Source organism: Strongylocentrotus purpuratus, unplaced genomic scaffold (assembly GCF_000002235.5).
Source record: "Strongylocentrotus purpuratus isolate Spur 01 unplaced genomic scaffold, Spur_5.0 spur5_scaffold_2, whole genome shotgun sequence".
Lineage (NCBI taxonomy): Eukaryota > Metazoa > Echinodermata > Echinoidea > Camarodonta > Strongylocentrotidae > Strongylocentrotus > Strongylocentrotus purpuratus.
In genome coordinates, this window is record NW_022145605.1 from 6182260 (window position 1) to 6254348 (window position 72089).

A 72089-nucleotide genomic window follows, 5' to 3' on the forward strand; every position below is an offset into this window, starting at 1 on the left:
ATATTGGCCCAACCTGACTATGTAAGCGGAAGTCTGGATGACAAAAAGATTTTTCACTCAGAACATACACGTGAGCTTTACATACAAACTACATTAAATATGATAACAAATACCAATAGAAAAACAAAATGGTGGAATACGTCATCTTCTTTAAGAAAATAGATAATATTTGATGAGAATTAAAAGGGATTCACAGTTATCAACCTTTTGATTCTAAACAAACATCACCTTCAGTAAAAATAAAACAAAATTGGAAAAATAAATGTTGATGTACAGTCAAATGACCATATATGAATTCATATACAGCTATATTACAACGTTTGTTTTCATCCAATGAATTTGATGTTTTTATCACTGAAAAAGAATGTCAAATTCAGATGTTTTTCTCTTCACAGAGATTCATGCTTAGTGAAAAGAAGTTTACAGAAGCATTCAATCTGATACCTGAACTACTTTAAACAACTTACCAAAAATATTAAATCAAAATTACCTATTTACATTTTCCTTTTTGCATGTTCAGAACAAAAGGAATACCAATAAAATGTACATGTTTTTTCAGAACATCCAGTTCCTTTTTTATCAATTATAATACAGTGTGTTCATGATAATAGGTATTCTGAGGTAAACAGAAATGTAGTTTACAATCAACATAGTTTGTTAATATCTAAAGCAGGAACTAGGCAGAAGAAAAACCCTTTGAATTGAATATATTATATCACACAATATTATGTTGAACAGTGTATAAATAAAAAGAAAATTACTTTGTATGCCTGCTACAGTCCCACAGAACAGATGATTTTGGAGCCTTTGAGTGGCAAATGCATCATTCCCTCCCATTAAAAAAAAAGAAGACAAATATGCAAAGTGGCAGAGTATGCAAGTGTATTCCTTGCAACAACATAATATTTGACATGACCAGTTTTTACCAATCTTATCAATTTTTTTATAGTTTTTTTACAAAGGAATTCATCTTTTTCTGACCAAAAACATCCCCTCACGGCTATAGACAACACACAAACATTAGTCTTGTATTCATAAAGCTAGGTTAACAAATAATATGATGGTGACTGAATAAAGCAGATGAGTTTATATGTCGTCCTCATCTTCCGGTAACGCAGTGTTTTGTGCCTCCTGCAAGCAAAGCAAAAGAAAGGAGAAAAATAAACATTACAATTATTCATGCATTTAATTTGTTTTAGCTTTTATTTTCCATGCTTTTCCCTCCACATGGATGTTATTGATTTTTAATTGGAACAAATTAACAAACATATATTCATTATTCAAGGTAATTACATTTACAGTAGAAGTAAAACTGACTACTCAAGATACAAATATTGGTGAAACTGTCGAGTTAACAGAAGACATACATATTTTCAAATTTCAATAGTGTATTTCTGATAGTCATGGAGGAAACAAAAGGAAAAACAATACAATTATGCTCTTCTACATTCAAGTTTTAACCCTTTTCTTCTGATCTATAATACTCTCATTCATGATGGTTGATGATGTACAGAAAAGAAAAAAATATTACAGTAACGAAAAACAAAAACATATATTGAGCAAAATTGTATTATCTTATTTCCATTTGCTAAATGAGGTAAAAATATACTTATTGGCAGCTGTTCATTAAGAAAATAGCTACCTGACTTTTAACGTTTTGATATGGATAAGAAATTTATTTGACATATTGTTGTTTCACAACTGTTTGGAATACATTTTCAAAGTTTGAACAAAATCATCAACAGGTATTGTACATGCCACTTAACAAAATCAGACCCTCATAAAAATGTAGTCAGAACAACATAGCGCCACAAAGGCCATGCGTCAACAGACGCTGTAAATACCACAGAATAGTCACGTCCCTCCCCAGGTCACAGAACTCTGAACTTGTCTTGGGTGGCGCTCAAAGCTAGGCTTTAAGTTGCAAGTGCAAATGTAGAATAACACAGAAACTAAAAATTTACCTGAAGTTCAGTCTCATACTGCTTCTGAAGATTGGGGTCCATGTGGACTTCAGGTGGCTTCAGGGCTGGCATCTCAACAAAGTTCATCTCGGCATCTCCACACAGTTTACGGGCAAGCCACAAGAAAGGCTTCTCAAAGTTGTAGTTGCTCTTAGCACTGATGTCATAGTACTGCACAAATAGAATAACACAAAGGTAAATCTTCTCTCCCTCTCTCCTTTACTTTCTTCAAATACAATAATGACCTACCCATTATTCATCAGGGCTCAATGCTTGCTGGCGCCTGGGACACATGGGCGGCCAAATAAAAATATGGACCCCTAAAATTTCAGCATATGGCTAAGGCATACAGATTCTTACAAAATTTAATCTGGAATCACTTTTCAAAGAAAGTTAGTTTGGAACCCTGTTTAAAGACAGACAATATAGATATGTTTTAATCAGAGTAAATTAACTCCTATGAAAAGAACTGTTGATTTACACAAACTTCGCAAGTGAAGCGCAATGCAACCACACTCTTTGGGACCTAGTAAATTACCTACTACAATTAGACCTTGTTCTATCTGGCCTAAAAGACAGTAGTGTAATACAAAGAACTGTGTTTACCGGTAGTACCTAGAAATAGGGACAGCTTGCTGTAACTTTAAGCAAAGTTTCACTGTACACTTACAACTTTTACTGTAGTACCAGTAACACAAGGGGAATGTTATACACCTAATCACACCTTTATTGTTTATGAATGCAACAAAGAATAAAATTAACAACAATCAATTCTTGAACTGTAATCCCAAGGATATCACCCTATCATGAAAAATCATCAAGGGTGAACAAGTATCCATTGAGATCTTTAATTTTGCAAACTGGTTCAACGCTCAGAGCAATCGATGTGCTAGAAGAGGGATATTGTTTGCAGACCTAAGGGCTTCTTCAGATATGCCGTGGTAAAACACCACAAAAAACAACACTACCACAGCTCTTTTATGTGTAAATGAATGTCAACTGCGCGCAACAAAAGTCCAGCGTGTATTCACCGAGCTCCGTGTTATAAGATACAGAAACGTGAAGCGTAATACACCCTAAGTCATCATACCAAGAAAAATGTGGCAGTTTTATTGTGTCATATCTGAACAAACTTTTATGGTTATATCTTCTTACTTGGAGGTTCTTTTTCCTGTGGAAGGTGATGGTCTTTGCTTTGACTTTCCTTTCCTTGATGTCCACCTTGTTGCCGCAGAGCACGATGGGGATGCTCTCGCATACTCGCACCAAGTCACGATGCCAGTTGGGCACGTTCTTGTATGTGACTCTTGAAGTGACGTCAAACATGATGATGGCACACTGCCCTGTAAGTCAAACACAAAGAGAAAATATAATCTTTGTCATCACAATCTCTATGACCATAGTCATTTAACCCATTACATATGCAAACCTTGTGATCCCTGCTCAAGCCTATGAGAATTCAGTTTACTGTAGTCTTTGGGTTAAAGGCTTTCAAGGAAGAAACCCTAAAGCAGCTACTGCTGCAATGCTGTTAGCTCAATATGAACCTGTGCACACTGTCACCTATACCAGGGTCCTGTTTCATATAAACTTGTTTATCAATAGCTGGTGTCAAAATTCAAAGACAAATTCTCGCAGTGACAATCACATACAGTTTGTTTGTTTGATTGATTTTATCTCTGCATTCAAATACCAAATACATGGTTATACAAACAAGTATAACAGATAATTGTATATATTTTCATTTAACTAAGGAGTTAAATTTCAGAACGCAGGAGACTGCCATCGTGAGCGGTTAGGCTGGAAATGGATGGTAGTATATAGTAGTACTATAAGATTACTACTAAATGACAACTATCAATTCTTGAACTGTAATCTCAGGGATATCACCCTATCATAACAAATCATGATGGATAAACAAGTATCCATTGAGATCTTTAATTTTGCAAACTGGTTCAACGCTCAAAGCAATCGATGTGCTAGAAGAGGGATATTGTTTGCATGGAACAGACGGTCACAGACCTAACAGCTTTTTCAGATATGGCGTGTTAAACCCAAGGAAAAAGTTATTTAACTTATAACTGATTGATAAGTACAGTAAATTTGTCAATAAAGGTACAATTTTCCATCCCCATAAGGTGCACTCAATGAACAGTACACTTTACTTCTCTATGCAAAATATAAATTTGTTTTTCAGTCAAAATGCATATATTATTTCTACGTATGCATAAAAGATCTCAAAATAAGATGCCCAAGCCCCAATGGCATGTTGATTGCACCCCCCCCCCCCTCCACTAAAAGTCAGCAAAGAAGTGTTAAATACAGGAGTTAATTCTTTTTTAATAATCAAACTCATCAAAAACCACTTACCTTGGATGTAATAACCATCTCGAAGTCCTCCAAACTTCTCCTGACCTGCTGTGTCCCATACATTGAATCTGATGGGACCCCTATTTGTGTAGAAGACAAGTGGATGGACCTCAACACCAAGTGTTGCTATGAAAGAAAGAAAGAAAAAAAGAAGAAATATAAGATTTTACGTTATCCTTTATTTCCCCCACATTAGTAGTCTCACATTTGAGAGCCTGAAACCACCACCAGACCGAAAAAACAGCTACATTATCCCCCAAATGGCCAAAACATCATTCATTCATGTAGTACTGCACAAAGAAAATGACACAAAGGTAAATATCATCTCCCCCCTCTCTCTCTCTCTCTCTCTCTCTCTCTCTCTCTCTCTCTTTCATTCTTCAAATGCGATAATGACCTACCCATAATATGGACAGCTTGCTGTAACTTTAAGCAAAGTTTGTTTTACGGTAGTAAGATGAGAGGAATGTTATACACCTAATCACACCTATTTTTTTTTATGAATGCATCAAAGAATAAGATTACTAATACTTGACAACAGTCAACAATCCATTCTTGAAATGTAATCTCGGGATATCACCTATCATGAAAAATCATCAAGGGTGAACAAGTATCCGTTGAGATCTTTAATTTTGCAAACTGGTTCAACGCTCAAAGCAATCGATGTGCTAGAAGAGGGATATTGTTTGCACGGGATAGACCTAAGGGCTTCTTCAGAAATGCTGTGGTAAACCACCGCAAAAAATCTTCTGCAGTATTTTTCCTACCTGCTCCAAAACCTAATCAGATAAGTCTCCCTACGGTGACACATATTGACACCAAGCTTGAAGTTCAAACCTCCCATTCTTGAGATAATACCTGTAATTTCAGAGATTGACCCCTATGACCTTTGACCTACCTCCTCCAGAATCTAATCAGATCATGTTTCCTATGATGGAACACTGTCATCAGTTTGAAATTCATAGCTAAAGTGTTCTTGAGGTATCGTGATAAGAAGAAAGCGGGACGGACGTATGATCCAAAAACATGATGGCCCGAATTCACAAAGGAGGTTTGTAGACAAACCTAGGTTTATGTGCGTCATATGATGCGTTTTGATGGGTTTCAAACCAAGGTTTGTTGACAAACCTCTTTGTGAATTCAGGCCAATGCCTCCGGCATGCCCTTGACCTGAACTTATAGTTATCGGACTGTCACGTTAAGCTTTCACATGAATTGTCACCTGTAGCTGATAACTTACCAAGATATCTCTTCTCAAACTCTCCTGTGAGATGCCTTTTCACGAACGTTGTTTTACCGGTACCTCCATCACCAACTAATACAAGCTGTATAGGAACGCAAAAGAGATCAAGTTAATTTGTGCGATGTTTAGGTAACCGACTGATTCTTGACCATTTGGTGAACTTTCTTTTGTGGTACAGTCTGTAGTCGGTCTCGTTGGTATGACCGAGGATTCATCAGTTACCATTGAGGACATACACCTATGATATCCAATAATGTCTTTTCAACAGTTTTCCACAATTCATCTTTAATGAATTTCTTTGTGTCTCAGTCTATTTCCAGGATGACATGGGTAGGGATAAGCCCTCATCATCCAACGATGCATTCACTGAGGTTAATATAGCATTGCATCGAACAGTACGCAGCATCAGGTAGGCTGGGACTGTAGATACCTGCAAATGCATACAATCGGAATCCACCGGCAACAGTCCTAATAAATATTAATACACATCTCTGAAGTGTCTTGAAAAAGTTTAACTTATAAGAAAAATAAGCATTACTTGATAGAACTTCTTACATAGCGATCTCAAAGGTGAGAGACAAAAGTTACTGTCAAACACATAAATAATGTTTTAAGTTTGCTTCCAAGACAAGGCAAATAAATTCTTCATTTTTGGTTTAAGTTGTGTGAATAGATATAATTTACCTTGAATGTAGCGATGGGATCGTTGGGCGTGACACCTGGAGTGATTGAGTCTGCATTCATTTTTCTGTATGACACAGGTTCTCTTTGTGATGAAAATCTGTGTAAATAAACAAAGTGCAAAAATGGAATGAGTTTAATGTATAAATTCAAATGTCCAATGTGAAACAAACAAATAAACAAGAATAAAACAGACAGGATGCAAGGCATTTGAAAAACTCACATAATGGGAGTCTAAGTAACCCGGTTCTTGGTTTTCATAGAAGTACATGTAGGAAAATGAGAAAAAAAGATTATGATATTGAGAAAAATTATTCGGATCAAAATAAAAACAAGTTTTAAAAACTTTTAAAATTAAAATTTTGAAGTTGTAAAAAATCAACAAAACAAAAATTGGCAATCTGTGACCTATCTTCCAAGGCCCTCTCTTATTTTCTCTGTACATGTATCTGCATACTGAACACGTTGAAAATTCATTCTTTTTAAACTTGGCATTCATTTTTTTTAACGCATTCATTGTTCTTCTTCTTCCATTGAGTACAGTCCTCTTTGTAGCGTATAGTCGTACTTGCTACATTGTTAAATTTGTTAAAGGCATCTTCTTTGTGTCTCAGTCTTTTTCCAGGATGACATGGGTAGGGGTTAGCCCTCACCATCCAATGATGCATTCACTGAGGTTACTATAGCATTGCATCGAACAGTACACAGCAACAAGTGGGCTGGGACTGTAGATACCTGCAAATGCATACAATCAGAATCTTTTTTCACTACTCTCCCTCCATAGACTTTACAAGCAAATAAGTGTGTGCACACTGATGAAGATTTCCTATAGCAGTCATCAAATGTACAAGGATTTCAACGAGATTATGATAAACCTCATACATGCATGTACTCCTATCCTTATTTCCCTTCCGTCATTCCTCCAGTACAGAATGAGAAGAGGCGACATGTCACTGAAGAGGCAATTTGCCAATTTAACATGGCGTTTAAAGAAGTAACAAAATTTCCATCCCTAGCATGAATCCTGTATACTCTGTTTTCTATTAACCAGAAACTGGCAAAGCTGTATCGATGTCTTCGGTCAATTGCTCTAGAAATTTCACAAACTTTCAATTTTCATTTTCTTAGTTATTGATGACATTGTTATAGGGGTTGTATTGTATAGAAACATATTTGGTATAATTATATTTGGGAATGATATTTAATTAAGAGTGCATGAATGACTGAACATTTTCTTTAGGGAAATACTTCTTCTGATTTTTTTAGTACAAATAGGAGGGAACCTCGCAAGATACATCACTCATCAGAGTTGCAAATTTGCATTTGATTGCTATACTTCAAAGCCCCACTGTCCTACTTGTAGCTACTTGCTCCCTCTATATAGAAAACTTCCCCAATCAGTGCCTGTTGGTCTCCCATGATCCTCTTTTTCTTATGTTAGTTGAGCTCTGAGTTAATGAGATATCCACCTGTCAGTGATCTCGCTGGATGGTCTAATTCCTCCTAGCCTAACGTATACAAATATACACTGTCTCGACTCGAGAGGTTCTGGTTAAAACTATGCGCAAGAGGCGATTCCAATAGTACTTTTGGAGTCACCGAGGCCCATAGTTTTAACCAGTACCTCGAATAGAACGCATGGTATATTTGTTTCATATCCTGCATCAAAAAAAACATTTTTGGGAGAAAAAAAAATTTATGACCAAAAATAAAGGCAATTTTTATCTAAAAAGAATTAAAATATTTTGTTTTCATTAAATTAAGATTAATTTTTTTTTTTCAACTCCCAAATAGTACTCTCATATATATAATACTTTCTAAAAATAGTTCAAATATTTCTGGTCATGTGACAAGCTCTCGATCAATCAAAAGCCAACACATTATTGATGCAGGATATAATACAGACTGCCTTTAAAGGGGGTGCAAACAGTAATGAGGATCCTCCTCATAAACAACGATATCCTCGTAAACGCGGACAAAATGCGTCCTCAAAAATAAGGATTGTCTGCATTTTTCGCGATGTTTTTATTTCATTCCGGTTACCGAACCGCCCGCTGGCGATGCAAAAATTGGATTCCTCGTCAGAAAATAACTCAGTTCACTGTCTATTTTTATTGGGTGCCGTCTTCCCGAGGATCTATCGCTCATAATGTGAAAGTCTCTGTACAAAGTCAATGTAAAATGTTTGCGAAGACGATCCTCGTTTATGAAGACAATCCTTATTCTCGGATCAGCGCCAGGCCCCTGCTGGTAAACTGATGAGACTACCTGTCTTTCCTGTAGCCTCACTCGGGGCCGATCGGGTATATAACGACTACCGACGCCACCACAGCTGCAATCACGTGTGCAGAGATTCCAAGTTCCAAGATCAGCTATGCGTGACATTTTCACGACTTGACGCGGGAGTGAGGGTAAAGCGTACGTTTTGAAAACGCGTATGCACATGACGCGGGGTGATAGTAGTAGGGTGTCTGATCGCGCACCCAATGTTGTGTGCTAAAACCCTTCCCATAGAGATTGTACGCTTCCCTATGTGGTCTACGTGCATTGCGCGACCATCCAAAATTGGTCAATGATTTTATGAAAAAATTTGAAATTCAAACCTTTATAACAAATGATCCTGAAGGTGAAACTCAATAAATGAGGTGTCATATGAAAGAGCAGGTTTTTCTCCATATTCCCCATCGGGGGCCACCCCCAGAATTCTAAAAATATCTTGGTCAAAACAGCGATTGAAATGTTGTTTGCATCCTAGCTCCAAAATTTGCCACTTTCCTGAGCTGCCGCCCCGCGGCTTAAGCAGGGCTAGACGTAAGGATAATATCCAGATGCTTTTTTTTTCGCTAGCCCCAAGGGATCATTTGTTATAACAGTTTGAAAATACCCTTCCCACATTTTTGGAATCAGCTAATTAGGGAGGCGTGAGCTCCGCTCAGTCCAAACCATGGTTACATCGCGTAACATGTGCGCTTATAGTGAATGAAAGTATGGGTGGCCGTTCCCGCCATAGAACCCGGAAGTGAATACACGTTGTAGTCAATGGCAATATCGCGGAGACAGTCTCCGCGATATTGCCATTGACTACAACGTGTATTCACTTCCGGGTTCTATGGCGGGAACGGCCACCCATACTAGTCAATGGCACATATCGCGGAGACAGCGTGGCTCAAGCTTGCAAGTCGCGCATTGGCTGAGCAACTTGCGTACGATATGCATACGCTTGCATATCGCGCGATACAGCTGTTTGGCTAAATTTAGCAAAACAACATACTCTGCGTGTACGTCTTTTTCGTCGATGCTGAGCAAAATGCTATGAATATTTCAGCGTTTTGAAGGGGCTGTATCTTTTGATAGAAACATCGGCGAGACTTGAAATTCGAAATGTATTATTCTGATTACATTTTTAATTCAAATATCAAACAAAAATGGTGAAAAACGATCCCAAATTGAAAATTGAAAAATCGTTCAGACACCCTAATAGTAGGCCTGCACATTATGCATGCTACGTACATGAACCCTGTGAGGAGCTAGCCGAGGCCTCGAGGCGGTCGGCCAGTACGTACGTAGTCTAGCAATTACTGTTCCCCCCCTTTTTTTTCGCAGTCTGGCCCTGATGCGTGACAGCATTTTCAGACCCCTGATGCATGACTGTCACGCATAATGCGTGACACTTGGTAGCTCTGCGTGTGTGTAACATAAGCGAAACCAAAACCGAAGGCGAAGCATGAGAATTTTGGTCTGTTTCGCGAACGCCGACCATGTATGATGATGTAGAGATTAAGTCGCTAACTACCGTTAATCAAGTTTATTCGTTTATGTGCAATTGTCCAAAAGGAGACGTAGATCTAGATGGCGGTCCCCTATATTTGCTACCACATCATGAGGATAATTGATATCAATAATTTTTTGATAAAAATGTGAACACAATGATGAATGACAGAGACTCTGCTCAAGGCTTTTACTTTAAGCCTCTTTATTCAGTTCCAAATTCCTTTATCTAGGATAATAATGATAATATTCTACTCCTTCATGTCATTTGATCATGAACATAAACACAAAGTTAAGACAAGGCAATCATGAATATCACGTCACTCAACTCTTTGTAGGCAATGCACATGCACACATGTGTAGGGCATGCATTCCACACGTACGTGAAGCCAAGCACGTTTCACGTCTTTTACACACACAAAGCCCGTACAAAAAACCAGTCATAACTGGATATCTGCGATGGATGGCATTACAGATTCGACATTAATATTCACTGTAACAATTTCTCTCAGCAAATACAGATATAATATTCAGGCATTATAAGTGAAATATGCATGTGTTCCTTTAGTGCTAAAATCACTCACTCGTTTGAACTATATTACCTGCTTTTTCCTTTTAATTCGTCGACAGTCCCAATAATTGTCGCGCGCAAATTCAGTTAGTCCACACGTGAGAACTGCCCATTCATTGCACTGTACCTACGATCATGACGTACGTGCAAATTTTAAGTACGTTCACATTATTCACGATGCATGCTACAGGAAAGCAATGTGAAACTAGAGCTAATTCAAGTCGCATATGTACAATATTTTTTAAACAGTGTCTACCAGGACATTGATTGAGCATGCATGCAGTCCGAGCAATTTAAAACTTTACCCGGTCATCTATTTGAGTAATTTTACTAATATAATAACATGATATGAAAATAGCTTAAACTGTTAAACTTAAATGTCAAATGAAGCTCTGAAGTTTTAGTGTTTAATAATAGATCTACTAAACTCAGGATAACTAGTCTATAACATCATCTTATATGAAATTTTAGTTTCTTAATGGCTGATTATTGTTGCAGTTCAATAATACACCAATATGAATACATTTACCAAGGGTTTGTTGAAAGTCGGCCATAAGTGAACAAAACAAAATATACAAAATTATTATCAAATGTGCCTGGAATTAAGCTATAGGATGTGAAGAATATTGCGCATGCTCGGACAAGAGGGTTTTGACGCATGCGTATTTATATCACATTTACAGGCACTTCCCTCAAACCGTCCAAAAGTGACTTTGGCATTGGCATGTATGTATATTGTGTATTTCATTCATCAATATTTTGTTCGAAAATAATAAATAAACTGCAAAGAAACGATGAAAGCACAACAATGTGTACTAGAAATAGACTAGCAGCAATAAATGATTGATGAACAGGTAGCATGCTGTTTCATATATTTTTAGGGGCATATAATTATATTCCCCGCCTTATATTCATATCATGATTATGCCTGCTAAAGTAAAAATAGTTTCTGGTGACGTGACAATGCAAACTCACCCTCAAATATATTACACATGCTACAAAAAATACCCCGCAATGTTAGCTAACATACATGTCAGTTTAAAAAAAAACTAATTCAAATGTTGTCACGTTCATCAATGGTATATATATATATATATATATCTACAAAAATGTATATTACATAGTGATCGGAATTTCAGTTTGCAAATAATAAAAATGCTCCTTTCCCGGTTTTTGCTCACCACCAAATGGTTGGGCTCACATCATTATAACAATAGCAACAACGATTAAACAAAACTGATTTTTTTTTTTTTTTAAGCCATAATTGATTGATGATTGATTGATTGATTTGTATTCGCCAAGCTTCCAACATACAACAATATACAAGAAATACAACATTAAGTCAGCTTGAACTGGATAACCCACGAAAGCTCGAGAGCTTATTTCCAATGGGGTCCCCTACAGACATGTACAACATTAATAAGTTAAAATAGTAATATTTACAGACAGATAAAGACTTTTTTTTAAAATTAAAGATAATAATACTAACAATAAGTACAAGAAGAAAAAGGAGAAGGGGAAGAAGAACAAGAGGAGGAGGAGGAGTGGAAAAAGAGGTAAATAATGATTAATATGCAGAATTTCTACAACTTACAAAAAACATAAGTATATACAAAATGAAAAAAGTATGAACCGGCAGAGGAATACAAATTTCAATCTCAATCAATTTCAATTTCAATTTCAATCTATTAGTGAATGACATGTTATATATAACATGTCATTCACTTCGCTTCTCTGAGTCTGACTCTCAAGTATTAGGTATTCCTTTAATTTCCTCTTAAAATGAGCATAGTTTTCTATTTCGTTTATACCATTGGAAAGGGAATTCCAATGTTTCATGGCATTGTAATAAAAACGAATTTCCAATACTACCTACTCTTTCTGGTAAGCTAAAGTTGAATTGGCTATTTCTTGTATTCATGTAAGTCAGTAACAAGATCGAAATTGGATCGAATATAATGATTCGACCTAGTAAAAGCAAAACATAAAATAGAAAATACAATATATAAAACATATAAAATACAAAGCAAATGTAATATGGCCAGGATCACAAAGAAGCAAATTGCTTATAAATAGGGCCCCTACAAACTGCAAAAAAACCAAATCAAATTAACTATAATTCAGGCAACATACACACACCCGCACACCCATACAAAATACTGCATATACGAACTATATCTACACGAAATAATGTATTGCAACAAATTTTGAAATAGGTATTTGTGAGAAGACTTTTTAAAATAGGATAAATTTGAACTAAATTCTATAGAAGTGGGTAATTAATTGGTTCCATTTCTCACGCCAGCATCACAGTAATGAATTAGGTAAAGAAGTAAGTCTTACTTTAGGTTTATGGAAATTGAAGAAACATATACTTCCCAGGGGAAAATGTCATCTCTTACACTAGAGTATCGTATTTGTATGTATTGATTAAACCATACAATAACATCAAATGAAAACAATAACAGAATATCAATTTAAAATAGTAAATAAAATAATGGTTAGGAACACCTAAAAGCAAAATGCTTGTAACATGGTATCCCGAAGTATATACAAATTAGAGTATTGAATGTTATCAAACCGTACTAAATGCGAGATTTGCATCTGTTTAAAAAGTGGTTTACTTTGACTTTGCATTTGTGACTTTGTTATATTTCTTAGAGACTTTTTCTTTAAAACATTTTTTTTTTCAGATGTGATTTTTAAGTATTTCCCAAAATGTTGCACAATCTTGCATTAGTTAAGATGTGGTAAAACAAGGCTATTGTAAAGAATATTTAAAACATTACTAGGCATGAATAGAAATGTTAATATAGAGAGGATATCAATATACATGTATTCCGCAAGAGTCTTAGAATTTCGAATATAATTATGCACATTCAGTCAAACGACTCATTGATTGCAACTATAAGGAATCTTATATTTTTCCAGTCGGATATAACAAGATGATTAATGACAACAGGTAATAAACTATAAATTTCCACTTTCCTGTTCCTTGAACTAAATATGACATATTTTGTTTTAGTAACATTCAAAAATAACTTATTTACTTTAAACCATAACAAAACTTTTGAAATTTCCCTGTTTACTTATGAGACAAGCGTGTGTATATACTATTACTCATAAGAGCACATGTATCACCAGCAGACAGTGAAAACTCAAATAATGATGATAATAATATTATTAATAACAACAGCACAGTCATGTCTCCCCTTATTGTTTACCCGGCCAAAAATTTAGACCCAAAAGACGACCCAATAATTTAGATTTTTTTTCCTTTTCAGCTCCAACGAAAAATGGGCACCTACAATGGGAAATCTCAAAGCGAAAATACTATTTGTAGACATTGGTACATACCCCTACTTGTGAATACATTATCAGTGATGATTTCAATGTCTGTTTCTCTCTTAAAGCCCCACTGCACTACTTATAGCTACCTGCGCCCTCTATATAGCAAACAATGCCTAATCGGTGCAGTTGGTCCCCATGATCCACTTTTTCTTATGTTAAGTGAGAGCTGTCAGTGACCTTGCAGGGAGGTCTAATCCCTGGCCAAACTAGTGCCGACGGGCTTTAATATGGTCCAAGATACTGCTTAAGCATCATACTTTGCAGTTGGGTGTAATGGTCTTAATATTTATTTGCGACCGAGGGAAGTGAAGTCGCAATGCAAAAAATTACATCTTATAAAGATGAAAAAACTAACCTGATGAGGTTTGAAGCACAATCTAATTATGACAGACTGAAAAGAATTGAAATAAGATACATAATTATATCAACTTTAAATGCAAGCGAGCTTTGGGGAAAATTGAAGCAAAAGTTGCTCTCAGTCGCTAAAAAAAATTATGTTGAAAGTACAAGGTGGCACATATTGATAGGAACAGGGAAACTTATTAGAAAAGAAAAAGGGCACGTGTCAAAGTAAAAAGGGTACCTCACCAGATATGTAAAAATGGCATTTATGAGAACGGTAAAGGGGCAATTGTCAGAAGGAAAATCGCACTAATTAGAAAGGATAAGGGGCACGTGTCAAAATAAAAGGGGCACTTTTCAAAGATAAAAAGGGCACTTATTACACAGTTACAATCGGGGCACCTCTAAAATTGTAATTAGGGCACTCATCGGAGATGAAAAGGGGTCACTTATAAGAAGGAAAAGAGGGCATATAAAGGTAAAGAGGCACTTGTCAAAATATAAGGGACACCTTTCAGATTTGAAAAGAGGTGAAGGGGTACTTATCAGAGATGCTAAGGGACATTTCATGTTCCTGAAAAGGAGAACTCACATGAAATGAATACTCTGTTAATGTAAAGGAGCTAATTTCCGCTCGTCGAGGAGTGTGATTAGGGACCACTCCTTTTGGAGTGAAATTTTGACGGAATTCACCCTCAAAAGATGTTAAGTCAGCTCTTAAAAGACGATAAATTCAGTCTTTTAGAAAAAAAATCGGTCTTTTTGGAGTGAACTTTACATCTTTTGAGGGTGAATTCCGTCCAAATTTCACTCCAAAAGGAGTGGTACCTAATCACACTCCTCGACGAGCGGAAATTAGCTCCTTTACATTAACAGAGTTATAGGGGCACTTGTGAGAATGGAAAGGGGCACCTATTACAAAGGAAAAGGGGAACATATGCGATTTTAATAGGGGTATCTATCAGAGGTGTCTGCCAGTATGACCAACAGTGTACTTTGTTATAGGTCCAGTGAGTGATGGGGTTAAGGACCCCCCAGTGAGTTTGTGTCACTGATGGAATTTAGGCAATGTTCCAGAAGTTGAAAACTATTAAACTAATGTTTGTTATAGCACATCATGCTAAAATAATAATAACATCAATATTAATAATAACAATAGTAATAATAATATTCCGCTTATATAGAATAAAAGGGATAGCAATTTGCACGAGATAGAAACATCATAATGTTGACTGAAACGCGGACTTTTAAGTCAAATTTACAATTGAATCTTAACCGGCATTGTTGCAGACTCTTAATCTTGACTTTGCGAAGTCTCATTCCCGATTAGCACTTAGTAGATGGGATTCTAGTATGACTAGTATACATTCAAGAGCAATTATGATAACTTAAAAGGGTAAAAACTTCTGATAATCATAGGAAGCCAGGGATATAAGCACAAGGGGAAGCTGGGGTAAGATTAGTGCCATGAAGAATGTTGGATGCCGCCCCCTCGAGGTGGGATGATGCAGTGCTGAGCACGAACAATTAGAGGATTTTCTGCGGCGGAGACCCCTCACGTACATGGATACGTTATCGCACTTGCTGCGTGTATTCACTGGCGGCCAGTATAGAGGCTGTCGAGGGATTTGAATCACCAAGGCCACATGCCTTCTATTTTTAATATCATAACATCACTAAGATGCATTCTCCAGGGATGAATAGTAATTTCTTCAACGAACTCAGGAAAGGTACTTTTGAATTTCGTTTGGAAGCTTTCTCTTCGTGATTTATTTCATATATTCTAAAAGGTTCATTATCTCGTGACTGAGTGAGAGCGGGAGACAGCAAGCATCTCCCGGTGAAATCGCGGCGCCGCGAGCAGAAACAACCGGTGTGTGACTAGTCTGACAAGGGTGGGGGCAAGGATAACACCTCTGCCCGGATAAGTCTCACCCCACCCCGGGGGCACTCACCACCAGGTAACTCGATACATGTGCTATCATTATCACCATCATCATCATCATCACCTATATTACAGCGAAAGTGTGCCGGTGTCAGAGTACGGTGGCAGCACGACCAAACACCGCTACGGCCTCGGCAACATCGAATCGCTATCACCGTCTTGGGATTCTTAATATCTTTTCTTGGATACTCTGTTTCAAGCCATAGAGGACGGAAAAATAACAATCGAAGGTTTACTTTATACAAGTCTCATGACAAGTTTGTCACCGTGGATGTACTCTACGTGGTTGTGGCAGCCATTTTTGTGAGTGAGACGTACGGTGATCGTTGACCACGATGGCATTGACGATGAAAACCATGACAATGTGGTGGTTACACACGACATTGATTTATATAATCATGAACATCACAGGTAAGACTTTTTGCCCTTCAATCCAATTCAAAGTTGTAACGTACGTATACAATTCTATAAAACAGCAAGTATTGTTGTGATACTACACTGTATAAACAAAGCTAACCAGACAGGAATTTCTTTTATAAGAAAAAATGATGCATTTCTAGAATAAGATTTGAAAGAGAAAATCGCTCAAATGCATATGTTATTACTGAATACGCAGAGCTTTAATAATCCCAAAGGATCTCATATTAATAATGATTATGTTACAGTTCCTACAGACGAAGAACTGAAATAAAGATCAAGTCTTGCCGAAAATAGTCCAGCATGGAATAGACCCCATAATAATGATTCAAAAGTTTTGAAAGTTCAGCTTCTTATAAACTATTTCTCTGTCTACATGACCTAATACCGAATACATCCTTCAAAATATTGATCAATGCTATCACAATTTAATCATTGATTTGCTTTGTTTACCGAACAATACACGAGTAAAGTAGTCAGCTCAGTTCTAATAAAATTTTCACCACAGACTGGAATTTAAACCACATACTGTATTTTCAACAAAGCTAGATATTGATCGCAAAACTTCAAACTTTGTTCTGAGGAACACAAAGAATAGGAGCAGTCAGACATGGATGACTGGTGTAATAATGGCAGATTCATTTCAAGATTAGATTCATTATTATTTGGGGGGAATCTAGTTTACAATCGAACATCATTAATAACTTAAAGGATTAACAACAAATAGATAAGTTGAGCAAAATGTATAATAATTGTATATAATCGTGATAAAAGACAGTTTTCTCTGGTAAAACAAGAGTTTGAGATATATTATCTGTGATTTCCTGCTGATAAGTTTCCACTTTTAAATTTAATTATGGTATTTCAGCTCATATATATATATAGAGAGAGAGAGAGAGAGAGGGAGATAGAGAGAGAGAGAGAGAGGGGAAGAGAGAGAGAGTGGGGGTGTTTATTAAATATACAAAGAAGAGGATGGTGGCGGCGATCGGATTGATGATAAATATTTCAGCACTGATGATGTTTGTGAATGTCAGTGTGATGAGGGTGATAATGGTAGTGGTTTACGTAACTGTTTTAGCAAGTACTAAAGGGTAACAAAAGAAAGAGAGTGAATAACAGTACATCCCAATAATGATATGATTGCACAACCTGGCATACTTTCTCTAAATTAATAACGTTGCCCTGTGTATTGTATAATGGTCACCAAGTCAACTCGTGGAATCGAGGTAAAAAGCTTTGCACCCCGTGACAGCTGATTCAATCAGATAGAGATCCATGGTGGGCAGCTTTAATTAAAGGGGAAATCCAACCCGATTAATACATTTATTTAAACGAATGTAGAATAATATATGAGAAACTACTTTGCAGTGAAAAGTGAAGATGACTTTACGATTTTATGAAGTTATGAATATTTTAAGTTTTCAGTTGACCAAAACGATCCCCTTTTCTGTCGTAAACTTCATGTACCTCAACAAATATCAAAATTCTTATGTCTTGACATAAATGGGAATTCTGTCATTGCAGCAATATGATATTATGGCATTTAAAAAAAAAAACATCAATGAATTGAAGATTGAAGTTTAGATATTTCTTAAATCATATTTTCGAAGCCGGATGCCTGAATTGTCATAATATTTTACCAATATGATACAAAAACAATGTTTTACAATATGCTAAACCAGAATTACCATAAAAGGGCCTTTTATAAAGAATCAAGAAATACAAATTTGAATACAATTTTAGAATATATCCTTGTGTCCTTTGGTCGTTACGAAAGAAATAACAAATTAAAGAATGAATATTATATGCGCAACTTCCTCCATTTTCGCCAACCCATGTATATATTTTTTAATTCTCTTTTTATTGAAATTAACTTGATGTCAGGGTGTACTTTCCCTTTAAAATACTGTTGTGTTGACCGCCGACTGTCGTTGCCATTTTGTGGTCACGTTGCAAAATGATATATCGAGAGACACACTTTGCACGTGGACACTAATCAATATTCATATGATACTACGAGTAATTACTGTACGTACACATACGAAGCTCTACAACACGAAAAGACATTAAAGGTTGATGGTTATTTCCATTAATTTCCAGTTTTCAAATTCAATTTGTTTAACTTTTGGAATTTACTGTTAAGGCATTTGAGCAAAATATGGGAGCAGAAATATGTTTTAGTCTAAAAAAAACCCCAAAAAACACAAACAATCCATCACATTCTCCAAGTGGTGGTCTTGCTATACCGATCAGTCGAAGAATATTTTGCTCAAATAGTAATATGATGTTCAAAAGAGATCTTGTTCTTTTCTTTTTCTTCGAATCTTGTTTTTTAATTTATTTTTTTTAATAATTTTTTTATGCAGGCGATTTCAAGTTAACCGCCCTTGAAGATATGTCTATGAGGGAAAGAAAAAAAAAATCATCATACTCATATACTTTCAATGGGTTTTGTGCTGGTGCAATATTATAATTAATTTGAAATGAGTTTATTTGTTCAGGTAGATGCTAAAATTAATTTAAAGATTAATTAAAAGAACTGCGTCTGTGGTCCTTTATACAGTCAGAGCGTTGACGTCAATGAAGTTTGAATCGGAAGGTTTTTTTCTGACCACAACAAGTGATAATAGAAAGCCACAAGAGGTCATTTTTAAGCCGTCTTCAATGATAGGCCTACTAACCACAATCACGTGATCAAGCATTTGACTTTCTTCCGTTAGCGTTGCAATCGTCCGGGAGGAGACACGTGAATTGATGGATCAACTTCTGTTCAGTTTTTGACCGAAGCAAATAAATTGAACATTATTCGAGATACGATATAATCATGACTGTAATATTATTCAAAAGAAACGAATAATTCTTCAGGTACCACATCATGTTAACCTTACTTAATGCGATACAAACCCCAGAGGTTTTACACCTAAACATACTTATTTCGAGATTGTATCTCATGCAAAGATGAAAATATTTTAATAGTGTAATAGTTCTTTCTGGAATCAATACAATCAATGATCACATCAAGATTTTATTTCCATTTTACTTTACAATGAAATGAATTTAATGAAATGATTAAAAGACAAACCAAGGTTGGCCTGGTTTGAAAGCCAGGCAAGGGCATCACCGTACTTCATATGGAGTTCCTGGATGCATCCTGGAAACATTAATTTTCTTCGTTGTAATTCACAGACTTCATTCTTGTTAATTGCACCATGTTTTATTTACAGCTTTGAAGGTTGTTTATGGTATTAAGTTAGGATTTATATACATGTAATTATACTTCTGACTCAAAATGTCAAGTGTTCACCGTGCGCTTACTCTGGGATCACTTTCAAACCTCGGCTCACTCCATAGCATTTATATCAATGTGTTACATAAGAGCAATTTCCGATGATGTCCAACATAAATGTACACGCTTGGGACCAATACAATTTGACACTGTATAGATTATACATGCTCAATTATAGGATTAGAGTTCGCCTTTTAGAATGCGTAATTGATACCCAACTAAATGGACAAACATAAACATTGAACGAGCATTTAGCAAACCATTAATGTTTCCAAACATCACTCTCCTCTTCATCATTGATTGCAGCCAATGTCGCTTCTTTTCATATTTTCCTCCTCATTGAGGTTCTTTAGAAGTTTGAAACTGTTTCAGCTCTCTCTCTCTCTCTCTCTCTCTCTCTCACTCTCTCTCTCTCTCTCTCTCTGTCTCTATCTCTCTCTCTCTCCGCCACTCCTTTCTCCCATTTCTCCATTTTAAAATATTATTATCATAACTTTTTTTTTAAATTAGACTAATTTTCTCATTTCCGCCTTCCACTCTATCCTGAAAACTAATACCCGACAATAATGTTTTTATCTTCTTGCCAAAGATGCTCCTATATCATTATCTCTCTTCTTCATCTTCTTCTTCGTCTACTGCTTCTTGCACTTCCACTTCACTTTCCAACTCCCTTTCCTTCCTTCTATGTAACCCCTTCTATTTCTCCCATATCTCTCCACCCTTCTTCTCCTCTTTTCACCTCTATCTGCCTGTTTCTGGTTTGTTTTCTCTCTCTCTGTCCTCCATTCATTCTCTCCCTTTATCCACCCTCTTTCTCTAGATGTCCTTCATCCATCCTCTTCCAACCTCTCTCTTTCTCCCTCTCTCTCTGTCCCCCCCCCCTCTCTCTCTCTCTCTCTCTATCCCTCTCTCTCTTTCTCTACTCTCTTTCTGTAGATGTCCTTCCCCCTCTGTTCTCTATACTCATCGATCAATAATTCGTCAAGGATGATTAATGTTATGTACAGCGCAATGGCTTTTAACTTGTACGCAGTCTTGGACATGTACAAGTACATGATTGTATTATAATGTTATGTCCATTGAGTCAACAACGTTATACCGGTTGCACATTACACGTTGCGTCCTTTGGACTGCGTTATTAACTTGCGCCAATTCAGCATATTAAGGTATTAAAGCCCGTTAATTTAACGACGCATTGCTTGAAATACATGTATTCATCTTGCATTCATTTTTTTTTTTTTAAAGATTTCACTCTCACAAGTCATGATACATCAAAGACAGCGCCAGGCGCTGACGTAGTCCTACGCCAAATAAATGACGCTTCATGTGCATGCAACTTGCGTTATTCGAAGAAAGCAATGATACGACTTTGCCCCCATGCATCAATCCTGACACTGTTGTATCGTTGACAGCACCATAGTGGGAAGTTCTCATGCAGACTCAGATGGTATTCAATACGAACATGAGCTTTAAACACATTGATATGATACGTAAATAATTATGATCTTTTCACCCGAAACGTGCTATGTAAAATAAAGTAAAATTCTCGAAAATAATTGATGGAATAAACAAGTCATGCACGTTTAAACATACGACCTTAATTTCATAACATTCCATGAGTGCATGAGTTTTTCTGCATTGTAGAGAAGTAGTAGTTTAACAAACCTGAAGGTCAAGGATGATGGCCGGAACTTGATTTGTGTGTATCACTCCAACACGCCTTGCCCCTGTACATTCAATTTATCTCATGTTAATAATATATTTTTGTATGACCAGAATGTTGAGAAAAAGCTCTCATGCGTTCATGTCCAGTCGTTCTATATATTTCGTCGTGTTTTGTTTGTACGTGTATAAGAGAGAGATATAGGTGGAAAATAATATTAACATTAATAAATAGAATGTAAACATCATATTCCAACGGCAAGGCGCATGTCATTTTGTAACATTTAGCCTCATCCGTGAAAACAGATTGATTCATGTTGTCTCCTATTAATGCCCCCATCTCTGCGCATCTTCGATTTTGTATTAGCATGGTATAATGACTTCTAAGTGCTATCTCTGTGTGCAGTCAGCATGACATCTTTGAAATACCAGATACCAATCACATACAGCATGTTCAGTTCATCCCCAAAAGAAGTTGTATCATGTTTGTTTCTGTTATGTTTGTGCAGATTTTCGTTTGTTTGTTTGTTTTGCTTTATTACATTTTGTTTTATTTGTTTTACCACAAAACTAATTTGAATGAAAGCTGTTGTCATCTTGTTGAACATTTACTTTTGTCCATGAACGAAATTTCGACTTATACTAATTTGCTGCAAAGCCATGTTCATTGTCAATTATGAGAAATGTTATGGTGTTATTCTGTTCTCAGAATAGGGGAGGAAGTAAACACATACATCAGAAGCATCAATATTAATGATATTGTTTCTATAATAATGTGTGTGTAGGGGGGGGGGGTCTATAGTATGGCAATCACTCCTAAAGTACATCGCACATCTCTATACGTTTCATCCATCATCCATCCCCGCATCCATCATACCGCCCGAATGGTGTAATCGAGTTTTGTAAATTAATGTCATAAATAAAGAGCCGGTTGAATGCATGTGATAGATGTTTGGTGTTGCGTCTCCTGAACACACACACCTTCTACGGGTTCGTAATGAAATTATTCCACAGGAGCACCTTTCTCCATTAGACCTTACAGCCGCATGCACGCACCCATCCAACACATACAAGGGCGGCGACAAAGGAGTGTAGGGAGATGTTAGTCGAGAGGGGGAGGGGCGGGTGGAAAAGTATAGTAGAATGGGGCGACCGGAATACCGCTTTGTTGATACTGCTCCCTAAAATCCATTGGCTAAATTCACTTGTTCTAGGCCTACCTGTTGTGAGAGTTTGTGTGCTATTTGAAAAGATGGTGAGGAAAAAGATGGTGAACTGATGAGAGAGAGAGAGAGAGAAAGAGAGAGAGAGATGTGTGTGTTCGTGTGTGTGTGTGGGGGGGGGGGGTCGATGGATGAAAACAGATTAAGGGAGTGATGGTGTAGGTGTATGAGAGAAATATGACGTTTGTGGATATAATATTATAGGGTATACAGCTTTTGTTCAATTGTTTCATATCCACATTAGATGTAGTCGTAAACATAACCTCCTAAACCATGTAATTTAATAATGTGCATTAGAGACGGAACCTTTATTAAGTCCGTATTGTGTTTATGAATATTTAAGTTTGATCATTGGTTTATACGTAGATGGGTGTGTCTGTCATGATCAATATTCCATGCCCATTGAAATGCAGCTGGGACCTGAGCCCACTATTCCCACACATTTTAACTCCCAAAAGTGGCTTTCTGATTCTATGTATACTAAAAACCGATGCCTGTAAACAAATTGGGAGGAATATTCCCCATGTATTTCTAAACAAATTTCAAGTTATGACAAAATTAAAAGCCATTCCTCTCCCATACCCATCTCCTTCCCTCTCATCTGATCCCCTCCCCTTTTTCTCTCCCCCTTCTCCTCCCCTTCCCTCCCCTCCTCTCATCCCTTCCCTCCACTTCCACCTCCATGCCAACTCCTCATCTCTCGTTGCCCTTGCCCTTGCCTTTATCCTCCCTATAAGCTTCCCCTCCCCTAGTGGATTGCTCCTTGTTTTACCCATTCCCTATAGCCGTGACCCGAGATGTATCGAACTGGAATAATTCAATGAGCCTACATCAAAAGAAGAAACGAAAGCCACGTTTGTAAGTGTTCACCTCGATCACCTCACTTCATCGACTGTCAGCTAACCGCCATTATCGTCTTTTTACACATGCTAAAAGTCTGTTTAGTTTTAGGTCATCTTATCGGAGATGACGTTCCTTCTCTTGATGCTGCCCTATCGTTCCTCATGCCTTTGATTTAAATTATTTTGTTGTCTCAGTTATAAGGTAGTAATTGTCACTTTCGGTATTGCCTTTCACGATTCTCTCCTGCATTCTCATTCCCTCTAAGTCATCCCTCCCCCTCTCTCTCCCTTCTCACTCTCTAGCTCTCTCTTTCTTTCTCTGTCTATTTTTCTCTCTCCTCTGTTCCTCTTTCTGTGTCTTCCACGCTCGTTTTTCTGTACCTTTCCCACCTTATCCTTTCTCTCTCTCACTTTCATTCTTAACTATTTAGTTGTTGTTCGCTCTTCTCGCTATGGCAGAATTTCCTCCAGCAAATGAGGCAATGTCACTTATGAAGGGCCTGTGATCACCGCGGAGTACGTTACAATAAATAAATATAAGCAGGCACCCGTTGAGGTGTTCCGCACCTGGGTCGAGAGAAACACCTCTTGGTGAAATGACCTGTCACTTTTGCTTTAAAGGGCATTCTCTCCACTTTCTGTCATTTTCGATGTCAATTTATAGGCCGGCTATACCTTTCCAACAATCGATTCCTTGTAAAATAACAATTATCATCCTTTCCATTCAGCACCTGTGATAATATACAGTCGCATACTAAAAAAGCGAATCATCAAAATGGATTTGGGGGTATTGATTTGTCAATTAGTATGCCTCCCAAGACCGCCATGTCTTTCTGACCCGTTTTTGAGTGCATTGTATCAATTACAATTGTCCATTTGTAACCTCGTCTTTTTCTCTGACATCTGTATTCACTTATTATTTCGGGCTCAACCCACTGCAACCCCTGGTTCATTCAGTGTGAGAGGAGCGTTTCTCACTTTCGATAATTGGATTAAGAAGGATCACAAAAGGTATTTCTTTTCATTTCTCTCTTTACCATCACAAGTCATGCAGCCGGTTGGATGTGTAAAGGTCCATTGAACTCTGCGATTACAATCGGCAGTAGAAACAACTTTCTGATGCTTCCTTTCAATCTAAAGTAGTTTGGCATATATTATTCATTCCTTCATACATACATTCGTTCATTTATTTATTCATCCATCTATTCAGTGATTTCATTCCACTTCCATCGTCATATAAGATATTAAATATTGATGTCTAACATTGATTTCATGATCCAACTGAGCAAAAGCAGCGATTGAAGCAATCACAATGGTCACTGAAACAATATTTCACCTCTTGATAAAGTTGGAGGAATAAATGAAGGATAGATAGGAATAAATTGTAAGGTAAGTTTTTTTAAATGATAAAACAATATTAAATAAATGAAGGAAAAAAGAAAGACGTATCCTTTTTGTTTAAATCGGATGACGAATTTAAACTGCCGCAACTCATTTCTCTCATAATTATCATATTAATATAACTATACAATCCAATAGCAAGAATGATAGTTCCTTCTACCCTTTAGCATTAAAAATCGACTTGCTTAGTCTGATCGCCCCCATTTATGAAGTGATGTTATAACTTTTTCAAGTACCACTTCATATTTCCTTTCTAGAGCCTCTCCATATGTTCTTGTGGCGAGGAATGGAGAAGTGTAAACAGTAGATTTCTTCTGAGATCTGCTCGGGCACATGTGAAAAAGGGATAGCTTTTTGTTTATCATTCATTGCCAAATGCAAACTTAATTGGCCAATCGAAACCAATTTGCATCACAGCCTTAGCGTGATCAAACCTCCCATACCACCAGATAATTATCTTCATCAGTTCTTCAATCTTACCAAGAATGCTAGCCGCGGGGAGTAATATTCCAACCTCCCTCTTCTTTTTTCCTTCTTCATCTCTCGAGATCAGTCCCTATCTCTCTATCTATAACTCATTCCAAGATGGCGGCCATCCTTCATGCAATTACGCGCCAATATTGCACCGTAAATTACGGGACGAAATTGCTCCTGTGTTTCGTTTCACCGAGTTCGACCCAAAGTTTAATCAAGCCCAACAAGTCGGTAATCACTTGTTATTACTCGATACCAGCAGCTGTAAACCAACATCAGGCATAGAACAGAAGATGCAGATGGGGACGGGGTGCATTAAAGGTTTTGCAAAAGGGATTAGGGCACAGTGCCGAAAAAACTACACAGAACCATACTGCAGTTTATGTTCTCGTGCACTTAGAGTATGTGTTTATAAAAAGGGGAGGGGCAGGGTGTGCCCCTCAAGCACCATCTGGTAATGAAGATGGTGGGGAGGTAGGGGGATGTTGAGTCAATAGGTTTTCCACTTATTTTTGTTTTGATGATGGGCAATAGGTAATCATGCGTATTCTTTGAATCGTTGGATATTAAGACTCTGTGGACCATCTATCAGGCTATTAACTTTGATAAAACTACCAATGCCGATTTGTTATTACCTCCATTTCAAATGGTGTGCGTCGGAGCGCTTCAAATGATTGTGCAACGGAATTTCATCGTTAATGTGGTACTTTACTTTGTAGTTCCATGAATCTAACTATAATGGTATACATATTTCTCATGTTTGTTAATAATATCATATCTGTAAATGAAAATGCTCCTCGATTCAACCAACGATATAAACATGATAATGATGATTTTGTTTTGCTTATCCTAAGATACTTCCATACGTCATTACATGAAATCTGGATCTCCATATATTTCGAGTTGCGACACCGTTGTGTTTAGTATTCCTAATTGAGTACCTCTGCGAAGAGAAGGTATCAAACTTAAATTACTTTATACTCTGTTTCGAATCTACAGTATATTTTATTAGGTTTCTTTGTGTAACTTATAACCTTAAATGACGGTGTACTTTAGTGGATGCAAAATGATATTCCAGGACAAACCGACTGACCATACCGCTACCAACGTTTGCACTTAATAAAAAAAGAAGCGTCACAAACATTCGCAGAATATTTGCAGATGAGATTGAGAACGGTAGTGATCATAAAAGATAGAAAGCTTCTTGAGTAAATCGCGTCAAAGTGATACCTATACACCAACCCTCAAAACAACTCCAAGAGTCTCTGAAGATTTAGATACCTAGGTGGGGTCTTATGTCGTTATTGACTCTGCACCGATGTACCTTGACCGTTCTCAAACACTTTCACTGCTGGTAGGGTTCTTCTTTCATGACCTGAACAATACCTTCTAATGGTTTGTACAAACAAGACAGTATTTATAGCTGTCTAGGACTTTGCGTGGCTTTGATACGAATAGATAGCGTCCTAGGTGAAAGCAAAGTAAGCTGGTATCTCCTTGGTGAAAGGAACAAATGATGGATTGACCGGTGGAGGTCCTAAGCCTAGATCGCAACGAGATGTGCTCCATTGACTCTGGTCCTCGTCTAGTCCAAACATAATAGGGTCTTACACCTCCCAAGTCCTAATGGAGAACAAGGAAGACTAAGAAGGGAGGGGTGCCATGAGAAACTGTTCATTTTTCAAGAGTGAAATTTAATCCTTCGTATTTTTCTGAAGTGCTTCTTGAGCATTAGGAAACCCACTTCTGTCGCCAGACACCCCTTTTACCACACAATGTAGCATTGGACTCTAGCATATTGGCTTTATACCTGTTTGTTTCAATCGTGGGGAGTAACTTGTTTTACTTCGAAGTCCATCATGAAATTGTATTTCGAGTCAAAATAAATACTGATTATCCAAATAATCCAAAATCAGTGCTCATGTCGAACCTTCAACATTTTTTTCAGCCCACAATTTCTCTTTTCATACCTTATACAATTTCATATTCTTGAAGGTGCCAATATAGTTGTTGTTCGTTTTGTAACTACCATCGTGTAAGACGCAGAGAGGTATGTTTAATCTTCCTAACCGACATTTTTCTTTGTTACATACGCATCGACAACTTTGATGTTGCAAATGCCAAGACATCTGACCATGGGGTCTCGCTAACAATCAATCCATTTGAAAGCAGTATTGATGGATGTACTAATGTTCTCGATTGCTCCACTGTCTCCCTATCCTTCTTGGCTAGTGTTGTAAATTGATTAAATTGACCAAATAACGTATTGCCCAAACATCATAAGTTATTCACTTTATTCATTAACAACTCATCGGGGTATATACCTTCACACCAAGTGTAGGCTTCCTTTGAATATAGAGAATAGAAGAAAACGATACATCCATCAACTTTGTTGTTTTATGAGAACTAACATTTTCAAAAAAGTTACAACGGTAATTATAGTAGTTTTTCTGTATAGATTAAAATAAATCTAATTGTGTCAATGACCATATCAATCATACTATAACTCCCCCCCCCCAAAAAAAAAATGGCATAATCGTTTCATTGACTTGTTTTCTTACCGTGAAACGCCAAGACTTTGGACAGAAGTTGATATACCCCGGAATTGTGCATGCGCACATGTCATAATGTATGTTAGTGCTACTGTTTGAAAACACTTGAGGGTGTACAGGAGTGTGTGGGGTCGTCACTCCCAGTGTGTCTGTAGTTGGGGTAAATACAAAGACTTATCGTGATTATTGAATAGGATGTAATGTATACTCAACCCCATCCATGTAACCTTAGCTTAATGGTGTGAAGATATTGATCACGACTGTCGTAATTGTTTCGTTAGCAATTATCTTCACTTTTCAACTGAATAGAGTTGCACTATTTTTTCGATTCGGCTATCAAAGGGTGACGATGAATTTTATGTGAAACGGCACGCGCATTTTCGCTGACTTTTGTGGCGTCTTTTAGATCGTTTTTGTTTGTGTTGTAGAAGGTGTAAATTGCTTTCTATTGGTTTATTAAGTTATTCTAAAAAGAAATCCTTATTACAACTGTTGGTGTGAGACACAGCAGTAATATGATAACAGTGATCAACAAATTAAAGAAGGTTTTATATTTTCGTCTACGTATTGTATGTACAGGTATACATTAGTTGTTAGATACATACAGAGAAGGCCACTAAACTTTCAAAAGAAGAAAACATTTTGATGTTACATCGTGAGAATGATTAACTAAAACTACTGACTAATCTAATACCTATACATGGACACATTTTAGTACTTAAATCTGTTCATTAGGTCCACGAGAAAAAAAACCGTGACGTAACTATCTTCAGTCATTCTGAGATAATTGAATGTTTGAACTAAGGAAGTCAACACTAACCGTTAAGTTGAAACATGATGTCAGGATTGCCTTCATAGAATCCGTTGAATATCGACAAACATGTCAGAGAAGTACAAATACGAAAAACAAATAAAGGTGTCTGGCTTAATGATGTCAAGTAACTTGAGGGGACGCCGGTGATTGGTTAATTTTCTGACGTGTCTCGTCTTAAGCATGGTAGGTAAAAGAGTCATGGAACGGTTTGAAAAATAAAACATGGGGGGGGGGGGGGTGCAGAAAGATATTAAGGAAGGAAACGAAAAAGAAATGAAGCAAGTCTGATCAAGAAAAAGAAAGTCATTCCTTTTCGTCCAATCTACTATGTCCGTGAAATTTAATTATATTTTTTCCACTTCATGCATGCATCTAATTTTCCATGAGAAAGTCATTCTCATTCACATTGTGCATCAATCTATTTCAAAATATAGTTAAAATGTTGTAGGAAAAATAGTGTAAATGGAAATTTCTTCTTGTATACAGTTTTTGGTCATTGAGGTTGTCGAAGGTTCTGAAAAGCAGTAGAGCTTGCCCTATATACCAGCAGAATCATGGTTCCCCACAATCAATTTTTCTGTGTGAATTTGAGACAAAAAAATAAAAAACTTTTCATCATCAAAACCCAATGGCGGTTGAAACATCTTCCCCCTTTTCGGCCATATCCAGTCTTTGACTTTTCCTTTCGGACTGAGTTTATATTGATTGACGCTTTGACTTGAAGTGACAAGTGATTCTCTTGGGGCCATTTAATGCTCGAAATTCAGTTAAAATCGATCAAAGTCATTTCACTAAACGACGAGCTAAAATACCAAATATAACATGATACTATAAAACGACCCCGGCACTTTTTCAAAAACTCTTCCACTTAGCCTGCCATCATTCTCTTAATTGCATTTATTGATTTCTATCTGTGTTCGAGACTCTTGGGATCTCCTTATTATCTTCATTGAGAGATAGCTTTACTATGTTTTTGGAGATAATGTTTTATTTTTTCTGAAACGAGAGAGTGAGAGGAGGTCATAAAAAACATTTCATCAATGAGACTGAACAGATATCGATTTGAAGCCGCCCGTCGTTAATATTGTTGAAAAGAACTATCATGATATCCTTGTCCCAAAACAAACTCTTGTTATCAAGAAAGAATGGGATACTAAATACACTCTGGGTGATCCATAGTTACCTAATAACACAAGAGAATTGGAATGTTTGTATAGACGTAGACGACCGTTGACATCATTATAAAAATAGGACCTTATCTTTTAACTCTAAAAGAGAACAAGAAGGAAAAAGAATTGAAGTGAGGAGAAGGAAGAGAAGAGTTCAGACACATTTTCAGGAGTGAGAAATACTAACCATTAAAATTGATTGCATTTCCGTGTATATTTCACCTGCCCATATAGAGTAAGTGTATATTGATACTGCGATGTGACAAAGTTTTTATTGGGAAATAGATATCACGAAAAATTAATGCATGTGCATTCAAGCGAAAAATGAAATAAATATTTATTGGATTAGTTTTATCGAAAATAGAATTATGATAGAAATTGTAAGCCCCTTTTCGCCGGCCGGACATGCTTCATGGTTAGATGCTATTTCCCCCTTCAATTTTCTGATCTAGTCTATGTGTATAAAAGTGCGGATTAATGGTGCATTTCGAAGAAAACAAAAAAGATGTATTCAATAAGTGTAATAGTATCGCAATATAATATTCCAGCTTGAATGTTTTGTCATTTATATGTAAACTATAATAACCGTATTGTTATGATCAAAGTGTTAATGTCCCACGATTACGAAATCTGTTAGACCCCTCTCTAAACATGGAGAGTGAAAATCCATTAAATGCAGTGATCATTATCTTTTTTTAGGCAGTTCATCAGACATACCAAATATATCATGAATTATTAACGAGTTAGTATAGGAATTTTATCGCTGTATACATTGGAAACTACACTGCCTTGTACGTGCATCTAATATGAAGTAAGCGACCTATATTCGAGCAAGCGGAATTTGATTAATGGTATCTCTGAGGTCATAAATCAATAATAGCTATTTCTCCGATAGCTTGTTTACATACACATCGAGGCGACATCGTGATGTGTGGTGTATAGCGTACAATCGCCAGTCAGCATGAGTTATCTTTTTGCCGGATGACTTTGAAAACCTTCCAGACGAAATCATAAGAGAGGATTTTTTTGTCAAACAATTCTATTTTTAGAATTAAATGTTTTCTTATTTCAATAGATGTCAATCATGTCACCATATTAATTAGGATTATCGATATCTATTATTGCCTTCAGATAATAGACTTCAGATAGGTAACATTAGCAAACCATGTATTCGTTGACCCGTGAGGTAAATTCGTTTGATTATTAGTGAAATTTAATAAATGGCTATAGTTGACCTCTACCGTATATATTGAATTACTTCTTAGTGATGTTGATGACATAATTGTCATAGCTTAAGTTCTTAAAGGACGATTGAATTATTGTTGAAGAATAAAAAAATCCATGTCACATGAAAAGTAGAGATGGCATTTACTCTTCATCGTGTAGTATTTAAATTCAATGGTCCTAATATTAATTGGACTAGAAATACAGGTCGAAGCATAAAAGCCATTTAAATATGTTTGTAATATGTTTTCCCGGATATTCGATAAGTGTATTTATATTCCTGAAAAACACAAAACCTCGTAAAATGCCTTTCTTGAGAACAATTTCTCATCTACTACAGATTACCGTGAACATTCCAAATATATCTCTTTGAAAACTTGGTTCTATTCTAGGAAGATAATATACCGTAGACATTTACATTACATCTTCCAATCTTCATTAAGACCTGCTTAACCTCGTGTCGGCAAATGTAATAATGCTGGTGGCTTAATTATCGCTTTCTTAATCATGTTAATTGACTTGTAATGAAAGGGGGTAATTTAGAAGACGACGACCGGTTTCTTCTGAAATGATTGTGATGAGCCGATGAATTTGGAGCTGTATTCAGGTTTATATCATAATATCCGCCTTTGCATGGGTACTAATGCATGAACTCTTTTAGAGGAAAGTGAGGGTGTGCACTGAGTGTAAATTTACTCATTAAAAGCACAATGAAGAAAAAAAAAGAGATTAGCTGGCGGTTAAGTTCTATTTGCACACCTGTTACTAGATTGCTTACAATTTACGTGTGATCTGATTGATATAGGCCTACCTTAATTTCCTCCCACATTTCATACTTAAAAAAGGTGTTCATTAAACAATACTTCTTTTTGGGACCTGCAAGTGGGACATAGTACCTTTAAACAATGCTTCTTGATTTGGCCTATTGATAAGATCTTTGGCATTCTATGCTCCATTTTTAATATCACGTGTTGTCTGCGTGTTTTTTTTTTATTGTGGTTTTTTTTATAGCGGTTAAGTAAAGAAGATATTGCGATTGTTTTGGGGTAAGCAAATAAAACAATTAGGTAGACCCCACAATGGGATGAATATAAAGTGATATTCCATTCTACGAAAGGTCATTCCAATTTGAGAGTTATTGGAGATCCGCCTATTCGACCCAATAGCTCGTCTCTATTGCATTTAGCCGGCAGACAAGTTGTTCCCGTGATACAAAAGGAAAAAGCATGGCGTATTCCCTCAATTGGTTGTAAATGTTAACTTATGTTTGAGACGTATAGAGAATTTGTAAAGAAGGGAATTGACTGTGTATGACTGTACATGGTGCGTATATAGTATAGTATGCATTTAAACTTACGCTATATGCATAACATTGTTTATTTAAAATAAAATAATCGACCACGTCTTCCCCAGTCATGACCATATATTTATCAAAAGATACGTGTGTATGGAAACAAATAAATTAAAAATGTTATAATAATGTAAAGCTATACACTCGAAGATCTACATGAACAGTGTATATAGAAACCAAATACCTTAACTTGCTACAAACATAGATAGGTGAAGTACACTCTGTTTCTTTCTTTCTCTTTCCCGAGTTTGATGACTGTGACATGGACAGTCTGAATAGTTTCTATAATTCAAGAGGAACACAAATATTTCGCAATTACTAAGTTTGAATCGAAAGTGCAAACAGGCTATGTGAAAGCTCCCTGCAGGTTGTGAACTCACTTTTCTAAATAAAGTTTCCTCGTTTGAACTTTTCCAAACATAGAGTGCACTGTGTGTGTTTGAGATGATCTAAAACACTGGCAAGAATCTCCCGCGCAATATGGAAGATAAGAAGAGAAAGTGAATATCCAGTTGAACATTCTCGAGTCGCTGGTTTCCTTTTGCATTTTACCAGCTGCTAGTGTTATAGGAGAGCACGTACCAAGTACTTCACCTCCGTCTCCAGGAATCCATAAAGGTGGAGGCCGGGAAGGGGCGGAGGGGTGGATTGAACCCCTCCCAATGAAAATAAATGTTGGCAAATCTATCTATGTTGCAACAACCTTAATTGTTGATTAAATGCTTTACATGTATGCCTATCTAAATCGTTTCAGAGAAGAAACAAAATTAAGGGCTTTATATAGCTTATTGGTATATCTTTTTTGACGATGTTGTTAATAAATACGGACCTAGTGGGATCATCTGGAAGACGAAAATCGGTATAAAGCGAAAAATACATTTTGTTGAGGGCTATTTTAATAAACGTGTGTGATATGGTTTAACCATTGTTATCCACATTTTTGTGTTGGTATTAACGACCCTTTTCTTTTAGTTGTAACAGTTTTGAAACGTTTTTTTTTTTAAACCACCGTCAGTAGTTTAAAATTACTCTTTCTGTTATTGCATTTTTGAAAAATTCTAAGCCGTTGTCGGCAAAAATGTCGGATACTTTTGGTTTTCCTACAATACTGCCCCCCCCCCTTAATTCAAAATATTCCTAGGTACGCCCCTTCTCCCGTCACAGTCACGCGAAGCTGAAGATGATGAATTGTAATCAACGCGATTAAAATGTCAACAGCTGCGAGTGGCGCGAACGGTATATTCATTGTAACCGTAGCGGGGTGGTATAAATGTATCCTGCAGACATTTGGGGGGAGGGGCGTAGTCATAGGTGAAAGACGATGCAAGAATGGGAGGGGTGGATCTAGGCGAAGGGTAATGGGTTTGTTTGTATGAATATTGTGTCTCTCGTAATTATCTTTTAAAGATTGAAACATACTGATGGAAATGGAAAATGGAAAATAAATCTTGGCGAATTGGAATACATTCATATAGGATAAGAGAACGTAACGTGATATCCTCCTGTAAACATAATTCCAGCACTTAATGGAGTCTTGATGCTGAATAGTAATTTTTTAATCAAATATCAACACGTTTGATGCTCTACCCATCCCTAAACCATTATGTTGGTATAGGCCTACTTGTTAATTTGCAAGTACATTTAGGCCTATATATCAAATCTAGTCCTGTTGTTTGTCTCCCGTGGTATTGCTAATTTCATATACCCTGTATGAAAAATCCTGAAATGGAGTTCGTTTTGATTAAATCTTGACCACCTGTGGTAATGTAATTTCATTTCGGTCTGTGGTCGGTCTGCTGTCGGTCTTGTCGGTGTAACTGGGGCTTATATTGTAGCGGCCCTCCTTACAAAACCCATATCTCTGTTATTTAGTGACCTAATTAAAACCAGGCATTGGGAAACCTATCTTACAGGGTTTATTTCACATCGATCTATAGAAAACATTCCTTTGTCACAGCAGCCATCTTAGAAGATCACCCGGATAGGTTACAAGAAATCTATCTGCAAGTCTATTGAGTGGCATCAACCCATCTGCCCTCGAAATGCTATGTATGGGACCGAGGTATTGGAAAGTGTTGTCAGACATTGATTAATGCGCTGCCGGTATAGATACAAATGTCGTTTCCCTGTGAAAAAGTTATTTGTATTTCTATCAATATGGTAACTTGTAGAGTTATTGAAAAGACATTGAATGGCAATTGGTTTCACATAAGGTCAATAACTTTAGGGGTCTGATAGAGCAGTAACATTTGTAATGTCATCAGGTATAATGCATACAATATCAACATCGATTTAAATTAATTTGTTTTCTAGTGTTTCAGTACATTTAACAGCAACATAATGCTTACCCATCAATTATTTAGCAAATAATTGCGGCAAGATAAAACCAATACGTGATATTGATAAAATGTTATCAATTTGTAGCAAGGGAGGAAAATTTGTGCTGATAACCGAAAGACAATTAGTATGGCTCATGTCAGTATATATATATGAATAATATATGTATATGCATTATGATTATAGCAAGTGGCATCCTTTCAAAAAATATCATGCATGGAAACTGAAATTGAAATGGACTTGATGGATCCTTTCTTCATTCCTTTCTCGCTTCTCAATATCGTTTCTGGATGACTGATTTCCCCTTTTACCTTTCATCTATCTCTCAGTCCACTGGATTACCTTACCATTTTTTGAATGCGTCCAAAGGTCGACGCTATATTTTGTTTCCATCATCTTCTCGATCGTTCCTCGTTCCATCTTCCCTCCCCTTTTCTCCCCATACACCTTTTACTCATGATGTACCAGATGTAATGTATTTTTGTATCTCTCTTTCTTTTTTGTACGTTTTCCTCTCCTTATCTCCTTTGCCTCTTGATCTGTCATATTCTCTCTTCTTTCTTCCACCTCCCTATCTCTCCTCTGACACTGTCTGTGTCTCTGTGTGTATTGTTTTCACCTCTCAAATTTCTGTTTTGTCACTTATTGTTTGAGAATTTTATCTATGAATATAAAATACTTCGTTTTTTGCCCCTTTTTTCATATTACAATTTTAAAATATATTCTACTTAAAAAGAAGGTAATGAGACATCTATAGAGTGGGCTGTATTTTTATAATTATTCAGTGTCAAATAAGCTCTACCAGGGTGTATACCAGGCGCATACGCAGGGGGGGGGGGTGGGGGTCGAACCCCCCTCAATTTTTTGTTGTTTGTGTGTGTGTGTTTTGGAAGAACCCCCCCCCCCCCATCAATTTTTTTTTAATTTAAAAAAAAAAAATTAAAAAATAGTGCTAATGGGTGACTCAAAAAGGCGACCTAACCCCCCCCCCCCCCCCAACGAAATATCGATCGGCCAAACTTTCAAAAAAAAAATCACTTTCTATACTCTCCCACCAGCATCTATTTTCCATCCATCCGTCCATTCATTATACCAACCACAAAAAAGACATAGGCAATGTGGCGTCGGTATTTTATTAACGCATACCGATTCTTTGAGCGCCACGTACGAACATGGCGTCAACTGTAACAAAAGTTGTGGCAACGTAGGGCTGGGCGCCAAAATCTACAATCGGAAATAGTTCGCATTGCCAGCGGACAAGAGAAACGAAGGCGCCCTGACACTCCCCGAGGCTAAACATCTCTCGTTACCCCCTCATACCGGGTTATTCTGGCTAGATTTACATAATGGCACCTATACGCGACCAGCCAGGGGCGTCCTCGGTGAGACTGGGAATTAGATTCTCTCAAAAATTGTATCTCTTTGAGATCTTACCAATGCGTGGTGTAATATTGAATAAAAAATGTAATATCCTAAAAAGAATGTCCAGATAATTTAATGAATGAATGAATGAATGAAGCATCTGATTGATTATAAACGAATTTAAAGAAAGGAATAGGGGCGATCACATGCTAAAATAAATACCCCCAAAATAAGAATGGCTGTTTTGCACCGAGTGAAAGACCTGTTTTTTATGAAGACCCAAATAACTTAGCACTTTGATACATTAATACTGTCACCTAGATTATATTATGAGTGCTTCTTTGCATGCATGTGAAGCTTATATTGATGTCAACATTGGGGCCGAGCAGACCTAATTTTGGCGGGAAATTAGGCCTCGATGCGACAAAAAAGTGGGAATGTCGTCCCCTCGCAGTTAATAGTAACAAGACAGCCAAAGCTCGGCCCGGGGCTAGTCGGGCAAATGTCGTCTACATCAGCGTCCAAATCACACTTAAGTCTATGCTCTTGTCCCTTAAATTTATTTCTACATTCCCATGAAATGTATGAATTTGAAACAATGACTTTAAATTATTGCAAAATCAAATTACAAATTGAAGGGGAAAAACCAAACATTGACCGGGCATTATAAAAACTCTCGCCGCCGTACCATGAGAATAGAATAAATATTTTTCTTTTGTCTCAATTTTGTAGATTTCACTAATATAATATGTATGAAATCTCTTTCTATATACTAACAACATCCATAGAGATAAGCAGTTAAAATATGTTTAAAAGGAGCTACACTTCTCCACTTTCTTTGACAAAGACTTTTCCCTGAAATGAAATGTATTTTAGTAGGGGCGTAGAAGTTGAAACTACAAGATCCATGAAGCCACCCACATGCACAACAACGTTATACAAGATCTATTCAAATGATGTTTCATATTGAATGCTTCCTCTGTAACGTTCGATAAAGACAGAGTGTGAAACTGATTGTCACTCCCTGCAGGGTTTGTACCCGAATGCTACACCTTTCAATCATTATTCCGAAGGCAGTATGGTATTGTTTTCCTACCGAATTGCCAATACGTCTTGATACCTGATGGGTATGTAATGCTATACCCATGATGAAAAGATGATCAATTTTATGATGTGAATGTACCAAAGACATAAACGACTTGTCGGCTTGTATATTGATTTCCTTCCGGCTAAAGCAAGCGCCGAAACAATTTAGATAGTCCCTAGGCGGATTAAGTGTTACAAACAAAACTCTAATGCGCTCCACTGAGAATTAGAACGCAAAGTTTGTTTTAAAAATCAACGTTTATGCAGTTGGCAATAATCTTATTTACTTTGTAAGTAAGAGAAATCGCTTGTGTTTTCTTTCGGTTTATTCTTCATTTTTGTGCTTATTATTTTTCCTCTTACTCCAACATTTATTAGATTTTATGTTGTAAGATAGATGTTTCAAAAGATTATTCAAAAAGGTGGAAATGGCTTTTCGCTACTCTTTTAAACGCGTAATTATTTTCAGTCAATTTTTGTCATTCAGACGAGTCTATATCTAAATCATTGGATTTTTTGTTATAGGGTGCATATTAAGGGCGTTATAAATCTAACATAGGATTCTACCGTATATGGTTTAAAGTGACTCGGTAACATTGTTGTAGGTTGATGAAAAAACTATAATTTGTATATGAAATGTTACTTATTATATTTCTTCTACTCTACTTACCTTCTAACAGACAACAAATCCTGAGAAAATTCTCAAACAACAAAGATATTTATGATTTTCTTTGAAGGCGTCACTGTGCAACACCCTCTAACAGTGATTAACAGTAAATTCTCATAACCACTTTTGAATTTTCCCAACCGTTTTTCCTTCGAAAATAAGACATAAGACAGGTTTTTAACAAATCTGTCAATACTTAAATGTCTGGAATGGTGTATAGAGCCAATTCATTGCTTTGTGACGATTTAAATTCACCTAAAATGTAATTAAATTGTAATAATATATTTGGACGAATTAAGGAATCGATCAGATCAATTTCTCCAAATTGTTATCATTAATAATGGTCCGTTTTCACTCAAACTTTCAGATTATCCTTAATTGTACATTGAAGTCATTACCTTCGCACCGTTTTCTCTCATCTAAACAATGTTACTACAGCCCTTTAAGTTAATGGGTTGGTCAATATGCGAGCGTTACAGCCTGTTCCCGACAACAAAAGATCTAGAAACATGGGTTACCATTCGTGAAAGGGTGCACGTCTCTTACTAATCTATCATCAGTTTAACATTTAATCAATATCTAAAGGCTTATAAGCTTAAGTAATTTGAATGATCACTATTATGGGTATAAAGAACATTATATTGTCCCCACTCTACCCCCTTCCTCATAGTGATACACACCCGCACCCGCGGCACGCACAAACACACTCTCATGTTGTTCTTTCTCATTCTGTAGCTGTCTTTATTATTTTACGTATTTCAATCTCTCTGTCTTTTGATCCGTCTCAATTCCTTTTATTCTCTCTGTCTTGAATGCTCTCTCCCCTCTTTTCCCTCTTTCTCTTTCTCTGTCTTTGCCTCTCTTCTCTCCCCTCTCTTTCCCCCTCTTTTTGCCCATATCTCTTAAAAGGGGTTGACATAACCCCTTACATAGAGTACCTCTATTCAGACTAATGCTATTCTCTCACAGTTTGACATGCACACACTGTTGCTGCTATAGAAGCGATCACTTTCACTGTTTGCTTACCGTGACTTCATTCCAAACTGGGGGTCTGTCCATTCAGATATCTTTTCAGCTCCCTTAATACACGGTCCTATATGTCGTTACTGGAACCACAAATAGAAATTTGAACACCGTTATGGACAGCGAAATGCTATCTCTATTCACATTAAGGGTTTCAACTTTGAACTCCAAAGCCTAAAAAAGTTGCACCTTTAGACATGTTTATAGGTGACTTTGTCCCAAATTTAAGCTCTGTTCATACATACGTATTTTCATCCCTCTCTTTAACCGTCCTATTATGTATTTCTAAGATCACAGAAAGACGCCTTGCACCTCCTGAATAGAAAAATGCTCTCCCCAATTCATCCTATATAAGAAAAAAAGTTTACCTTTGAACCCTAAACCAAGGTCCAAAAAGCACTATCTTTGGGTTGCAATGTTTATCGCAAATGAAATATATTTTGTACCCCTTGAAATGATTAAAGTGCACCGTTTAAAGGTGCAAGGTGCAAACTTATGAAACAGCATCTTCTTTGATCAAATTGGCACCCCTGATGTTAATGCTATTGCCCCATATTAAGGTTAGAGTTCAGTCATTTTCCTCTTATAGAATAAAGGTACGATGTGGGTATGGAAATGATAATGTTAATCAAAAACAAAAATCACTTTCTTTTGAATTCGGAGGACAAAATTTTATCTAAGAAAAGTACTCCCTAATTTGCTCGGGACATGAAGTATGTGAATTTGAGATATTTTGTTTTGAGAGACTCAGTTACAGACATAACACTATCTGTATTGACATGGTCTGATTATCTTGTACTTTCGTGTATTAAGTGGCTAATTGTTGGGCCTGCGTGTACGGGTAGAAATAGAATAATGTTATTATGTCTGTATCGATTGGTTTGTAATTGCTATCGCGGCTTTCTTCGTGCACGCTAGTCTGTCGTCTGCATGTCTTTCCCGATGATAGTTCCTTTCAATTTAATGGATCATCTGGAGACATCAAAATGCTCTTCTCCCAAACCCATTACGTTTACATTCAACATTTTAAATGACATTCTGTTCTTCTTTTCATCATCTTTCTTCCATCTAAAAGGAAACTTTTACAACGCAACTTGAAAAAACCTCATGGCACTTTATTTATAATAGCTTGTCCGTCTATTATCGCGACAGGCCTTTGCAAGTCAGTCGAGCGAAATGATTACTATGGTCTTACAATGCAGATGAGGAATGGTCTATTAGTATTTCATCAACTGAGTAAGCTTATCGATATCCTGATCCAAAGTATCGATCAGTCTGCCGTCTTGATAGCTTCGGTATGTGCGGGACATGAGAGGAGCAAATTCCTGTTTACCCCCCTCCCCTTTGAGATTGTGTAACAGCCAGATATATATTCGAACAAAAATATGTTCATTATGCACTTACGTGGTATCAAAGGCACATTTTAAAAAGCATCCGATCCACTATACTGCATAGGGAAAGAGCCCCCCCCCTCATGTTTACATGTTTGCCTCTGATAAATGTATCCCAAAACCTTTTTGCACCCCTCCAAATCCTTAAAAAGTGGATGAACGCCCCTTCATGTACCTCCAGATACTGTATGTTGCGTGTGATTTTCCCATACAAAGATATGTTGCCTAATAATCAGTGTCAAAGTTTTCGTTTCAACAACAACAAAATCACTCATTATTTTATCCGCGGATGTTTGAAAAATGGTCAAGAACCGTTATGTACACACAGCATTTTTCATTCCATTTCGATCTCAATACATTTCATCAACACTAGTTCAACACTTCATCTATAGATACAAAAATTGAATATAGTGACAGAGAAAGGGGAAACTAAAAACAGTTGAAAACAAGACAAACAACAACATAAAACAAGAACCCGACGTGCCTGAAAGCTTTAGCTCTCGTACAGATCTCTTATGCCTTAACCTCTTTAGAATTTAAACGTAAATAAATATTACTTTATTTTAACTCAATAATCGCCTTCAAAGGAGCAGTCGTACGGTGTCTCTTGCACCCAGCGGGAGGGGAAGGGGGTAGACAGGGAAGGGGGGGGGGGGGGGTAATCGATTTACCAAGCGCACTCTTTCGTGACGTCAAGAGGTAGCTTTCTTTTTGACACACAATAACGCAGCAACCAAGCGTAAAGTACAAGCACAATTACAGCGCCATTACCACCTTTAATTGCATCATTACTGCCAAACTTGATCGATAAATTTTACTGAGGAATTACCGGTACTTTTTACGGATTAAAAGTTCGTATATAGATAGCTATGTACCCCTTGCATAAGATTGCAATATTCCTTGTAAAAGAATGACTACATGCATATTCGAATTATATAATTTATCAATAACTATACAAAGTGGGTAGTCTGATGTAATATATCGAACATGGCTATTCTAATCTTGATATCAATCTTGTAATAAGGTAATTAAGTTAAAGTGTTATTTTTTAACGAGGTCCTACTGTATTTATGAATACAATTTACTGTTTGAATTAAACCATTCAATGAAGTTAAACTACGGTGTATCAGTATAATGTCATCAGGAAAAAAAATCAATCTCATACTTCACTCTAAAAAGCTATCATTAATTCAGTTTTGAAATCCATATCCTTCAATTCTATTCCGATATTGTGATGCTCTAAATGCTTGACATTTCTCCCGATATAACCATGTAGATACAACTGTATCTGTCGTCGACACTGTCTTGTACGTCCGCGATGCACCTTGCAGAAAAAGAAAGCACTCCATTAGAATCAAACTTGTTTTCACTATCACCTTAGGCGTAAGAAATCGCAATTTGTTGATCCACACAGGCAAAATATTGAATAGATAACTACCAACTTATGTCCGTTTGTTTTCGGTAAGTCATCTATGAAAAGGGCTCAGAAAAGTTGACGAAGCAAGTGTTGGTATCCCGTGGTACGAGCCCTTATAAGAAGTATTTAAATGGCTTCCTTTACATTTTCTTCTCGTGTTTGAATTGAGCTAACGGTTATGAGAAGCCATGTACTATAGTTGGAATGTCTCCCGCGAAGATTACAATTGCTATATACGAAAACTTTTAATCGTCCAATTAGTTTGAATCTTGAATAGTATTGACAAGTCGTGGTTACGTTGGCGACTTTTAATCGTCATGACAAAAATAGTATACAGGACAATTCATTATTTTGCGTCGTTAAGACGTTAGTAAGAATAGTTGATGCCATCCAATTGTGAGTCGGTGCGAGAGTTTAGATATAATTTATAAACAAGTTACCAAGCAGTGATAGTGTGAGTTTAATGCATGAATATGGTACTATATTGGATGAGATGCCGATTCTCTATCTGGTAGTGCACAAAATTTGGATAGTTCTATCATCCTAAATATAGTCTGTTTTAGTCTGTTTCATAATGTAAATACGAAACAGAAATGAGCCGAAAAGTAGTATTCTGCACCAATCAGAAAATCTACCTGTCTCCGGTAACGCACCATCACACCCTATTACATGTACTTTCAAATCTTCCAAACAAGAAGATTGAAAGGTGTTTACGAGCAAATCCACTTTCAGACAGCAAACAATGGTATTTTGTGCATGCCGTGTGGTTGCGAGTCACAGCTATCAAGAGGATGAAGAGGTTTGCGAGGGTACTCTCCAAAAATCATCAAAGCTCGGAGAATATCCTTTCATTTATCGTGCCTTAGTCCGATTAATCTATTCAAGTGGCGGAGAACTATCAAGAAGGACCAGTCCCCTACCAAGATAATTATCCTCTTATCCTGAAAATCTCTGTGACGCATTAAAATCTTTGCCTTTGTGTTTTATAGCCGATTAAAGCTGGTCATTCGCCTTTGGAAGCATTTCTACCGAGTCGAAGTATATTTGTAACCAACGACAGTTATTCAAATCAAAACATGGTTGAGTATATTATTGACAATAAAGTAGTATACCACTGCTGTGTTATTATATGTACAAACTCAAATTCAAATTTAAACTTATTGGAACAAAATCCTTGCATGAAAGGATTATTATCAAAATCTAATTAGAAAAACTATTGAAAAGATTTTTTTTTTTAATAATAATAATGCACACACCCACGTTTTAGTACTGCTACTGTAGTGGTTTGGATAGGTAACAAGTGGTACACTTTATGTTGTGAACATGGAGATACCTCAAAACAAACATAGGCTGCAATATTCTTCTAGTAAAACCAATAGTTAAGTAAATTTTTTAGTGAATTATTTAACTGCACATGTAAAACATACCAACGTAAATAAACATTTAAAACTCTCCTTTACAAAATAATAGCTTTACTTTAGAACTTCCACAGTGCTTTTGCCAGCACTTTAATACACATGTTAACGCACAATCGAACCCCTTTTATTTTTAACTCGAAAATATTGACGAGGACCTTTAAATAACTTCTTCATGGTTCATTCCGTTTGACCAGACAGAGGCAAATGCACTGTCCAATCAAATAATTAGGATTAGATAAACCTTGGACACATTAGAACAATTGTGCAATAAAACAAACCGCATGAAATAGTACTCAATATTATTGATTACTTGCGAGGTTTTGAATGGCTACTTGGTGGGGGTTTATAATCATGAACAGAAAACGCGACAGTATATATGCGTGATGGATCGAGCCACCAGCCAGTGAGCGATCTTTGGTGGCCGGTCGGGTATGTTTCTTATTCGGCATATGGGCTTTTCACGCAGAAAATTGGAAAAACAACGCTGTAAAAACATTCAGAGAGATGATAATGGATATACATTTTTGTATTCCATTTGTCAAAGTACACACTTCAAGTATTGATGAACATTTGGAATTGTTTTTCCTAATGAGGCCTGATGGCTCATAGTATCAATGACTTTTCGACAATTAGTCAATTATTGATGTTATGCCCAAACCATTTGATCGCGCCTAATTAATCCAAGGTCACATTAGTATGAAACATAACATTATATTCTAATTGCATTATCCATTTATTTGTTTTGTACTGTCGCGGTGGCTTTAGGTGGGGGGGGGGGGGGCACAGGCAGCCCATCCAAATTTACTTTTTTTTTCTTCTTCAAAGAGACATAATTGTATCCCTGAATAAGGTGAAAAGGAAAAAGAGAAAGAGAGAGAGAGAGAACAAACAAGGGAAGATATAATGTGACAGAGAGTGTAAGAGAGAAATATAATGAAACTGACAGATATAATGATAGAGAGATATAAAAAGTGAAAGAGAGAAATATAGAGAAAGTAAACGATAGAATGATAGAGAGAGTGAAAGGAAGAGACAGAGAGAGAGACAGAGAGACAGAAAGAGAGAGAGGGGGAGGGGCATAGAATGAGAAAGGGTGAATCAAAGAACATAAAAAGAAATGACAGGAATTTACTCGAATGCCCACATGCCGTCTGCGTGAAAATTGGTAGCGCTGTTTTTTATCAAGGACTTTATCGAGAATAGATGAGCAATTGATGAGATTCCCTGTGCTTCTCATCATGTATTGAGTACTTCATCCGGGAATATATGCTTTAATACCATCTTTATTACCTTGCCAGACAAGACTCAGTTATCCGATAGAAAAAGTGCACATTGCGGTGAAAACACCTCATGATGACTCTAAGCTCATCCTTTCTTCACACAAGACAGTCATTCCCTAGTCGTTGCCAGTGCTGCATCAACTATATTTAATCTGCTTATAGTGTGCTTAATAAGATATGAACTTCATGCTTGAATTTTAAGATGATTCTCCACTCTAGGGTTCACCTCACCTAATGTGACGTCACACAATATAAAGCTTAGCGTGTCCAACATAATATTGGAAATTATTCATGAACATGATGTCAGAGATGACGTTAGAATTGTCGAAGATTAAAATGATGATGTTGATGATGGGGATGATGATGACGATGATAGTGGTAATAACGATCGTAGTGATATTGGAGATGACGGTGGAATTGTTGGAGATGATATTGATGATAATGATGATAATGATAATGATGATGGTGGTGGTGAAGATGATAACTGTAATATGAATTTTGGGGCATTAGCATACAAATATTGATGATGATAATGATGGGGATGCCAGTAATGAGGATAAGGATCATGAAATGAGTGGAACTGATAACAACTGTAATGATTAATGATTTCGATGATGATGATGACCATGATTATGATAACAAATACCACATTGCTATCAAAATTGCTTACCTTTGTTCCCTCATCTTATTACCATGGTCACAGGTACCGCAGCATCCAGGGCTGCTGAATTACTGTACGCAAACTTAACAGAAGACTACAACATCTTCATCAGACCGGTCAAAAACGAATCCGACCCTGTCGTGGTCAAGTTTGGACTTTCCATATCACAACTCATAGCAATAGTAAGTACACCCAACAAATGTTGGGAGAGAGATTAAACGATATTAAAAACGAGATAAAATAATTATACATGTACTACGAACTCTAAAGAGAGAGAGGAAAAAAAAAGATCATCCATTTAAAGCATTAATTAAAGAAGAAATGATACGCAGACCGCTATCTATTTTAAGATTGAAATATCACTCGCTGTCATCTATTAAAAAAAAAAACATCGATGCATGTCAATAAACTAAACTACATCTATTATTAAAGTCGGACGAATTCGATCGGGCACTTTGGATATAAAAGCACCACGGATCAGACAACTTTCGATTTTTTAAAAGCATGATATCTCAACCACTCAAATAATGACATCATGCAGTTGTCAATAATTGCTTATAGGTGTGACGAAGGGGCTTTAGTTTTTATTCAAGCGTCCATGAGATCGGCAGCACCTCCCGTTGAGGTCTTGCAACAGTCAAATATTGATTTAGTTTAAAAGAAGGCTGCTAATGATTGTACATGTATTATCAATTACATTCCCAGTACCTGTCACAGAAATCCGATCAAATCAAGATTCAAATTAACAAACACAGGAATGAATGGACGGCAAAGTTTTAGATGGGACATGGACAAACGTAGCATGTTCCTCCTTGATGACATAACCGATGATTAATCCATTCATTTTCTTTCATTTTGTCTTCTCTTCCATTCATCTTTATCCATCTTTGTCTTCTTTTACTTGTTTTATTATTATTCATCCTTCCCTCACCACTCAAAATATTTCTACCCATATTCCTCCCATTTCTATATTCCTTTCTTTTGTATTTGTGTTTCCCCTTCCTTTTCCTAAATATCTCAATTTCATTTCTCCCTCTCTTCCTCTTTCTCTCTCTCTCTCTCTCTCTCTCTCTCTCTCTCTCTCTCTCTTTCTTTCTCTCTCTCCCTATCTATCTCTCTTTCTCTCCCTCTCTCTCTCTCTATCCATATATCTCTCTATTTATTTCTCTCTCCAGGATGAAAAGAACCAAGTGATGACAACAAGTGTCTGGGTCAAACATGTAAGTTAATTTCTCTTTTTTTTTAAATTAGAATAATTATGGATAACAATTTTTTAATTAATCAAAGCTTGCAAATAAAGCAGGCAAATAGTAAAATGAATCAAATTAATATTTCATATCAATATTTAAAGTTAAAGGATTTGTTACACGAAATATATATACAGTATTTTAAGGGAAGAATGGCAAACTTACACGTTCTTTTGATTTCTGTTGTTGATGTGATTTACTTTTTTCAATACATGACTTTTTATTCAAAATAATATAAGGGATGCCAATTTTTTTTGAGAAAGATAGCTTATCAATTTCAGCTGATCAATTAAAAAACATGCCATTGATATCCAGACTAATATGACCTTCAATTTCAAATTGACGATGTTGGAACATTTTCAAAATTATTGATTGTTGCTTCAATCATTTTTGGTTGAATTTAAAGTAATTTCAAGCATTATTTGTTTGTGTCTGATGTTTTTTTTTTTTATAAACAGGAATGGCAGGACCATCATTTAATGTGGAATCCAGAGGACTATGAGGGTATCACTGAACTCCATATTCCTGCTGAAAACATCTGGCGACCTGATATCTTATTATACAACAAGTAAATATATTTCATTCATTTATTCTCTCCCCCGTATTTATTTATTTGACTTTGCTATTTATTTATTTATTTTGAAAATTTGTTTTATTCAATTTATTTATTCATTAATGTTTTTAATTTTCTTGCATTTATTTACTATTTATTTATTTATTCACAATATTTATTTGTCTAGTTATTTATCCATTATAAGGATATATCTCAGCAAGATAATACACTCAGCACTAGACAGTTTTATATGGTGGTCATGAATTATATACGAAAACATACAGTAAATACATACAGTAGTGCATGTTTATAAAGAATAAAATATACGAAATAATTGATTTAAGAAATAATCAGTGTACTAATTAAGGTCATATAATGAAATTCCGACTAGTAGTGCGATATATGATGCATGTATTAACAACAACAAAATTCACATTTGTGTGTGAATATCCGTCTAGAGATTGATACTAATTGCAAAATATAAGATTTCTGAAGTGTACTCGATCAAAAGGTCTGTTTAATCAGATTTTATCAACTTAAACCTATTAAGTTACATGCGCTCATTCATAATTCTGGGATATTTCAAATCTTTACTCTGAGATAAGCTGAACTGTACTATGTCTTGTGGAATAAATCCATGTATAAAAATTCATACTTATTAGGTGATAAATAACTCCGGGTGAAGTTTAGTTGTTCCATTACCACAATTTCTGATTTCTGTGCTTCATTCTCTCTCTCCTCTCTATAGTGCCAATGGGAATTTCGATGTGCAGTTTCTGGTGAACGCCATAGTAAAATACACGGGGACAGTCACGTGGTTGCCACCCGCGATCTACAAAAGCTCCTGTACAATAGATATCGAATACTTTCCCTTTGACGAACAATCGTGTAAGATGAAGTTCGGTCCATGGACTCACGATACACTCAAGATCGACATGGCGTCCTCTAACGATGTCGTTGATCAGGAGGACTATTGGCCGAACGGTGAATGGGAGATCGTCGAATCGCCGGCGACGCGGAACGAGATTACCTATCCGTGTTGTGACGATAAATACGTGGATGTAACATTATATTTCAAGCTGCATCGGAAACCGTTGTTTTACGTGGTCACACTCGTAGTGCCTTGTCTTCTTATTTCCTTCCTCACAATCCTCGTTTTCTTCCTACCATCAGACGCTCAGGAGAAAATAACCCTCTCCATCTCCATCCTCCTGGCCCTCATCGTGTTCCTTCTCCTCATTCCCGACATCATCCCACCGACATCGACCACGCTGCCGTTGATCGGTCGCTACATGCTTTTCACCATGGTGTTGGTAACGCTCTCCATCACCATCACCGTCGTCATCATTAATTTTCATTTCAGGAACGCTCGCACGCATGAGATGTCGTCGTCGATGCATTACATCTTCCTCGTGCTCATGCCCAAGGTCATGTGCATGCCGAGGCCGACGAAGCCATTCGAACACGAGAAGCACAAATCGGCCAAGAAGATGAAGAAGAAACTCGCGTCAGCGGGTCTGTGTGGGAGGATTTTTGGAGCGTCTTCCGATAAAAGATTCTTGAGGTCTGGAGCGCAGTATGTGATTGATACCATAACACCATCGTTGCTTGAAGAGATTGAGAGTAGGAACAGGGACATTAACTCGTCCAGTGCGTCCTTGCCCAAAGAATGCATGGATATGCTGGACTCTCTCGAGGTCATCGCAATGCATATGAAAAGAGAAGATGACGAAGATCAGGTAACAATCTAATCAACTTTTAGTACGAAATTAAATAAGTGAGAGAAAAAGAGAACCCTGTAAAGAGTAGTGAGATTCATGTGTAATACTTTTAACAGTACAAAACTGTACAATAGAAGATTCTTCATATTCAAGAAAGAAGAGGGTTTTTTAAAGAACACTAAAATAATTCATGCCAGGTAAGGTTGTCGTTATGCCGAGATTACCATTGGGGGGGGGGGGTGGATATAAGTGAACATCCCCACTGAAAATGTCCTTCGGTATATCTATCTAAATTAAAAACTGCAATAATGGCTACACTAATATGTTGGAATTTTCCTTTTTATCCGTATTTTGTTTCCTTTTCTTTAATAACTATTCATTTCCTTAATTGAAACATGATCGGCTTAATGTAAAACAGACGTTCCGTACTCAACACCTTTGTTTCTTCTCTTCCGATACAGATAAGCGAAGACTGGCGTTTCGTTGCCTTGGTGATGGATCGTATGTTCCTCTTTATCTTTGCTCTGATGTGTCTGAGTGGAACCGTAGGCATCATATTACGAGCGCCATTACTCTGGGAGGCAGCGGATCATCATAACACCACCAATTACACCAAGCCTATTGTCTTGGAGACGCAGTCCTTCTACGATTTCAACCCCACTACTCCGGTTTATTAATCTGGAGACGCAATCCTCAAACGTTAACACTACCACTCCTGCGTCTTAATCTGGAGAGTGACGCAGTCATTCTATGACTCAAACTCCGACACCCTTGCGTTTTGATCTGGAGACGCAGTCATTCTATGACTCAAACTCCGACATCCTTGCGTTTTAATCTGGAGAGGTAATCCTACAACTTTAACACTACCACTCCTGCGTTTTAACACAGAAACGCAACCCCTCTAGAATTTTACCACTCTTCCCCGGCGTTTTTTTTAAATCTAGAGACGCAGTCCCTCCAAGACTTTGACCCCACTCCCTTGCGTTTTAACCTAGAGACAACAATCCTTCTATGACGTTGATCCCACAAACCCTGCGTTGTAATCTTGGAAAGACAAATTGCATGACCAACGACACTTACCTATTGTTTTGGAGACGTCGTCATTCTGCGACGTTAAAACCGTCGCACACGAAGCGTTATTTCAATTGCGCTATTACCTGCGTCAATGAGGCCCGTCAGGGTAAATTTTCCTTGCGCCAGTAATTCAACGCAATATTTTCTTTGTTCATTACAAATTTTGATAATAAGGTTTGGACGCTGTTCACGCTCAAATGACGCCTTTCAGAACCGCGCCAGTTGCTGACGCGATGGGGCTTTACTAGAATAAGAATCTTATCTCAAACACTAATGGTTACTTATAAATAACTTTCTGCGGCCAGTTTTAAAAGGTAACATTAACCACCGACCAAAAATCTATAACCAATTTGTAACGGTAAGGGGAGAACGACGTATTAAACCTAACTGACCACAAATGATGACTGGTAGGCAATGATCCTTTTAAATCGGGCAATTATCGGAGAGACTTTGCATCAATTTCATGAAGAAAAAACAACAACTTATATCCGACGGAAGGAAAATTCTGTTATAAACAGTTTAACAAACTGACATTGAAGTGAACAGCACAACAACGAGGAAACTACTCGACAGATATGTCATTATGCAATGTTTTGTGGAATTTTCTAAATCTGAATCTTCCACTGATCAATCTCGTTTTCTATGTGTGTGTGGGTGTGAGTGTGTGTGCTATCAATACCGATTAACGTATTTACCAAGAAACCAATAATATGAATTTTTGTTTGAATGTATGAAATATTATGACTATAGTCTTTCTATCATTATAATCATTTTGCTATAGCTGCTCAGTATAATTTTATTTACTGTCATATTCAGATAAGGAAAAACTAAAATGCGGTTAAATTATGTCGTATCATCAATAAATTGAACTGCTAAAATTGTTAACAAAGTGTGTAGGCTTTCAACAACTCCTTTGATAAAATAATTGAGAATTAACATTAAGGTAAACTTAAAACATGTTTCATGAAGGCGATGAATTTTGTAGGAGTAGATATGCGGTCTCGTTGATATTTTTACAATTCATAATTATATTGCCATATGCAATGATTTTGGCTAATAAATACTTGGCATGGAATAATCAATTTTTCTTCGAAAAATAACTTGCATTTACTGATTCACGAAACGAAAGATACAACAACATAAAGATTATTGACGGTTAAGTAGATCATACAATTTTCGAGTAACAAAAAGGATGAAAGATAACTACGGAAATAAAAGTGTTTACGTTATACATGAAATTCACTATCGCGATGTATGTTTGCATCCCGCAAGTTCTTATGATATCTGTTAACTCATTAGCAATATATTAGTTTCAATGTTACCCTCACCTTTTTATACGAAAGAAATATAAACCCGCATTGTTATAATCACGTATAATCATAGAATAAATCAAATATTTTGACTTTTGAGTAGAACGATTAAGACTATACCACCGATATTTCAAATATCTGATTTAATATTATGATATTATCTGATTATACTACTGCTACTATAGATGAAGGGCAAAACAAGAATGTACATTTTGTTCAACAATCTAAACTTGAATGTTCAGTATTGGTTCCTACGCATGGTCCTATGTATAATGTAAGTCTTTCTCTACCAAACCATATCCTTTTTGTTTATCATCATGACGCATATTTTGTAGTAAAAAGATTGTATTTTGTTTTTTTGTTTTGTTACTTGCATTTGATTTAAAGAAACGTCGCATTCACCTTTCATCAGGTACTGTACATCTCATGGTTTTTATTTTGTCATAATAAAAATAATAATTGTAAATTGTTTTTCATTTTTACGAGTGCTAAATGAAGTATGTTTATTGAACTACTACTCATGTATGGCACAAGACGAAAAGTTGTATTTTATGGATATTATGAATCTTCTCTCTTTTTGGCATGATGAATTTGAGATGATAATGCTAAATATGAAAAACTTTTAATCTTTGAAGTTTGTTTTAATGGGTAATATTTTCACCAAACCAATATTTTAATTTGGGGATGAGAAAGGATTTCAAAAAGTTTTGATGCGTTGTTCGGCTCCACCGCTACGTTTGATTTAACTAACTCTATATATTTTTATTACACTGATAGACATTTCCGCTTGCTAGTCATAATTTTCAAGCACTATAACATTACGACTATATTGTTAACTGTTTGTGTAAATAAGACACTATATATGAAAATGGCTATGTTTATAATACTATAAACCAATAAGAAGTACTATTTATGATATGAAAACAAGTATTTGAAGTTCTTTACTTACAAAACATAAAAACATGAAGAAAAAAAATCACCTGTTTTCAGTTGTGTTCCTTTTGTTTCTGTTGTCAGAGTTACGGTGAATTGTAATATCTCTCTGTACTTCAAACGTAGTACCATGTACCCTCCAGATAAAACCTGACTCACTATAGGTAACAAACAAATATTACCCTGACTGGGTCGTACAGTGTACCAACATTTTTTTTACGTTTGAAACTCCGATTTTGTTCGTTTTAGAAACTTTGATGACTTATCCTGGACTTGCCACTCTAAACGATGCAATGTCTTTATAAATCATACCATTAATTAATTCGTCAGAAAGTAAAAGCTACTTCTAGAAGAATGGTTTTTGCCCTATCCCCAAACAAAGTCACAGCCCCACAAATGGCCACAATGGTTCACCAACCCTTTCCTCTTCATAACACTCTTTAACAACTAATAAATACCTTACCCCCTACCACACCCCCTCCCATCTCTTCTCGCACTCCTTTCTCAGCCCCTTTCATCCCCTTTTTTAACCCAACTATAATTATTTTATCCCATCCTATCCCTTCTCAAATCTCTTCTTATTCCTCTTCATAGCACTTCATTCTCTGCCCCTCTCATGGCCCTTTCAAACCCTCTCTTACCCCCTTGACCATCGGCCCCTTTCATACCCCGTCCAGCGCTCTTACACCCATTCCCATTCCCTCTCACAACCCTCCCATCACCTCCTACCCCTCCCCATCCCCTCTCACACCCCTCCCATCACCTCCTACCCCTCCCATCCCCTCAATGCAAACAAAAACCCTTCGCCTTCCTCCATCTGTTTAGAGAGCATCTTCTCTCTCCTTAACGAATCGCCTAGAACCTTCTTCTCCCCCATTACCAAGGTCACGTTCAAGTCAGAAAACAAAAGAGAGACCTCTCAATCATCACCTTTAATTAATCTGTCGTTCTCATCTCAGCCGATACAGTCAAATGGCGCTATTTATTGATGTAATGTGCAGAGGGGAATTGGAACTATGTGCGACTGAATGTAAGGTATGTTGGGAACATAATGGCTTGAAAAGGCGTAGTTTGTTTCATACTCTTTTTAAGAACTTGACGTGATGAAAGAGAGGTGAACTAGCAAAGGTGAGAAGAAACAAAGACAATACAAAACACGGAGACAGACATGGAAGATGCAAATGGACATGTAATTGGAGATAGAATAGAAGATGAATGAAGTGTGTCATCGTCTGTCGGGGGAAAAGGAGCCACGCGTTTTTGTCTGAAAAAACGCTTCTTAGATAAAAGCGCCAAATGAAAATAGAGGAAATTATCATTTGTCATTGCATAAGAATCCTTGTATTAAAATTGAAATAGGATATTTAATGAACTTTCACTGATGTTTTGATGAAAAAGAACATGAAGTTGAAAATTGAAAAAAAGATTTTGGTGCGAAAGTTTTCCCAGGAAGTCATAAGTATGTGTGCGAGAAAGAGAGAGGGACAAAGAGGAATCATTTGCGATAGAAAGAGAGAGAAAGATAAAGAGAAGAAGAGAGAGAGAGAGAGAGAGAGAGAGAGAGAGGTGGGGGGGGGGGGAAGAGGGGAGGTGGAGTAGGGGGAGCAGGGTCTGAAACATTGTGGCTCTTTTTGGATCCTTTAAAGTAAATATAATTAAATCAATATTTCATCATGCTATCCGTCGGCCATCACGTTTTGTTTAAGAAGGCATAAGTTGATATATTTCTGACAGCTGTCCAAACTATGGGGTGCCAGGGATCACAAATTACACCCCCTCACCGCAGCCTCATCTTCTAATAGATACCCGTTTGGGATAAACCGGGCCACGTGATGTCACGTGACATGCCCTGCGGAGAAAATGGCGTCGTCATGTTGCGGAATGAAAAGGAGGTTGAGATCTTCAATTCCAGGATACAATAAATAACGCTCGATAACTTTAATAAATCATAAACCTGTATTACCAACATACTCAGCTGGCGTAGCTTTAGACTAGACATTATGAGTACCACGAGGGGAAGGTGTGGGGGGGGGATGGGAAGGGGGCGGCATCGGTACTATTTGAAAAGTATTTTGTTTAGGGGAAAAGGGAGAGGATTAAAGTCCCCCATTTCACGTTTCATTTTACCCTCTCTCTTTATCTCTCTCTCTCTCTCTCTCTCTCTTATGTGTCTTTATTTCTCGTCACCATTTCATGTTTGAGGTGCCATCTATAAGATAACGTCGAATAATGACTAGCAATTTCTGGCGCTGCACCTGCCCCCTCCCTTTACCCCAAGGAATATTACACCCCTTTTAATAGTGATTAAACTTCTCCTGTTGGTGCATGACGTTGCCTCACAGCGTTGTTGATGCAGTTTGCCTAACACGCAACTACGTCGGTTTTAATTAGGTTAAGCACACACCAAAATGAATGTAATATTAAATGCAGGGATACAAAATTATCGCGTATTTCTAGATTAATACTCCATGCACTTCGGAGAAATAAAGAGCTTGTTTGATGTAGGTTTGTGTGTTTTGAAATAGAATAACGATTGTAAAAAATGTGAATAGTTTGGCAGGTTTAGAGTAAATATTAAGCTGTAATTCACACTTTTAGTGAGTCCACGTTGAGTTTCTCTTTATTTCGAAAGGCATGTATTTTATTATCAAGTTTCGATTTTGTATGAATGTCGAAATTCGAACGGTGTCATAATGCACTTACAAATGCACATTTTGAACCCCTTAACATAACGTCTGAATACGTTTATTTACAGAAAAAGATCAATTGATTACACTGGTTAATAAATTATTAAAACTTGAAAAAAGCTTAAACCATATCCTTATTCATAGATAAAGAAAGTAAAACCACTTTTCTCTCTCTTGTTTTTCTCTCTCATTCCATCATCTCTTCTATACCCGCCCCTCTCTCTCTATTTCTATCTATCTATACATAATTATTCACATTTCCCCTATCCTCCTTTCCGTCCCACATATATCTCTTTTCCTTTCTGTTTCTTTATTCTAAACCTCTCGTTTTGTCTTCTCTCCCTTGTAATACTTTCTTTGTTACTTTTTCTCCTCTGAATCTCTTTCCCTCCATCACCCTACCCTTTTATTTCTATATATAGAGCATAAATATGTCACATAAACTAAATTATCTATCCAACCCATCTGACAGGAATTCTTTTCATAGGATTTTTTAAACGACCTATTCATTTTGATGCCTCAAACGTGCCACTCTTATCAGCATTAGATACGTAAATACCGCATCTTATTCTACGTTTAGTTACCAATATTATGTTTAGAGATTGCTTTTCAGAAGAAGAAGGAAAAAAGGCGCAAAATGTGATAAATATACTGGTATCTAAATCAACAGTCCATGCAGGAATGTATATTAATCTGTAAAGCGCTTTGAGAGGGCCTTCGGTCCTGAAAAGCGCTATATAAGAACTAGCTATTATTATGTATGTAAATATTTTGTTAATTATTTGTAAAATATAATCACCATCACCATTTTATGAACATTTCAATTCATATAATACACCGCGACAATTTAGCTTTGTTCAAACGGAAAAAGATGGTCATTTTACATTCTAATCTAACCTTTCAGGTCGATGCGGTTGAATCATTCGTTATTTGGATTAATGTCTTAAGTCTACTCCTGTAAATGTCATCCCGAGAAAAGTAATTTCCCGACTCCGTGGCATAGGTTGATAGGCATGGAATATCATCAGTTAGCCAATAGGGACTTTTAGATTTGCACAACGACAACGTGGATTGCTACGATCGACGTCCTTTTAATGCACTGCCTTGAATGGACGTCACACGTATCAGTCCATGTAAATCTAAAAGTCCCTAATACCTGCATGAGGACGGGAATGGACCTATATGTAAATCTCTACTTGATAGATGTTGAGGACCAGAAGGGTGTTAACTCATTCTGACTCTCAGCTGATGAATTTATTTCATTTTCATTAGACTTCTGAACGCACAATATAGTATCAAATGTGGCTAATACTAAAATTTAAAAAAATGTTTTCTGTACCATTTGCTGTAATCTGGTTGCGGTTAACATTTCAGTCAAGAGGAAAAGTACAATTCGAGTGATAATAATCGATGTAAAGGAGAGTGATACAGGAAAGAATAAAGTACAAGATCATGTTTGATTTATTGCACCCACTGACTAGCAATCAAACCAAAAAGATAACCATAGTTATATGATGTGGAAATAAACAGTTAGTGTTGAATGAATTTTGAATCACCCGCTTACCAAAAACATGTTTACTGGACTGCCAATGACATAACAAGAAGGAGATTTTCCATTTTTTAAACAATCTCCCTCAATGGCTAAAGTTTTGATTTACCCGCTCAAGCATTTTCCAAGAAATTGTATTTACAAGGTGTCTGCCAATCACTAGAGGGCATGATCTTCCAAGGGCTTTACAACCTCCCTCAACCCCTCCAACCGCAATATGGTCAAGCACTTAGAATGGACTATGGTTGCAAGAGGGTGGCATATCATGAATAATAATGTATCATTCCATTCGTATGAATATGAATTCCTTTACCTAAGATTATCGCAGTTAAATGCAAACTACAATTCAAACATGATTATCATTTTTATGATTTTTAATTTGATTCCTTTTTACAGTATAGTATTAACCCTTAGCGTTTGATGATTTTCCAAAGACGATACAACCTCTCACATACCCTCCGGTACCAATAAGTGTGTATACAAGTGCTTATAGTGGGCTACGGCTGCAAGGGATTGTATCTTATGAATAATATTCTATTTGTAAAAGATATGAAACCCTTTACAGTGGTTGTCGCCATTACAATCATGCAAACATTCTTTCAACTTATTCGAACCCATAGTCTTGTTAGTAATATAAATCCCCTATGACTATTACACATACAACCCCAAACGCTTTGAGAAAAGAAATACTACGCCCTAATAATACTTTGATCACCCCCCCCCCTCCCCGATGCACAAAATGTATTAAACGTAAGAACGTATCCAGTTTAGGCTTTAACCAGATGTGGTGTAATAATTATTATGACAAACCTTTTTTTGAAGGCCTTCCAAATTCATTAAACAAAAAAAACTAACATCAGTAGGTCTACGCCACTGGGCTATCCGTCAGAAACAATCAAAACCTTCTTTAGGATATCAACCGTCTTGGGATGACCGCCCCCTCCCCCCCCCCCCCCCCATTTACACATCTTCTTGATACGCAACTTGGCCTGGCTGGCCGGATGATTATCTAGGCTAGTTCATACTCATCGTCTTACCATCGATGAGAAGAGGGAAGCCATATTTTGGTATAACTGAATTAGGGAATTGGAATCCAAGGAAATATCTGATCCCGGTAGGAATGACCCTTCGCTTTCTCAATCTCTCTCTCTCTCTGTCTTTCTCTGTCTCTCTGTCTCTCTTCTCTATCTCTGTCTCTCTCTGTTTCTGTCTTTCTCTGTCTCTGTTTCTGCCTGTCTCTGTCTCTCTGTCTCACTCTGTCTCACTCTGTATCTCTCTGTCTCTGTCTTTCTCTGTCTCTCTGTCTCTCTCTCTGTCTCTCTCTGTCTCTCTCTGTCTCTCTCTGTCTTTCTGTCTCTCTGTGTCTCCCTCTGTCTCTCTCTGTATCTTCTCTATCCCTCTCTCTGTCTGTCTGTCTGTCTCTCTCTCTCTGTCTCTCTCTCTGTCTTTCTCTGTCTCTGTTTCTGTCTCTCTCTGTCTCCCTCTGTCTCTCTCTGTCTCTGTCTCTCTGTCTCTCTCTCTGTCTCACTCTGTCTTTCGCTCTCTCTCTCTCTCTCTCTCTGTACCTGTCTTACTTTGTCTATATCTCTTTCCCTCTCCTTCTTGTCTCCCTCTCCATCTCCACCTCCCCCTCTCCTCTCTATCTCTCCTCCCCTCTCTCTCTTCAGCGATATACTCGAAAGTAGATCACTCGGAAATACGTTATGAAATTGATATCCATATCACTCCAAGGTCATTCTAACTTCGAACATATCTTCAAATACATAAGTTCTACTTGGAGTACTTGCCATAGTTCAAAGATTGGACAAATTTTATATTTTGTAAATGACCTTTCCCAATCAGTTGGAAACAAGATCTTCAACAACATGTCTCTATTGACACTTATCCTCCAAATGCATGTTTTTGACTGTTTTGATGCTCTTATCTGGTGGTCGAGCAGCACTTGCACTTTCCTTCATTCTCGATATCGGCTTCAAAACACACATTGTTCAATTATTGTTGCTGCGTAGATAATGAAACCTACAGAATATTCTTTCCTTTCAAGACTGATGTCAAAGCAGTTGGCTAGTACTTCCATTCATTACATTCTTCAATCTGTTGAATTTATCATAACATTGTATGGCTTTTCTGCATAACCTACACTATCTTGAGCGTATATCCTTTTTTATATTGTCAAAATGCTCGTGTGAACATGAATGTCCAGGATGATGATCAAGATCACAATAATCATTTCAAACTTAATAAAAGCAATATTAATACAGATAATGAATCGAACAAACATACAAATTATATGACTCTCATAACGGATCTTCAGTGTGTAACGAAAATTGCAGTGACGAGATTAGGATTTCACAAAATAATGAGAAAAAGAATTACCTAACAAAGCACTCGACTTCACAATTACTGGATATACAAAGGGGAATGACAGCAAACACCAAGATATCATCACGTCAGAATGGCAAATTTAATTATGGGATAAGATGAAGGAACCAGGTTGGGGGATTTGATCGTGCTCTTAAAGATGGAATCCAGAGAAAGAACGTCTCCCAGAGGATCTGTCTTATTTGCGCCTAATTCAAATATGAATGACATGAGCATCGCTATCTGCTTTTATACCATCTGATGATAAATCTTTAAAGGGTTAAAATGGAACGTCGAAATCAGCTCTAACAATTCATGAACGAAAAGATGGATTTCAGTTTAATATTTCACAACATTTCTCAGTATGTCTTGGTCGCTCAATATCAGGCTCGTACACATTATTCAGAAAAGATGTTGATACAAAAATTACAAACTCTACTAATCAGTCAGTTAGAATCCATAAGTAGAGCATGTGTTCATATTTGGCAATAAATAAGGAAAGAGATGTCTAAAATAATTAAGATTCTTATGGGGATAATTAGAAAGTCCTGATAAGGCACGAAACATAATGTTTTGTCACAGGAAGAAACTAGAAAGAAAAAATAATAGCATTGGTATTATCGAGTGCCATCTAGTATAAACTATTTCGTTATTTAATCACGGTATAGGGGGGAGGGGGTGAATACAATCTCCTTTAAACTTTCTTGTTAGTTAAGTCTGGTAATGACAAGGGAAAGAAAACCTCTTTTATCATCTTAAACCCTCTCTTTAGTTAAAGGTAAAGACCAGTATTGGAAACGCCCCAATTTCAAAAAATGAAATGGAAGCTCTCATTACCAATCATGTGAAAGAATATATTTTGACTATTAAATACATGATGATAAAAAATTTGCCGGGAAACCGCCTACTAATTCATATATTTAGTAAATTTGTTTCTCTCATGGTCTGTGAGAGATATAGGGTAGTCCCATATACATCTTTCTGTGTATAGTGCTTGTAACTTTACGAAGAATGGGCCAAATTTCTTATCATTTTGATGATTCCAGAACCTTGCAGATGCTAGATGCTAGATGATCAACCTTTTCTAAACGATTCCACAACGTTTCTTTCACAATGCAATCGCATGACCATAACTGGTCTTTACCTTTAAGTTATTACTAGGGATCATGGTTATGGTAAGAATAAATAAATGCTTCTTTTTGATAAAGTTTGGTATTGGTAAGAAGGGAAAATACCATGTCCGCTACAAAAACAAAACAAAACGCTTGCTCCTTGATTTTGGTATTTGAGAGGTTAAAATACCAATCCTTCATAATCACATTAAGTTAAGTCTGGTTTCGATGAGAAGATGGATAGCATCTCGTTGAAGCTTTCTTCAGTTTGCACTTGTTTCTTGCAATGGATTACACGTTGATCCGCGTTGGAGTCCTCCGGGATTTATGAGAAATCACACCAATTAAAATGTCCTACCTTAATGTCATAAGCATAACTCCCTGCTCGCCAGAAACAGAGCAGGGTAATATTTGGCGGATGTCTTGAGGGGTGAAAATGCTCATGATAGAATGATGAAAAGTGACAAGCTGAGAATACTTACTGTTTGTTTGTTTGTTTGTTTTTGTTTTTCTTCAAATCAAAATGTAGTAGTTAGAAACTGTGTTTCGCTCATCGCAAAGATGATCACTTGTGTCGAATAAAATAATAACGAAAAGAATGTTAATGATGACTATGAGAATAACTACATAATTCATTTTCCGCAAATGTGTTCATATCTAACAAAGATAAGGATGACATATGTTAATATTATGCAAGTAGAATCCATACTTTTCTTCAAACATGTTGAAATGATTTTATTGTGCTAATAATTAAGTTTATAGGATAAGGCGAATAATAAACACCACTCAGAGAAAGACAGAAGGAGGTGATGAGAGAGAGAGAGAGAGAGAGAGAGAGAGAAGGGTAGAGAGCCTGCATGGGTTGAAGTAGGGAGATAGAGACGGACGAATTGAGAATAAGATAGAGAAAGAGAGAGATAGAGAGAAAGAGAGAGAGAGAAAGAGAGAGAGAGAGAGAGAGAGAGAGAGAGAGATAGAGAGAGAATAGTTTAGCCTTCCCAAATTGATAATCGCCAAGAAATTATTTTGGAATTTACAGTGTCTTTGATTTAAATAGAAGAATATCATATACAATAATAAAAAAAATCATAGACTGATTGAAATCTCCAAAAGTTGCAGAATATTGGAGATGAATCAAACCATTCCAGCACTAATTCCAAATGACATACATATGCCATAATCTTTCACACCCACAAGCAATACTAGCAATTATAAACCTGTCTAAACCGGAGGTCACTCACCCCCATACCACCCCAGCCGCCCTCCGCGGTATTCCCATCTCCAAAATTGCTCCGGGTGACTAGCTCGCATGGACACTCACTCGTTACGCCTCTTGGATCAAGCGCAGAATACTTGAGGTTTTTCTTCCTCTCGGAATGTTTATGGAAAATGTCATCGCAAATTTAGGCCGCGAAGAAAAATATAATTAAGAGGATGACAGTACTTGATTGGTATGTATTTATACGGAGACCCGCAACCAATCGACAAATCTTCCCTGAGAATGGCAAACATCCCGTCTTTCTGTTGGCCTGGTAGGGGGTTGTAAATCCTGTTCTTCATCATGTATCATGTCATTTCATGTTGTTAAGGGTTGGGGTTTCTGCCATCTAACCGCTGGATTAATTAAATTGGGCATCATATCTCGGCATTGAATAAATATTTAAGACTAGTTAGGCGCGATCAAATTTTCCAAGAAAATTTTGCAACAAAGGCAATGAAAGTAAAATGAGCATGACACGTGATTGAAATATGCAAACGACTAACTGTTCTTTCATACCAAATTTAGGGCCTATACGAAAGAGAAGAACAACATACCGCGAAGACGCAGGTAGGCCTATAATGTTCAGCAAATAAAAACAAAGAAACCAACTAAACAAATACAAAAAAGTAAACAAAGCAAAAGAACTTATATTTATCAAATGCGTTTGAAAACAACATCGACTAAAAGGCATTTTCACTTTATTAAACACTTTCCAGTTAAGCCGACAAAAAACCGTTGATCTTTGAAAGGGAAAGAGACGGCAGCATCGTGAATCAGATTAACTTTCAACTGAATCTAAGCCAAAATCAAAATAACAAATAATCTATTCGGATTGCAATTTGGGTCACTCGACTAACTGAGTGAAAGTTAACAACTTGCTTTGGGTTAGCTATGTGGCCTTTAGGGAGTAATCACAAACACCCATCATTTTCAAACTGGCGTCTTTGACTTATCAGAGATTTTGAAGAAACCCATCATTCTTTTTTTAAAGGAACCGCGCACATTTAAACACCAATGTCAGACAAAGTGTCATCGGTGATCCCTTTAAATTGAAGTCCAATCATGGCAAAGAGGAGCCGTGACATTGCCCTCAGCAAACCCGATACCCTCTACGTCACACTCCATTAAACCCGCCGACTTGTTCCATCACCTCGCCCCAGCCTTTTACCTGAATCTTAATCACGTGACAAACAGCCTGTAGCACGTGGTTTCCGGTTACAATTTGCGCTTTCTCATTCCGCGCGCGTACGCCCTAGCTAGTTGCCTGCCTGGTCGCATTTCTCGAGAAGCGGTTTTGTTTTTGGAGGGGCGAGGAGGGGTGATGGGGTTAAGAATACGGACTTCGTGATAGTATAATGTAACATTATTGTCCTTACCGTAAGCATCTATGGAGATGCATCGTCATTGCAAGCCATTACGAAGACAGAATTTCGTAGAAACACCTAGAGTGGCATCGTAGGGGTTTTCTGAAGAACTAAAGGATATAGGGAAGAGGGAAGTGGTCGGAGGTAATGAAACAAAAACAGGGGTGGCACATTGCGGAAAGCTTAAAGAGAGAGACAAAAAGGTATCAATATGTTCGGAAAGAAATTCTTAGAAGAACGTATAACGGCAAGACCTTTTCTTATTTTGGAATATAAACTTTCGGTGATCCCGACTTACAACATTATAGGCTTAGTCATTTTATATAAAAAGAAAAAAGTGTACGTTGCTGGGGATGACTACTGTTTGATATAACGTGAAAGAAAACACCGAAATTTGCTCAACCTTATTCCAATATTCTCCCAAGTACACCTGATACTCTCGAGTGTATGTAATTTGCACGCAATCCCCATGAGTGACATGACTATAACCGCCTCTTTCTGAAGGCGGAAGGTATATGCCTACTCCACACACTCGTCATCCAAACTGCTCATGGCTCTACATCCATCGGCCTAATTGACACCCGATATCACACGATCGATACTATCGATAAATGCCGCGCGCAATCAGGGCGCACACAAGTTGAGTGGCGCAGCGAGGATATCAAAACGACGTTCCCATTGCTACGTCAGGCGCGAAATTATGCCAGTGTCTCACGAGGCGTCATTTCCATTTCATTATAACCAGCCGTAATCACGCCTGCGTATGCAATTTTTTGCAACGCAATGTTTGCACTGTTAAATTTCGATAACATTTTAGTATGATTGCTTGCTGAGATAGCACGTAAGACCATGCCAGTCACTGACGCAACACTGCGCCAGCAAATGACACTTGGTTTGCAACGGGCAATAAGTCGATTTCAGGCAAATCAAAATATTCCACCGCTTTTTGCTTCAAGGGGTTGCCTCTGTGGATAGAGATTACGCCTGTACCTGGTATGGATGTGAGTCGAGTGAATGGCGCAATTGAAACAACGCCTCGTGTACACAAGGTGTGTGGAAAATCATCACCATACCTACTTACACAGTCATGTACATTCAGTTTGTCCGATGGTTTACTAGGCTTGTACGTTTGGGGTTGTTTTGGCGGACAATCTATTAGAAGGAGAAAACCTTAGTGGGAAACTGCCACGCGCTACCGAGGAAACGGTAGCAGTGGAAACGAAGCTAGGCTGTGATAGAATATGGGCCTGAGGACGAAGTATTGGATACATTTGGAAACGTGTTTGGAAGCACGGGCAAGCATTTTTCCAGGGGTAAAAAGCACTTCCAATTTGAGATCCTTTCTCTGGATTTGGGTATCCGTTTTCGTAAACAAGCCTTGCTCACTTACCTTTTATACAATCACGGTTCTTTAAAGGCACCCTTTAGATATGGTAGCTGAAATGAAAGTGAAATTAAACTTGTTGAACGTAGGCCTATACATGAATTCCGAGAGTGTCTAAACTGGTTTTTCGTTTCTTTTTCCTAGTATATTTTCTCATAATGGCACGATCGATAATTCTGCAGAGGGCCGTCACGAAGAACAGCATTAATGCTGATGAAGCAGCCCTGGGTAAAACAAAATATTTAAAGAAATTGTAATCAACTCTATTGCAATTCTAATACCAGCTTGTAATTTGCATAATAATTATTACTTGTGCATTTCAAAAAATAATGGACGAGGTTATTGAAATTGACCAAGACGGATTAAAAAACCCATATCGAGGTTGTTGAACATCCGCATGTCCCGGATGTTCAGTTTCTATTTGGTTAACTGAAACTGACTATTCGCAAAATATTTCCTCTCGTTAGTTTGCGTGACTTATGCATTAACGTTATTTACCTTTATACAAGTCATGTAATACGGTCTTATTATGTCGTGTGAACCCTTTTTACCCCCTTCGTGTCCTTAACATCACCTTCTTTCCATCTGAGAAGTCATTGTTTATCAGTCTCTCCCCTGCAGTGTATTATATTGATATAGCATGCCATTCTCGTTAATCTCCGTTGCTCTTATAGGACCATCCTATATGCTCTCAATCTAACTTGACTAGCGTGACGGATAGACCTACCATCCCTTCCAATAACTTTATTGATGTGTTTCCATTGCAGCGAAAAGCATTACCGGCATTGAGGCTTGTTTTCCTTTGTGTAGTTCTTTCCAGAGTACGTACTATGATACAGTTGCATGCAACTTTCTATCTTCTCCACTAATCTTCTTGAATAAATTGCATACGTTTACAAAATATGTATAGGATAAACTTTGTCTCAAAGAAACATGACCAATGCACCTATTTCATCGAAATACTCTCTCTATTTCGTCTTCATTGATTTTGTGAACGCAATAATTTGTTAAAACTTATTTGTGTAAACCTAATTTTTCATAAAGGATAGCAAATGCTAATCGTTAACCAAGTTGATACCATAAAACGGCCCGCGACAATGTCGTATAACATTCTCTAACATGCAATTTCGAAAGTTCTTAACGGGTTTTCAAAATTACTTGTTTTTTATATTGCCATCTAAATCTTGCAAAAGGTGCACAGCACCTTTAAGTAGATTCTTAACATACCACCAATGTATATCACTGATGAGATGGTATCACCTACAGTGTACATATCGATTTCAAGTACGTCAAGTTTTGTTTGGTTGTTCCAAGTGCCACTTCAGATTCTTAACGTTATATCGCCTTCATAAGTGTCCAGGGGTCATCTTGACCCTTCCCAGTATTTTGACCCCTTCTTCCCTTTACCTCCCCTTATTCCCACTTATAATATGATTTTGTTTCTGCACTGTGTTACTTTTATCTATTGACATAATATGCTAGAGAAGACAGAATGAGAAATCGAGGAAGAAGAGAAGAGCGAGATGGATAATTATGAAGATGAAAAATTACAGGGAGGGATGAAGATAAAGAGTGTACAGGGGAGAGATAGATAGATAGATAGGTAGATAGATAAATAGATAGATAATTATATACATAGACGGATGGATAATAATATAAATGGATAGAAAAAGGTATAGAGAGTTAAGTAACATGGACATAACTCTTTTTTTTTTTGCATTGTCTCGCATTCACAAATAATTAAAAGACAAAGGGGGCATTCTTTACCACCCCTCAAACCTCTTGTCTTTCTTCAAAGAGGCCATGGATTCCCTACATTCCATTTGTTGAGATACAAGAAGAGAAAATGAGCGAGAAGATGAAGAGACGAGGGAGAGGAGAGATATATGCAGAAGAAAGATAATGGAGATGAGAGATGGCGAGGGTTAGGAAGGAAGGAGAGAGATGGACAGAGAGAGAAAGAAGGTGAGAGAGAGAGAGAGGTAGAGAGAGAGAGAGAGAGAGAGAGAGAGGGAGGAGAGAGGGGGGGGGGGGGGTGAAATGGAGATGAGAGATTGAGTGATAAGAAGAGAGAATAATGAAAAGGGTGAGGGTTAAAGTGTGGGAGAAAGCTACCGAGAGAGTTAGAGAGAGAAGGGGGGTGGTAGTAAATGCCTTTAAAGCCATTATTAATTTATTAATGATGTTTTAATCCATCGATCCATATGCGTCTAGACGCCACAGGGACAGTTGCAGCTCCCTGAAGGTGCCTCCTCCCCTGAAATCGTCTGATCACAACACCAATGTATCATTCTTTAAGGTATTGACATTCTTAAGTAGGCCACCTCAAAGCTGATGAATACCATTCATTACAATGATGCAACTAAAAACCTTAAATCTTTTTCTAGTATGAGCCTCTAAACCAACCCCGATACAGGGCTTTGGCACTGTTAAAATGGAAAATACCGACGTGATTTCGTCGCAAGTTTTACCATTGTAACATTTCATCATCGTGTGTTTCTCCCGAAACAATATTTACCCGCCACCCCTTTGCCCCAACACATACAAACGCTCGTGCAATTGCCACTACATCGCTGATTGCGTATGCAAATGCCCATCTCTCAGATGCCCGGGAGCTGCCGGAGGGAAGTTTGCCGTCATCGGTGGAAGACGCGTTTTTAAACGAGCACCCAAACATTGACTTTCACTTATGGTTGTTTGCAAAGATTACAATTGTACAAGCGTACCTAAAGAAGCCGGGCGTCGATATGTCACACCTACCCCTATCTTCGTTCGACAGGAGGGTGACATAAATATCCCTGGGTCATGTAACATACCTTTCTCGTTAACTCGAAGCTTGTGTCATCCATTTCCTGACATGCCAAAGTGATGTCTGGGAAAACAATGCTCAAACAAAACTAGTCGCAACTACCCTGACATCACAGTGAGGAAAATTGAAATCTGAATTCTAACCCAAAGGCTATGATAACTTACGAAGAAAGTTCAGCATAATTATAGTGTACCCACACAATAAATGCACAAACATCAAGTTTATTTTGACGTCTTTTGTGACACCATTCTAACAGGAACATTGTCAAATCTTATTGAACCTAGTATCATTTGGGTTAACGGTGTTGAAGTCTAGTATAATGTGAATGGGTTTACAGCTTCGCGTAATTACTTTTAAGCCTAGGATGCATTCATAACATTTTTAGTCCTCACTGGAATTATATATGTTCACCCCCTCGTCACCTCACGGGTGGATGCTGATGCTGATGTTGATGGTAATGATGATGATGTTGGTAATGGTTTTTATGGTATTGAGGTTAATAGGATATAACAAGGCCGTTTTAGGTGCGTAATTTGCAACACAGTACGGGCCATATTCTAAACATGTTACTGATGTTACATATTAAATATCATTGTTCCATTAATTGGAATAAATATAGCTGAATCTTACTGTTCTGTGCAAACTTAAGGCGTTCTACCAATCGTTAAGATCACGAGCCTTCTCTAATTTGATACTGTCGATGCTCTTATCCATTCTCCCAAATAAATTGATCATCTCTCTTCCTTTAATGGCACCACCCGCAAGTTTGAGAAAAGCTGTTAAGGTCTCTTGGTAGATAGAATATAGGAAGACGTGACGTATAAAATAGTCAAGGGAATTACTTTACCCGTAAGCTCACGTTTTATTTCATAATTGTTACAGACGAAGATATAAAGAGAAAGTCATTAACGTTCTGGCTCCATCGTATGATTTTTTTCATTCATGCTTTTGTCTCGATTCGATAGCAGAATGTTGTTTTAAGAAAATTGATATCGAATCATAATTAAGAAGAATCTCAATCATGTAAAAAAGAATCTTCATCAGTCCGTCCTCATTTAATAGCACAATATTTTCTTTAGAGAAATGAAATTGACTCACGAAGTTTGGTGACGACGTAGGTCTACCTTCTGGAAACGAATTCTTCATCATATTGTCTGGATTCGAAGAGACAGCCATAACAAAAGGCCCTACAAAATTTGCCGGATTAATGTTTCATCGTGATTTAAAATAAATATCCTAACCAATTCAATATGATCATGATTGTATACAAAATCTTTCTATATGTGTTATTTAAATTTTATATTTGGAGACACAATATTCATTTTAGCAGATTAACGTTGCATCATTCAAATGTAAAATCTCTACTGAGAACTATAATGAGTTTTGACATGAGACAGCGCCCAGATCGTTATTAAAAATTAGTTCATCGCAATCATGATAATTGCAGATAATACTGAGTCATTTGGTGCTCTCATAAAATCTGACAACTGTATTAACTCATCATTGTGATTTTTTTCCCCCAATTTATATTTGGAATGTTCTGATTGGTTTTTATGCTCATTTAGGTTTACAGGGTCAGAGATAATTTCTGAGAAGCATTTCATTAAGGAAATGATAATCGGCAAATTGTCGGAAAACGATATCATTTTTGTCATGTAAAGACGTGTATATCTATTCGTCATAATCAATCCACGGACCGATACGAAAACCGATTATCATAATAGGATTTTCAGTCTTTCACCAATATTAGTGAGGAGTTATAACTATATATTTAAAGGGCTTGTCATATCTAAATATGCCTTCATTGATAGAGTTTTAGGTTTAAAAATCGTTTTGTAATTGATGAGCTGTTACTGTGCCTAGAACGAAAAAAAAAAAATCATTTGTATGGCAATGATTTAAAGACATCGTTTAACAATGTTAAATCTGAGATGCACAGCCCTTTTAATTTAGTGATATTGAAGCCCTAAAAAATTTATCAAGAAGTGCCTCAAAATGGTAAAAATCTTTAAGTGACCGGTTTCACCAAATTCGTTTCCCGCAATAGACTGTAGTGTTATGAAAACCGTTAGGAGAACGCAAAGTTTGGTTTCGATTTCCAATCATAAATATCTTGATACTCATACGGGCGATCGGCTTGTAAAAGTCATGGGGTTCCTGACTGACCTTAAGGTTTATAATTATCATTGCAGCATGAGCTAAGTCCTGGATTTTGTTTCAGAATCTGAGACAAAGTTACCGGATCCCTTTAATTCATGTAGGAAAACACGGTGTTTTAACATCTATCAAAGATATTCATTCTGTAATATAAACTGAATAAGGTCCCATTTTTCGCCCATTCTCATCAGAACTTTATCTTAAAATATATGCTTCCATGAGAGAATAAGGTCCGGCCAGTTGTTTTCTCTTCAATATTGAATTCTCTTCAATCTTTTTTTCTCTTCAATCTTTTTCCTTCTGAGTATTCTCTATCTTTATTTTCAATTTTAGGTGACTATTATAATATTAATAACTTTCAATGATTGCTTGCGCCTGAATGGCCAGTTATTACATTAGTGGCAAACAATTTTTACAAGATTCGAAGTACGAGCTACTAATAAGTTAGTTCGAAATTCAATTAAAATTATGAATGTATTTTATTCTACAAACTATGTATTTATACTTTTTTCTTCTTCAATATTCAAGTTATGATTACGCCCTATTGTTTTTACTGAGTTATTGCTTTCAATATAACTTTGGATAGCTTGTGCGGTATGTGGCCCCAAATGTTCAATAGCAGAACTACCTTTAAAATTTTGATTTGATTTTATCGACATGGCTTGCAAATACCAGAACTCTATTTTAGTTCTCTTACATTGATAACCAATACGACGCAATACCGAATGCAATTTCCCGCTCTACGAATCACGTGATCGTGCATCTCCACAAATGTTTGTGGAACACCGCGATTGCAGAGCGAATCGGCTATTTACATTTTCCATTTCTAGCCAATTTACGATTCGGTTATGGGATGATTGGAAAGAAATTGAAACAAGAATTTTTATGGGATTCTTTCATATTCGGGAGGCCGGGAAGTGGGTTGCATTTATTCATTATCCAAACCCCAAGATGTATAATGCATGTGGAATGTATTGTGGTCACTGGTTGAGAAATGAAGACCGGATCGTGATCCTGAAGGCTTTACGTCCCACTGTAATTATCTATTATCTAAAATCCCGCATCTATTTCACGTAATTAAGTTCAAATACTTTTGGGCTGTTCATGAATATAGTAGTTGAAACATACATAGAAAGGGAATACTTATATTTCTGTTTACCTCGCACAATGCGTTTGGATTAAGTTGTGTCTTAATCAAATACAATGTAGTAAAACGTTTTAATGAAAGTACAAAATATTTATATTTTCATTACTTTCCATCGGAGATTTATTAAAATGTCTATAACATTCTTCTTCTTTGGTTTTGACAAAAATAGCCTTACATGCCAAATTGAATGAAAACTTTTACTCTACGTTGTATAATTATGCTCTGCATAAAGTGTAATGAATTGAACTAGACTATGCTGAAGATGATAAGATAATTAAATTATATTCACGTTTAAGAACGAGGAGACGGTAATCGATGTTGCTTAACTGAATAGATGTAATTCGATAGATTTCGCTTGCTAATGAACGCACACTAACATTTCCTTTGCAAATAGATGGGTCAACGTTCAGAGTTCAAAGGTAAAATCAATAGCCCGGAATCCAACTTGTTAACTAACCTTACCTGTTTGAAACCAAAGATTGCAACGGTTTTCATTAATTCCTTCAACATAATGACACATAATAAACGGACTGTCCTTACAACGAGCCTGGCATTCGTTCGCAGGTGTTCTTTGCCTCACTATAGATCTCCATTTTATACCCCACCGCTCCAAAATGGGTTATTTGAGTAGATCGGTCAATATTTTAGGGGCAATTTGGGAGAAATATCGATAAGAGCAGGTACATTTACCGAGGAACGCTTGGGCACTTGGGATCTAATAAAATGGAGGCACGGTATAAGCTGTTACGTTAACCATTCCCCATTTCCCGACTCACCAATCTAAATACCAAGCTTATTTTCCTGCGCTTCCCAGGCGTTTTACGAATAATATATTGGAGAATTTGATATGTATTTACATCTATTTGCCTTAAAACGGTGTTGGTGTCTTTTTGGTTGATATAATGCATCTTTCTTGTTTGTAGGACGGCTATACATGAAGTGTTCGGTACTAAACTGAAAGCTTGCTCGAAAGATTTGTAAAACGGATTTGCTTATGTTGTCTGACATCCCCATTTACTTATTATAAGTTAATTTATAATGCCCTTCAGTAGACGATGTATCGATACTACGACACATAATATAGCAAGGCATATGTATCCATTTCATTTGCTACTTTATTGACCATATAACGAATAGAAAAGCGATATTGTTGTATATCTCCACTGTATGAAGGATTTCAGGTAAAGTCATCTGATTTTTATTAGACGAACATTGTCAGTTTTTATTTTTAACATCACTCGGAAAGAGATAAGGAAAACAATACACAAACAGAGATGACAATCTTTCTCAAATTGTAATCTTTCGGGAATCTCTTTCTCGCGTGTATTATGCCCAGGTGGAACACCGACTTCCAAAATACAGGACTTTCGTGATACAATCATAAAAATATAATGAGCCTGATAAGGCGAGCATCTATTGTTTTTCGGGACCTATTTATGAATCTTTAGGGAAAACTTTGTGTCTTGCCTGCCGGGCGGGGCTTATGACTGTATGTTGTTGTGGCACAAAGAGATGAAAACATAAATGCTGTCGTATCCATGTTATTTCGCTGATTGTCTTTTGCTATCATGTTGCTAAAAGTTGACACTTTGTTTGAAAGGAAACACGTTGCATTTCGAACGACTGGTTGATATTTTTATTCATCAGCAACTGAATGGTAATCATTGCATTTTATTTGTTTCATCTTGTTTTACCTACTTACTTAATCTCGATTTGATATTCTCGCTCCCTTTCTCTCCCTCCCTTACTCCATCTCCATCCCTACTTCTCTTTCTCTATCTCTCTCTCTTTCTCTCTCTCTCTCTTTCTCTCCATTATGTTTGGCCTTCTCTCGCTCTATCTCTCTCTATTTCCTCTCTTTCTTACTCACTTACTCCCTTTTCCTACTTTTGCCTGTCGCTGTCTCATCTCTCTCTCTCTCTCTCTCTCTCTCTCTCTCTCTCTCTCTCTCTCTCTCTATGTGTGTGTGTGCGTGTGGTGGTGGTGGTGTGTGTGTGTGTCTCTCTCTCTCTCTGTATCTCTCTCTCTGTCTCTCTCTGTCTCTCTCTATTCCTCCCTCCCTCATTCTCCCTTCTTTAGATGTGTACTCTCTCCCGTCTTTGCAAACTTTGTTTTTCCTTCTTCT

At 37.0% G+C, this 72089-nt stretch overlaps 2 protein-coding genes across 4 annotated transcripts in view; one reads left to right on the forward strand and one right to left on the reverse strand.

Moving 5' to 3' along the window:
• Positions 1 to 10761, reverse strand: part of LOC581649 (GTP-binding nuclear protein Ran) — an 11747-nt gene extending 986 nt beyond the window's left edge. The window contains exons 1-7 of one of the 3 annotated variants that reach the window (XM_781637.5): positions 10629 to 10761; positions 6262 to 6358; positions 5575 to 5659; positions 4335 to 4460; positions 3120 to 3307; positions 1965 to 2135; positions 1 to 1131 (exon numbers count right to left, since the gene is read on the reverse strand). The exon at positions 1 to 1131 is cut by the window's left edge and continues 986 nt beyond it. In XM_781637.5, the coding sequence (XP_786730.1) occupies positions 1087 to 1131; positions 1965 to 2135; positions 3120 to 3307; positions 4335 to 4460; positions 5575 to 5659; positions 6262 to 6321 (675 nt within the window). In that variant the 5' untranslated portion in view covers positions 6322 to 6358; positions 10629 to 10761 and the 3' untranslated portion in view covers positions 1 to 1086. Of the gene's footprint in view, positions 1132 to 1964; positions 2136 to 3119; positions 3308 to 4334; positions 4461 to 5574; positions 5660 to 6261; positions 6359 to 10355; positions 10391 to 10610 lie in introns of those variants that run through there. The other 2 variants (XM_030991505.1, XM_011678073.2) reach the window with 2 other exon arrangements.
• Positions 10762 to 15860: 5099 nt separating this feature from the next.
• Positions 15861 to 52176, forward strand: LOC581601 (neuronal acetylcholine receptor subunit alpha-3). The gene is made up of 6 exons (XM_781589.5): positions 15861 to 16646; positions 45338 to 45477; positions 46471 to 46515; positions 47001 to 47110; positions 47844 to 48834; positions 49278 to 52176. Exons 1-6 carry the CDS (start codon positions 16571 to 16573, stop codon positions 49491 to 49493), a joined length of 1578 nt encoding a protein of 525 aa, XP_786682.3. The 5' UTR covers positions 15861 to 16570; the 3' UTR covers positions 49494 to 52176.
• The last annotated feature ends 19913 nt before the right edge of the window (positions 52177 to 72089 follow it).

Excerpts from the sequence above, each read along its gene's own strand:
- LOC581601 (XM_781589.5), top strand. The coding sequence starts at position 16,571 with ATGGCATTGACGATGAAAACCATGACAATGTGGTGGTTACACACGACA. Across the intron at positions 45,478-46,470 it reads TATCACAACTCATAGCAATA|GATGAAAAGAACCAAGTGAT; the intron begins GTAAGTACACCC and ends TTCTCTCTCCAG. Across the intron at positions 47,111-47,843 it reads GATATCTTATTATACAACAA|TGCCAATGGGAATTTCGATG; the intron begins GTAAATATATTT and ends TCCTCTCTATAG.